We start from the raw sequence: 58,796 nt of genomic DNA on the forward strand, positions 1-58,796 counted from the left end.
AGCTCCAATTTGTCTTTCATAAGAAATTACATGAGGCACAAAAGCATAAAGAAAATGTAAGCTAAAGAGAAAGACATGGGTCCTGGCAGTAATAAATTTCACCTAAGAGTCCAAAATAAGAGTTCTTCCTTCAGTCCTAGACTCAATAACAGAACACATTATTAGGGTTTTTTGTTTGAGAGTAATGGGATTTGAACACAGGGCTTTGTGCTTGCTAGGTAGGGAATTTACCACTTAAGCCATGTCCCCAGCCCTGACAGTGGTTTTCTTTTCCTTTCTTTCTTTTCTTTTTTTTTGTAATGGAGTTTTTTGAGATAGGGTCTCGAGAACTATTTCCCAAGGTTGGCGTTAAACTGCAATCCTCCTGATCTCTGTCTCCTGAGTAGCTAGAATTACAGGTGTGAGTCACTGGGACCCAGCTCCAGAGTTGGCTTTCATGAGGAAAACTTTGGGGGTTTTTTGCAGGTTTTTTTTTTGTTTTGTTTTGGGCAGTACTAGGGTTTTGAACTCAGGGCCTCACACTTGCTAGGCAGGGGCTCTACCACTTGAGCCACTCTGCCAGCCCTGTTTGGTTTTTTTTTTTTTTGAGATAGGGTCTCACAAACTATTTCCGTGGGCTGGCTCCAAACTGCCATCCTCCTGATCTCTGCCTCCCATGTAGCTAAGATTACAGGGGTGAGCCACTGGTGCCTGGCTTTACAAGGAAAAAATTGAAATCTTAAAAATTAATCAGTTGAGAGCTTACAAAAATTGAGACTATATTCAAGAAATGTAGAAGTTAGAAGGCTATTATGTGAATGTGTCTTTAGTACTATTCTGCAACAAGGAGCAGTGTTATGGTATCTGCCCTAGAAAAGGAAGTATTATCCTAGCAGTCTCACATTTTGGGGGGGAGTTGGGGGACAGGATCTTGCTATATAGCCCGTGCTGGCCTTGAACTAGTGATCCTTCTGTCTCTACTTCCCAGGTGCTGGAATTATAGGTGCACACCACCATGCCCAGCTAAGCCCCTATTTCTATAACAAACATGTACACAGGAATGTTTGAAGTGCTTTTTAGCAGTACATTTCATTGATGCTAAAACTTATTTTTTCACATTTTAACACCTCTGAGTGCATCTGAAAATTGTGTTGTGGCTTAATTAGTAGCCATGCTTTTTTAGTAGTATATAAAATAATGGTGTGTCTTACAATCAATGTGTCAGATTTGATAAACTGTCTTGTGTGCTAAGCACAGTTTTAAATACTTTACAGTATACTCTTTCTCATTCAAGCTTCATAAGTTTTATGTAGCTGGTGTTATTACTATCATGTTATAGACAAGGAAATCGAGTTTGAAAGACGTTAAACAATATGTTCATGTACTGCTGTCAGTTAAGTGGCAGAGCCAGAACTGAAAAATCAGACTGACTTCAAAGGTCATCCTCTTATCAGATCTCAACATTTACCTTGGTTGATATACAAGATTGAATAAAACCTTACCTTTTCTGAAGTGCTACTCAAATCAAAGTCTAGCACAAATGTGATCTTCCTGAAGCCTTCTCAATTCTTCATGGAAGAACCACTTGTTTTCATCTGTGCTCTCATAGCATTTGAAGAATACCTCTATCATAACTTATTATAATGTGTAGTTCCACTGGGGAGTCTTGGAAGGAATATTATTTTAATCATCAGTTTTACCCTACAGTGGCCACTGCAGTTTCTGAAACATAGTGGAAGCTCAATAATATGTTTCAAAGAAACAGGCACACTGCTGCTAAGAGTAAAAGAGAAGACAAGAAATGTACTTACAACTGAAACAGGTCAAAAATAGTGTTACAAAAGAAGTATGAATTAAGTGCATTGAAGCTGAGCATAGTGGTACATGCTGTAATTTCAACTACTCAGGAGGTGGGGGCAGGAGGATCAAGAGTTGATGGCCAGCCCAGGGAAAGTTGGGGAGATTCCAGAGCAACACCACCCTCCCTCCCTTCCTCCCCTTCCTGCTCCCTGAGGAAAAAAAAAAGACCTAGGATATAGCTCAAGTGGTAGAATGCTTGCCTAGTAAGTGTGAGGCCTGAGTTCAATTCCCAGTACCATTAAACAATTCAGTGCACTTAAGTTTAAAAGAAAAGAACCAAATGAGAGAAAGTACAAGCTCAACTGTTCTCAGATTTTCGTCCACAATCTGAAAAAGGTGAAAATTCCTCCACAGACCAAAACCAAGCTGCTGAGACATCTTCTCTGACCTATACCTTTTTTAATTTTAGTGAGTGTTTAAGAACAGAAATTAAATATAAAAATCAGGTTTTCCCTTAAAAATAAACCTCGAAACTAGGTGCTCATCTCCTAAATAAGTTGATTAGAGTATCAAATGTTTCTTCTTTTTTTGGTGGTACTGGAGTTTGAACTCAGGGCTTGCCAGGCAGGCACTCCACCCCTTGAGCTACGCCTCCAGCCCCAGTATCAAATGCTTCTTTCACATGAATTCAGTGCTCTCATCGACATGGTTCCTCCCATCACTTTCTCAGGCCCAGTTTGCATAAGATAGCTTGTAGGCATCTAGACATATTATTCGCTGCTCTTTTGCACACCATGTATTTTGTTTTTTTCCCCTACCCTGCCCTCTTCCTGGAGATTGAACCCAGGGCCTCGTGCATACTAGGCAAGAGCTCTACCACTTGAGCTACTCCTCTACACCATTTATTTTTAAAGTATCCATGTCTTTGCCTTTCACCTTATCTAGAACTTCCTTTGGTTTTCCCCCAAAGCACTCTCACTTGTCTAAATCATTGCTTCGATTCCTTTCGCTAGCTTTTTCTGACCATCCCGTCAACCGTGGCACCGCAGATTCTGGCCATACCCCCACTAAAACCTTAATCACACCGTATATACAAGCCTCCCTCCTTCAGTATAAGGGGAGCATAATGAAACCAGAGTCCCACGACGGATTCATCCTCGCGTCCCCAGCTCCACGACGCTGCCCCGGCACCTAACCCAGCTGTTCAATGTTTGCGGAAGTCAGTTCACGCAAAGTTTAGGCTAATCTATCTAGTATTAGTGTCATGTACGTGGGGCTGAGGTTGACGCCCAGGCGAATCAAAGTTAAGGATTCTGGCACGGAAGAAAGCAGGCAAGGGCCGGCACCGCTCAAGCAAATGCCGCCAACTCCAGTAAGAGCGGCGGCCACCCTTCTTTGGCCCCGGGAAAAAGAAAGAAAAGGAAATTCCAATTATCGCGAGATTTGTCCTTAGCGCCAGCCGTCAGCCCCCGAGATTTGCAGGCTGGTTTCTTTAGATTCGCGTGGCCATGCGGCATTCTGAACCGTGCCCTTCCGGTGCTGTGTCCCGGAAGCGGAAGTGTGGTCTCCAGCTTGTCAAAGTCGGTGTATTACTTGGTGGTCGGAGAATCTAGGAGAATAGTTTCAGTTCTCTTTCTCTGTCTCCTAAGCGCTTTCCCCCTGGTAGGTGGGAGAGCAGCGACGGAGGTAGAAGATGAGCACCATGTTCGCAGACACTCTGCTCATTGTTTTCATCTCGGTGTGCACGGCGCTGCTTGCTGAGGGTGAGGGCGGCTGTTTCTCCAACGTTTGATCTGTGTCAGAGAGGAAGGGCGCCCACCTAGGGAAAGATCCGGAGCCTTACTGGCTAGGGGGTGGGGAGGGGAAAGGGTAGTATAATAGGAATCAGTTACCCAGTTTTTTTTGGTTTAAGATGAATTTCATTGGCGTGTTTATGGAGACTCTTAAACAGCTATACAGTGGTTTTGGTTGAAGAGTCAGTTGTATTTACGTTTGAAAAAAGTTTATGGGTAAAGATGAAGGAAAATGTTGAAATCCTCCATCTCCAACTATCACCACTGAGATCAGTTTGTTGTGACCATTCCATTCACAGCATGTTGGCTTTTAATATTTTAGGTATAACATGGGTCCTGGTTTACAGAACAGACAAGTACAAGAGACTGAAGGCGGAAGTGGAAAAACAGAGTAAAAAATGTAAGTATTAGAAATAATTTTAACACATCAAGTTCATTGAGTGCATGTTCACAGTAAATATTTTAGAAGCACCAAATGATAAAGAAGCTTTATAGGAATGCCAAGGTAATCCAGCCTGCCAGTTGTGGTAGTGCGCACTTGTAAGCCCAGGGCACTGTGGAGATGGAGTTAGCAGGATCACAAGTTCAAGGCCAACCTATGCTACATAGTGAGACCCTGTCTCAAAAAAAAATCAAAATAATAGCTTGAAGTCTATTTAGAAATAGAAGACTTTTATGCAACATATATAATAAGACTAAAAGAGAATTAGGAACATAGCATGTACATATTATTTGCTGTAGTGGCTCTAAAGAGGATATTCTGTTGTGAGGGACCATGGAAACCTTCATGATGCAGATGGCCTTACAGTCCCTTGTGAATAGTTAGACTTAAAATAGAGAATAAGGTAGGGGAAGGAAAATAGCATATGAGCAGAAGTATGGAAATTTTAATGTGTAAGATATGTTTGGAGAATGACAGGTCATTATGACTAGTGTCAAGGTAGGTGGTGTCTTTAGGGATAAGCCAAATTTCAGTTGGGTGAACAACTGAAAATCAGTTATGGTGAAGTGTTTGAGAAAAAGATAAAGAACGTGTAAAGCTTTTTTTTTTTTTCTTTTGAAATAAGGCAGGAATTCAACAGGACACAGTTGAGGATATAATGTGAATAGTTGTTTTGTTTGAGAATGGGTCTCCTTATGAAGTCTAGGCTGGTCTTGAACTTGATCCTCTTGCCTGGAGCTCCTGAGTGCTGAGATGATGAATGGTTCTTTATAGGCACAATTTAGCTTTCAATATTGTTTTCTTCTTTGGAAAAATTAAATCCTAATTTTGCTTCTTAGAATTTTTAAAACTTGCTGTACTCTAGGCATTTTCCTTTTGCCTTCATAAGTGTGCAAAGTTTTTTCTTTTTTTCTTAAATTATCTTATTTGACAGACTGGGGATTTAGCTCAGCTGGCATGCTTACCTGGTATGCACCAGGCCCTTGATCTCATTTTATCCAAATAGTATCTTTTTGTGGTCAGTTGTGTAAATGTTACCTCCACATTAAAGGAAAGGAAATTGAGACTCAGATAGTTAATGATACATTTATCTCATAGAACAAAGAATTAGAAACCAAACTCAGTCTTTTAAAATTACAGTTTACCATTCCTTATTCAGTGTTGATAATGTACCTCATCATGTTTAAAAACAAATTTGTTATCTTTACCTTCACAAACATGATGCTCTTCCAAGATTTCCTTATCTTGGTGACTGGTACCTTTTTGCTTCCAGTTTAAACCAGAAAACTTGATATGCTTTATTTATTCCACTCCTAAGCACCATACTCATTTGGTGTTATCTTACTTGGCATTCTTTTGTAATGTCCTTCTTGACTTCCATGTTGTGGTTTTGGAGAGTGACACAATTTAGTTCTTTCCTTTTTTTAAATTTTTTTTTGCAGTACTGGGGCTTGAACTCAGGGCCTACACCTTGAGCCACTCCACCAACTCTTTTTTTGTGAAGGGTTTTTTTCGAGATAGGGTCTTGAGAACTATTTCCTCAGGCTGGCTTCGAACTGTGATCCTCCTGATCTCTGCCTCCTGAGTAGCTAGTATTATACGCATGAACCACCAGCTCCCTACCTTTTTTTTTTAAATAAGGTATTAGGAATTGAACCCAGAGCCTCAAAAATGCTAAGCAAGCAAGCAAGTGTTCTACCATTGACTACAGCCCAGGCCCCTATTTTTTTCTTTATATTCACTCCCTTGATGAACTCATTTTTGTGCTATATTTGCCAATGACCCCCAAATTTGTATCTCTAACCCTCATTCATTATTACATCTATGTGTTATCTTAATTTGAATGTCTAATAGACATCTCAAACCCAACATGTCCAAAATTGAATGTTTATTCCCTGCTTCCATGCCTACTTCAATAGTGGTCTTCTTCATCTTGGTCAATGGCAGCCCTATCTTTCAGTTTTTTGGGCCATAATACTTGTGCACTTATCTTTGACTCTTCTCTCTCAATTCATATCCAGTCTTTCAGCAAATACTTTTGGGCTGCCTTCAAATATATCTAGAATCTGACCACTTTTCACTACCTTAACTGTTAACTACCATGGTAAGCACCATGATCTTTTGTGTGGATTATTGCAATAGCCTCTAACAACTAGTAATAACCTTAAATTAGCCTCTAACTAGTATTAGTATGTCCCTATCTATTCTGAAGATAACAGCTAGAATAACTGTATCAGGTCATGTCCCTCATTTGCTCATAACCTTGTGGAAGTGTCTCATTTTCACTCAGAGGAAAGACCAAGTCCTTATAGTGGCAAACCACACTTTCCCTGTTGCTTCTCTGATAATTTTTCCTTTTCATTCTTTCTGCTCCATCCTCATTGGCCTGCTTTCTGTTCCTCAGACATAATAGTCACTCCTGTGCTAGGACCTTTTCAGTGGTTGTTCTCTCCTCTTGGAAATGTTCTCTTCTTCAATACTTGCTTGGTAAACCTCTTATCCTTCAAATCTTTGTACAAAGGTCACTTCTGAATTTGACCACTGTATTTTAAACTGCAACCTGTCTACCTCCCCTCCTACTATTATTACTAATCTTTCTTACTTTGCTCATATTTTTCCCTATGATTCTTAACACGTTCTAGTTTACTGTAAGATTTACTTATTTTGTTGTTGTTTATTGTTCATTTCCACTTGATAAAATGAAAAAAATCACTAGGGCGTGGGTCTTTGTTATTCACTATGTCTCCTGTGCACCTAGAACTGTGAAACAGTGACTTTGACATAGTAAATGTTTAATAAACATTTGCTGATTAAATACTTTCTTCTCTTACACTGTATTTATAATCCATTATCAAGATCTGTTATTATTGTTCTCCTGGAGAGTTTTCAGATCTTTCATAACCTCTCCACTTCTGCTGCTACCATCACCGAGTCTAAATTTTTGTTATGTTTCCTGTGATCTGTTGCAGTAGCCTCCTCCTTAGTTGACCTGCTACCACTCACATTTATTCTCCATGGTACACATAGACATAGAGTGTTTTTTCAAAACAAATCTCATGTTACTTGCCCTTCTTAAAACTCTTTAGTTTATTCCTATTGCTGTTAGGATAAAGATGTGACATATAAGCTGGATGTGGTTGTGCAAGCCTGTAATTCGAGCACCCAGGGAGGCCGAGCCAAGGGGATAAGTTTGAGCCCAGCTTGTTCTATGTAGAAAGACCTTTTCTCAAAAGAAAAAAAAAAAAAAAAAAAGATATTACCGTAAGGCCCAGGATGGTCTGGAACTACTGTCTCTTTCTCTGGTAAACTTTTTTTTATTATGTTCTTTTCTTTTGCTCTCTATTCTTTAGCTACTCAGTCCTTTTTTTAGGTGGGAGAGAGGAGGAGCTAGTGTTGTATTTTCTTACTACCAGGCCTTTTTGCTATTTCTTCTATCTGAAATAATTTCCTATCATTTTTTTTCTAGTAAACTTTGTTCATTTTCTGTATTGCAAAGCCTTATCTGGTGACCCAGAGCCAGACCTTGTCATAGTTTCTAACTTAGTTATATATCTCTCATTAGAGCACTTATCACAGTTGCAATCTTACCTATGTATGATTATGGTTACTCAGATAATATCTTTCTCCTCAACTAAACTGTTAGATCTGTGAGAGTAAACACCATTGTATCCCCAGTACCTAACACAATACCTGGCCTAGATTAGTCACTTACAAAAGTGTGTTGAATAGAATAATGAATAAATTATCTCTATAACATCACATTTTTGTGAGAGATTATTCTATGATCATACACAATGGAATCCATGTATAAATTTCTTCATGTCATGTACAGTGTCACATTTGTTTGAATAAATATTCTTATGCCTTAAAAATTTATATTATGTATATTTGCCCTGTAGAGTTTGAGTTTCATTAGTGTCTACAATATGTACATTATCTTTAAAATATTTGTGCTATGGAAGTAAGCAAAAAGTCTTCTTTATTTTATACCTGCATTCAGAGTAATAGAGTTACCAGGCAGTGCTTCCATAGCGGTAGTTTCATTTCTTTTCTTTGATTTTTTTTTTCTTTTTCTACCATAGTTGTCATTTTTCTGTAATTTCTTAATGTGCTTACTTTGAAGATAAGTTTGTATTATTTTCATTTGTATGATCAACTGACATATTTGATTGCTTGTTTTATAGAGACTTTACCATGATAGATGCATACAAAATGAATGAGCATAGAGTCTATCTTCTGGAATTTATAATCAAATGTACAGCTATTATATTTTGCATGAGGGATGTTTAAAAGGAAAATTATAAGGTAAATTCCCTCTTTGAATATCTTAATTGCAAATGTATAATCTCTTCTGATACTTTGTATTTAGATTCAATATGGATCTAGGCAAGAGAAGTTTATAGGGTTTATAAATAGTTTTGAATCTGAATTAGATGTAGATTGATTTTCCTGTACTGATCTGACCCTTGGTGTCATTTGGAGAATACTGGTATTATTCATAAAGCAATCCAATTTACGTGAGGCCTTTGACAGAAGATTTTCTTTTTGTAATGTTGGGGATTGAACCCAGGGCCTCAGGTATGCAAGGAAAATGCTCTATCATTGAGCTATATACCTCCAGCCCCTAAAGATAGGCTTTCTTAATGGTAGCAAGTTGGTTGATGGTCTCTTAAGTTTATAAGTGTGCTTTAAGTATTAGTAGTTCTCATTTTATTGTGTTATTGTTGTAGTATAGACAATTGAGGGAACATTTCAGTGAGAAAGATTAAAGAATATGTAACTTCATTTTTGCAACAAAATTATTTGAGAGCATTTATTAAGTATAAATCATTGTGAATAATGAGGTTTTTCTCTTGTTTATAGTGAAACAGCATAATGCTTTTGAATAATTTATAAAATGACAGAACTCTGGAATTCAGACTGCAGCAATAAAACTAGGTCATGGGCAAAATGTATTTCATAATAGATATCTTTTATTTTTGTCAGCTCTGAAATCTCTACTTCTTGTTATCTGGTGAGGTTCTGAAAAGTAAATACCACACAAGAATTTCTTCATAACCTTATAACTTTTGAAAAGCATTAGAAGATAACTTATCTCCCCAAAAGATTTATTTAGTCTTAGTCTGGTCTACTTAGTCTGGTCTTAGTCTTAGTTCATGGGTATCCTTTATATGGCTATTCTGTAGCCTTTTCTTTTCTTTTGTCCTTGTTTTTTATGCAGTTACAATAAAAGTAGCTACATTATAGTCTTTCTGGGGTTAGAAAGAAATATTTTTGTTTTACTGGCTTATAATAATAATGATAAAGAATAAAACATTTGAGTCACCCTCCCTTGGGACACACCCCAACTCTGGGGGCTCTACTCTCCCACTTTACACTTCTTTTTTTTTTTCCTGTGGCGTAGGCCTTGAACTCAGGGCCTACACCTTGAGCCACTCCACCAGCCCTTTTTGTGTTAGGTATTTTTGAGATAGGGGCTCATGAACTGTTGCCCAGCCTGGCTTTGAACCACAATCCTCCTGATCTCTGCCTCCTGAGTAGCTAGGATTACAAGTGTAAGCCACTGGTGCCCAGCTTGTTTTACATTTTTCTATCTCAATAAACCCTCCTGCTTTACAATTAAAAGGAAAAAAAGAAACATTCAATATTTTCTGTACATTTTGTCTTTTAAGATATTTCTATAACATCTTGTGGAATTTGAGTTAATTTCCTTTTATGATCTCACACTAGTAGGTTTGTTCTAAATCAAGCCTTTTCTCTATATAGATAATATACATATATTTATAAATATATATGCATATGTATGTGTCTATATCTGCATATATTTATATATATATAATTTTTTTCTTTTTATTCATCTAGAATAGTACCTGTTATCTAGGTATCACACATACACATTTCATTTTGGTCAGCACTTTAAATTTTTATTTGTAACATTTTGGTCAAATTAAGCATTATATCACTTTGATAAAGCAGTAATACCAGTTTTGCTTTTTAGAATTCAAGCAACAAAGTTAATATGCTAAGAGAAAGAGTCCTAAATTAATGGAAATAAACTAGACAAACATAATTTTTACCCTATCTCTTTCTAGTCCATTCATAGGTGATTAAAAATATTAAATATAAAATATAAGTATATTACCCTGTTCCTTTTCTTTTCTTTTGTGGTAACTGGGGTTTGAACTCAGGGCCTACACCTTGAGCCATTCCACCAGTCCTTTTTTGTGAAGGGGTTTTTTTTTTTGAGATAGGGTCTTGTGAACTATTTTCCCAGGCTGGTTTTGACTGTGATCCTCCTGATCTCTGCCTCCTGGGTAGCTAGGATTACAGGCGTGAGCCACTGACACCTCGCTATCCTATTCCTTTTCAAAAGCTTACTGTTACTCTGTCATTAATTAAAATGCATCAAAAATTTGGTTTTACCTTTTCCTTGTTTTCATGATTTTCCTATCCTGTTCATATCTATCTTTCTACTTACTATAATTTATAGTTGATTATCTGCTCTCACTAGATTTTTCTTTCTAATTTTTATTGGTACTAGGGTTGAACTCAGGGTCTTGCATTTGCTAGGGCAGGTGCTCAACCACAGGATCCACTTCGCCAACCCCTCGATTGTTCTTTAGGAGGCAAAGATTTTAGGCAGCCAATAAGTGAAATGAATGAAGTCTGACTTTTATAATAAAGATGAGAATGGAACCACAGTTAACCATAGTTATCAGAGAGAGCCGAATTTGAAAATTGTGTTTTGGTGACTGGAGATATAGCTCAGTGGTAGAGTGCTTGCCTAGTATTGTGTGAGGCCTTTGATTTAATCACCAGTACTGAAAGAAAAAAATTGCTGGGAATTGTACTTTGATAGTATATAAAGTAATCATTCTCAGTTGATAGTCTAAAAAAAAAAACTCAATTAAATACATACTTTGTATGTATTTAATTAATAAGGCTTACAATGATCACTATTTTTTTTTGGTGGTGGGGTTTGAACTCAGGTCCTCACACTCGATAGGCAGGTACTCTACAGTTTGAGCCATTCCACCAGCCCTGCACTAATGATGAATCTGGGTCTTGGCATGCTAGGCAAGCACTCTGCCACTGAGCTACAACCACAGCCAGTGATTATTGTTTTATTCTTAGAATGTTCTGTCTACCTTTTACTGTCAGCAGTTGTGGGAATGGGCCAGTTAACTTAATCATGACCATAGTCAGTCTGTAATTTTCTTGTGAGCTTCTTTCTTTCAGTGATAAACCATCTTTTGTTTCTTTAGTATAATACATAATAATTTTTACTGTGTTACAGTGGAAAAGAAGAAGGAAACAATAACAGAGTCAGCTGGTCGACAACAAAAAAAGAAAATAGGTGAGATACAAGTCTAGATAAAATTTAGATTTTCTTGAAAAAAATACATTTTTTGATGATGAAAATCTAATAGTTATTAATGATGATAACTTGTGTTTGAATAATTTTATGGTTTATGAAGCACTTGCATACCTGGCTCATTTGATTCTCTACCATTTTTTGAATTAGGACAAGCTCAAACACTTACTTTTTTTTGCTCTTTGCTTTGAAATTTGAGCTTTAGTAAAATGCTTTGGTTTTGGCTGAGGGTTCTTGGCATAGTAGAAGTATTATTTTTTTACATTCAAGATGATAATTTCCAGCTCAGTGTAAGTTGTTTGTGTTTATCACTGTCATGGCTTTCATATTGAGAACTAACTATTGATGGAAGTCCACAAAGAGGTAGGGAACTTTTTGCTGAGTAATTTTTACCTATTGTGAGAAATGATGACCATATATTTTTGGTTTTTTCAGTGTAATTTAGAATATAACCAGTGTTGTTTCTAAGTCAATTAATAAAAAACATGATTATCTTTATACTTTATGATGCCTCCTGCTTTTGAAATCAGGAAAAAAATTATTGGAAAAATGCGAATTTGGTTCACAAACTACATATCTCTATACCTACATTATTGTTGATACAACCCAAGTGAGAATTCCACCAGGCTGGATTGTGGCAATATCCTATTTAGATTAAAGTATTTCAATTTAGTATTGACATTTTTAAAATAACCTACCTATTCAGTGTTATGGCAAATCTTACTGTACATGTTCTTTGTGCCAGTCACTATTAGACATTGGAGAAACAAAGTAGAAAAAGATTTTCTGTACAAGCTATTTCTAGAGAGGATAAGACTGATCAGAAAATAAATTACTGCCATGCAGTATGATAAGTATAAGTATTCTTATAGTTCTCTTGTGTGCATTCTCTCTCTCTCTCTCTCTCTCTCTCTCTCTCTCTGTCTCTTCCTCTCCCTCTCCTCTTTGTCTTTCTTCCTTTCCTATCCCCTTCTCCTCTTTCTTTTTTCTTCTCTGGGGGTTGAACCCAAGGTCTCATGCATGCTAAACAAGTGCTCTATCTCTGAGCTACATCCCCAACCTGAGATGTCTAAATCAACTGAGAAGATCAGATTATCTTAAAAATAGAATGCTGAATTTTGAAGCATTAGTGTGACTTGGCTAAATAAACTTCAATAAAGTACTGCTTAATATTTATGGAGCACTTAACATCTGTAACACACAATGATAAAATGATAAGCACTTGACACATGTTAAAATTCTTATAACTGTATGTAGTAGGGTACAGTAGTATTCTCTCATTTTTATAGGTGAGAAAATTGAGGCTTAAGTTAAATAACTTGTACCTGGTAATTCAGTAGTTTGATGGGATTTAGTCCCATCAAAAGGGGTTTAAACCCAGTGATCTGTAACTTTAAAATGTATATTTTTAAGCCCTGTGCATTCTAGACAGAAGAATAGGCATATACAGAAATACAGAGGGATAATTCTTAAAGGTCTTTGTAGCTGGGTGCCAGCGGTACTGGTGGCTCATGCCTGTAATCCTAACTTCTCAGGAGGGAGAGATTAGGAGGATTGAGGGTTGAGCCACCCCAGGCAAATAGTTCATGAGACCCTATCTCGAAAAAACCCTTCACAAAAAAAGGGCTGGTGGAGTGGCTCAAGATGTAGGCTCTGAGTCAAACCCCAATACCACACACACACACACACACACACACACACACACACACACAATTGAAAAAAGGGTCTTTATTAACTGTATGGAAAGAAATTTAATTTATATCCAGAAATCTTAAGACTGTAAGGGACTTAAACAGTATTAACATATTTTGTTTAAGGAAGACAACTTTGGCACTAGTTTGAAGGATAAATTGGAGAGGGTACCATTTTGGAGATAGGGAAGTCCATGAGAATTTTTAAGTATTTTGGGCATGAAAATGGTAACCTGAACTTAGGCAGTGGAAGTGGGAATAAACTAGGTAGTACAAATTCAACAGATATAAAGGAGATAGAAGTAATAGGGCTCAAATATTTAGATGTTGGATGTGGAGAGAGAGCCAAGTTTAGGAAGATGTCCAGATTTCTGATTTGAATAGAAAATACTGAAGGAGTAGCAGATTGAGATGAGAAACGAGAAGATGATTTCAGGCTTAAACATATTGGGCCCAGGTTGGCCTTGAATTTGTGATTCTCCTACCTCAGCCTTCCAAATGCTGGAATTACAGGTATGTACCACCACCTTGTAGTAGGTAGAAATGTTTGGTCCAAATTGGTTGTACAGTTTGAGAACTAGCAGAGAGATAAAGGATACCAGTGGATTTTAGAATTATGTTTCTAAGTGGCAAGCAATTAAGGCTACAAGGTAAATGAAACCACATTGGGTTACAAAAAGAGACAAGAAGATCAGAGGGTTGAGCATGGAGGGTGTTGAGAAAACACAGAAATAGAAAGGGTAGTAGAAGTAGCGCTCTGAAAATATATTGCCCAAGAAGTTGCAAAGGACTTGTTTCAAAGAAGTAAAAGAGAATTTCAGGAGTCAGGAAGGGTCCAAGGGTAGGTGTTAAATGGCTGAGGAAAATGGAGGTTATTAATGGAGGATTTTAGCAAGAGCAGCTTTAGTGGCATTATATGGAATAGAAGCTAGATTGTACAAATTAAGGAGATATTATTAGACATGGTGAGGAAGTGAAGACATTGAACATGGACAACTCTTTCTAGTACCTTTGCTTTAAAGGATAGAACAGACATAAAAATGGAAGGCAGATTATTCTCTGCCCTTAAATTAACAGCACAAACTATCAGAAATTGAATTATCATCACATGGAATGCAATGTTAAGTTGTTTGCTCACCAAAAAAAGTCTTATGAGCTGTTATAAGAAATATTTATGAAGTTTATTAAAATCTTATCAAAAATTACAAGATGTAATATTTATCAGGAAAGATAAGCAAGCTGTCCATTCTCTAGTATTATAATACCTTTTTAATTTTTTTTTTTTTTTTTTGGTGTTACTGGAAATTGAACTCAGGGCCTCATGCTTGCTAGGCAAGTCATCCACCACTTGAACCCTAGATTTGAAGCCCTCAATTTATAAAACTCTTAAATAAAACCATACTGTTAGAAATTTATAAATCTAAACTGCATGTTTTTGGACTTTGTAAAATTGCTTCTACTCTCATTTCACTTTGGCATTTTCACTGTTAGGCACATTATGAAGAACCTGGCCACGTACAACTTACAGTACTACTATGAAATATTTTTGAGAACATTGTCCACAACACACAATCATCTTTTGATGAGAAATTATGGATGCATTCTGTTAGTTTTCAGTGTTAGGAAAAGCAGCATGTCTTATAAATAATTGATTTATTTCTAGCTTATAGACACTGTGCTTGAGCTGATTTATTTTTCCTTTGAATTGGCTGCTAAAAAGCTTAGAGTCAGATTTGCAACTAATTTCCCACAACTTTGATAGAGCCATTAATTGAAACTGAGATGTCCTTTGCATTTTACCCATTTTACCTGAATATCTTAGGTTTTCTGCTCTTAATTTCAGAAACAGGTGTTTAGATTAGTGTACATTTTCCTCATAGATGAGATATTAATTTTCCTTTGGTCTATGAATTTCATTTAGTTGTTTTTTTTGTTTTTGGCTGCATTAAAGTTATCTCAAGTCTTGAGGGTTTTTTTTAAGGATACATGTCATCAGAAACTCAGGGACAACTGAAATAACTAGTTACAGGAAGGCAAGAGTTGTGATAGAGCAGGTCCTGCAAGCAAAGCAAGCACAAAGGACAGGCTGGATGGTGGGACCTTCACTTTAAGGCTCCACTATTAATACATACTTCTTTAATTCTTGCCTTTTCCTGACTTTGGCTTGTGTCCTGGAGTTCTTTCTACCTCAGTGTTTTTGTAGTACAGTCTGTAGACAACCTACCTCTGTATTGTCTGAGATACTTGTTAAAAATGAAGGGTTTCAGATTTTATACCAGACTTTACTGAATTAGCTGAACCAGTCTCTAAGCATGAGACAGTCTGCTTTTTTAACACATTGCTTAGATAATTTTTAGGTAAGTGAAAGTTTGAGAACCAATACTTATTTCTGTTTCCATAGGATTGTCTCCTCAGATATTCTGATTTAAATTTCTGAGAGAATGAATTCATTTGATTCAGCTGTTCATTTTATGAGCATGGGAGAGTCTACGGATTAATTGCCTCTTGGGTCAGTGGTGTGAGGACAGGGGTGTGTGTATTAGTCAGGGTTTTCTAGAAAGACAGAACCAATAAGATATATATCTATATAGACATTTGAGGTGGAATTTATTAGAAGAATTGGCTCACATGATTTTGGATCCTGACAGGTTCCAAAATAGTTGATCTGTAAGCTGGAGGGAGGTCCAGGGAAGTTGGTGGCATGACTTAGTTAAATCCAAAGGCCTGAGAACTAGGAAGCTGATGGTGTAACTGTCAGTCTGAAGACAAAGACTAAGAATCCGGGAGCCACTGGTGCAAATCTTGGAGTCCAAAGGCCAGAGAACCTCTAGTTCTCATGTCAAGGGCAGGAGAAGATGTGCATTCTAACTCTAGAAGACAAAGAGAGTGAATTTGCCTTTCCTCTGCCTTTTGTTCTATCCAGGCTCTCAGCTGATAAAGATGGTGAACACCCACAATGGGTGAAGGCAGATTTTTGCTCAGTGTACTGATTCAAATACCAATGTCTTCTAAAAACCACCTTCAAGGACATACTCAGATACAATACCTGACCAGCTATTTAGGTATCCCTTAATCTTGTCACATTGACACCTGAAATTGACTGTCATGGGTTATGAATCTTTATGAGGCTGACCTTTCAACAGGTCTTACGATGAGAGGCAGATATATTCCAATGGTGGTCAAAAAGAGAGAGCAGGTACTTGAAACTTGAGTGGAATGGGTCTTAGTGACATGAAAAATATGGGAGAACATTTTTTAAATTTGACATATTTTGAGCCCTGAATTTATATATTCATTCTAGGCCTTATAATAATTGGATTGGCTTGAGATATATTCATTTTGTGGTTAGAATGAATGCCATTATCATTGCTACTAGTTTATTCTAGTAGGTAGAAGAAATGTAGCCTCTTTATAGTTGACATATTTACTTTTAGGATTTTAATCTTACCCTTTGTTTGTTAATTCAAAAGTAGGATATTAATGTATCTATCTTCTGCATAATTCTGAATTCTTTTCCACATAAAATTTCCTCAAATTACATAGAAATTGTTTTTTTTTAAAGTTCACTAGTAAGAAGGTACATAGAATTCCTTCTAAAAGGAATATTTTTTATGATGGCCCCTGTGTTAAATACTGAGGTTCTAGGTCACATATGTGAAGAATAATTCACATGGGACACTAAATGGAGTATACTGTATGTTTCCAGCACCCTTTTAAACTCAAGATCTTCAAGGCAGACATAGGTTTTGAATGCACATTTCACCTTCTTGATTTCAGTCTAACAACTGACAGAGATTGGGAAGTACAACTGCATGAAAGTCTTAGGCTCCCAGGGGCTGGGTTGTTTTTCTTCCTTGGCAGAAAAGTCTACTGCTGTGGTTCTTTAAGCAACACACCACCCAGATGGAAATAACACAACAAATAGACAGTGGCTTCCCTACCTTATCATGGCCAACAGACAACTTTTTAAGAGAATATGTGCTACTTAACTGATATCAGTCAAGGGCAAAGTTAAGCTAGAGCTATAGAGTTAATTGCTTTTACTTATTTCAATATACTCTACTTTTTTTTTAATATTAGAACTTATACATTTCAAATAGAATCATTAGGCTCTATTGCATCATCTCAGCCAAAACTGTTCTCATAATTAGATGAATCATTGTGCTCAAATGTTCAGTTCTTACTACAAAACAATTTAACAGCATTTCAAAGTAAATTGCTTGCACTTATTTTACGTGTGAATGTGACTTTACTGGAAATTGCTCATCTGGGGAAACAAAGTTTCTTGTGGGGGAAATATTTTAATGCAATTAATTAGAACTTAGATTATCTCATATAAACCATGATATTACATGTTATTTATGTTAACAAACCAGTCTTCATAAATGTAAACCATAACATAACATAAAAACTTCATTTTTAGGAATAAAAGTTTACTTTTGTTTTTCATCTTTTTTCTGTAAAACTACCAATTAAAAACACAATTGGATATGAAATAATGTTTAAAATTAATTTGCATAATAGATACTTAAAGGAAAGTAGATTTACTCATAAAATAAAAAGTTGAAACTCTGAAACGGAGTTTTAAATACATTTAAGGACTTAAAAGTTTTACTTCTCATATTTTCCCACAAAACTTGAATCTTACATTTTAATAATGAGAATGGATAATTAGAACAGATTTTTGCCTAGTAATTATTAGAGTCAAGGTTTGATGGTCATAATAGAAGAGAGCTAGAGAATGTACTTAATTTTTCTAAGAGTTGAAAGAAAGAGGGAGTAAGAGAGGGAGAGAGAGAATATGTGAGAATCTGAGATGGAATTACTGAGCTAAGAATGGAGAACAACGAAAATGGAAAAACTAGGCATTTTCCCTAGTAGCCACTTAAAGATACCATCAGTTTTTGGGTAAGTGGGGAAAGGGGAGGTAGGAGAGCTAACTATAGCTATGTGGGGATACTTGTAAGATTATTGCTAATAACTTGGGGAGTACCTGAACTTTTTTCCCCATAGATAATATTTTCATTAGGTCAGATTTGTTACTTCGAGAGACTCTTACATTAGGTAGGATTTTTAAACATTGAGTTCGTTTTTACAACTTCTTGTTCTAACGTTTTTTAAAATTTTGTTTTGTACTTCTTGAGGCATCTTAGCATTTCCTGCCAACAAAACAGATCACTTATTTCAGAAAAACCTTTGAATATGTGATGTTCCCTGTTAAGTGTATGCATTTAGTTGTTGTACCTTTATTCTATCCTGCTTTTTGCCCTTCTCTTTATTGGGCGATCTTTTTGCCATCTTTTCCTTTTTATATATTACCTTTTGTTCTGTTCTCTTGGGAATGGTCCAAGTAATGTACACGTTATAGGTAGCCTCAGAAACAAGCAAATATAAATTAACCACGAGAAAAGACATCTGAATTGAGAATTAGTCCTTTATGTTGATGGACTACAAGAGTAGGGCGTTAATATACAGTTGAGGCTTCTTTCATAGCTTGAGTTCTTTTAGTTTGTTACATAATAGTTTTCTTGAAATACAAGTCAAATACTCAAGCCTTATAAATAACTTATCTATATAAGTCTGCTTATTTTTAGATTGATTAGACTTTAATGTGAAAGTTTTAAATTTATCTTATCAATTGGCTTGCTCTTTTAGAGGAATTGAAAAATGGGGAAAAATAGAAGAAATGGGTTATTAATATGTGAGACACATAAGTACAATCATTATGTTATACTTATTAATTACTAGATTGGTAATTCCCACTGGTGCAATGTAAGAATGTTTTAGTATACAGAGTTAAGACATTTATTACAAATAGAAATTTTTTAAATGAAAAGCTTTTTATTGAAATATTTTGGTGCTCTACTCGTTTGAATGTTCTTTTAGTATAAAGTATACATGAATCACAGGTATCCACTTCATCTTGCTAAGTGATACTGAAACGTGTTTTTGTGATCTCTAGTCAGTGCTAATTTACTTCACAAAAGCTTTGTGTTCAGCACTCTTTGTACTAACCAGCCATTAATTCTTTTCAGAGAGACAAGAGGAGAAGCTGAAAAATAACAACAGAGATCTGTCAATGGTAAGAGTTCTAAATATAACTTTAGGGTAAACCACATAACGTTTTTAGCAAAAGTCTGATTTGCATCAAGTGTATTATACTTAGCTTTTCAGAAATTTATCACCTATGAAAGCTATAAATAGTAATCATGTGTGTTCCTGGGCCAAATAGAAGCGAAAATGTGCTGATGTGTTGGCTGTTCATTTTAATAATGTAAGTAGCTTTTAAAGGCTCTCTCAGAGGAAGGTGTAATTGGCCCCCTTGCTTAATTTCCCTCTTATGGCTTTTTGTTTGTTTGATTTTGGGTTTTGGAGACAGGATCTTGCTATGAAGCCAGCCAAGCTGGCCTTGAACTCAAGATCCTCCTGCCTCTTCCTCCTGAGTGCTAGGATTTCAGGTATGCTTCACCATACTGGGCTCCTCTGATGTTTTTAAATGAAGTTGCTTATTTTGTTTTTCTTGTTTTAGTGCTATTTGTTTATGGTAATTTGTGTAATTCTAATGCAGGGGTTGGAACTTATAGATGGCTTTTATTTTGTTCTTTAAGAGTCCTTTTGTTCCAAGTGTAAGACATACTATAAAGTATAAGGAAAAGTGATTTTGTAACTCATTTACTCATTATTTATAAAGAATATACTTGGTTTGAGGCCAGCCTGGACATAGTGAGTTCCAGGCCATCCTAGGATACGTAGCAAGACCCTTCCTCAACCCTTCCCCATCCCCTTTATACTAGCTTGTCTTACTAAGGCATAGATAAATTGATTATGTGGCTTCACTAACATTTCTATATAACTTCTGTATATTTAACATAGGACATTTGAACTGTGCAGCAGTTTTCTTTTACCTACTGAGAGACCTTTGCTATAGTTCTTTATCTTCTTTTGAATAGTCTTCTCCAGAAAGATTATAATTTAGAGGGGATTATTTTTAAATGTAGCTTTTCTTACCTGTTGGCACAATTACTACATACATGTTCATCATAACAAATTTGGAAACTGTAAAATAAAAGATAAAAATTGCCAGTAGACTAGTAATCTAGAGCTATCATCTGTTAAGCATGCATCTTTTTAATCGTTTGTTCATTTATGCATTTATGGAAAAGAATTTATTACAAATAACTGAGTACGTAATTAATGTGGGTGCCACTGGTTTACACCTGTAATCCTAGCTACTTAGGAGGCTGAGATTGGGAAGACACAATTTAAGGTCAGACTGGGCCAAAAAGTTTGTGAGACTCCATCTCAACAGAAAAAAAGCTGGGATGACGGTGTGTGTCTGTCATCCCAGCTACAGTAGCAGGAAGCCTAACATAGGAGGATAGTGGTCCAGGCCAGCCTGGGCAAAAAACCAAGAGCCTGTCTCCAAAATAAACAGAAAAAGGGATGAAGATGTGCCTGAAGTGGTAGAGCGCCTGCCTAGCAAGCACAAAAACAAGACAAAACATAAACCAAACTAACAATGACCTAAAACAGGTAATGATTTGATTTTATTGCTCAAAAAGTCTAGAGGTTGATAGTCCTTGGCTAGTGTAGCAGCTCAGTACCACCCTCAAATAGTCAGGTCCTTAGCTAAACTTCACTTAACTGTAAACTTCACTGTTTGCCGTGGGGCATTATGTTCTTCATTCTAGGCAAGAATAATGGGCAGAATGTCTAAGGGGATGCAAATATGTCCTTTTAAAAGTTCCTTTCAAAGCTGGGTTTGTTTTCATTCATGCCTGTAATCCCAGCTACTCTAAGAGGCTGAGGCAGAGAATCCCTTAAGTCTAGCAGTTCAAAGCTAGCCTGGGCACAGAGGGAGACCCCATCTCAAACTTAATTAATTAATTTAAACCCCATTCAGTACTTGTACTTACTATTCATTGGTCAGAATTGGGTTTCATGGCCACCCCAGTACATCACAAGGTGGCAAAGAGAAGGGGAATTGAGGAAGGAAGGTAAGTTAGCTAACAAACAATGTTTTGGTATGGAGAGCTTTTTAAAAAATGACTTTAAACCAAAACTTTGCAACATGCTTTAGTGATGGTATTATTTAGTGTGAAATGACAGAGGCTGGGAGTGTGACTCATATGGTAGAATTTTACACTGCCTGGTGTAAAATAGCAATGTGTTGGTTTCCTTGCAGGTTCGAATGAAATCCATGTTTGCGATTGGCTTTTGTTTTACTGCCCTAATGGGCATGTTCAATTCCATGTAAGTATCCTTTCATATACCTTTGGCTAATGACTATTACTCTGTTTGTATGTATGTGAGCACAAACTTTTGGATATATTTTATTTTGGAGAGATATCAAATTTATATCCCAGCACTCGGGAGGTTGATCATGAGTTAAGGCCAGCCTGGCTCAAAAAACAAAACAACAAAAAAATTCAAAGATGTAAGAATAATGTATCTATTATTCAGATTTACGGTTATTATTTTGCCCCATTTTCTCATTTTTCCTCTTTATGTACTCATATACGTACTTATATATGTACTCATACACAGATTATTTTTCTTAATCATTTGAGAGTATGCTATAGGTTTTATGCTATCTTTTCCATAATTACTTAAGTGTATATTTCCCAAGAAGGGAATTTTCTTATATAGCCTCAAAACAATTATCAAAATCAAAGGAATTTAATTTTGATAGAATACAATTGCACAATAACTTTTTACCCTCTTAATATTGAGGATGTTTGTTTACAAGGTAATGGCTTAGGCAGCATGTGGTCTTTAAAAAGAATTGAATGTTTTCTCTCTGTTTTTAAATCTCTTACCAGTATGCTTGTTCGAACTGAAGGTAGTTATATAAAGATGTTTGGGCTCTTAAAATAGTCTTAATAACTATAATTTTATTTAATGACAAGGTCATTTACTATTGTCTAAAATCACAGATAGCAAAAGATGAGCGATTATGAAACTTTTTGACAGAAGTTAGGAAAACATCCAAAAATGACAGCCATTGACTACTTTTTCAGAGTTCACCTGAACTATATCATGTACATTACAATTTCCCTTACTTGCTTTTTTCCTTCCCTTCTTCTTATTCTTCTTCTCCTGCTTCCTTCTTGTCTATCTGTCTGTCCTTCTCCCTAGCTTTGCTTCCCAAGTGTATCCTTCCCTTCCTCCCAGTTCAGTGCATACCTTGTACCAGGCACTGGGATATAACAAAATGTGACCCCTTCCCTCAGTAAAATCCAAAAAAAAAAAAAAAAAAGGTTTTGATTTGATTGTTTTTGAGACAGGTAGACCTTGAACTCATGATCTTCCTGCCTCAGCCTCTTGAGTGCTGGGTTTATAGGTGTATACCTCATTCTATGGCTGGTTAGTAGTATCAAAATTTTTTAGGAAGAAAAGACAGATTAAACAAATGATACATTGGTGAGTATTCTGATAGAAATATGTGTGAGGTGTTGTAGAAGGTATTACAAAGATGGAAGTGGTTATTTTTATCTTGGTGAGAAATTTAATGAAGGCATCCAAAAATGGTTTTAATATAAAATTTCAAATAAATAAATAACTTGCCCAAGATATTAAGTCCCATGATTTATGTTTCATAATTGTAAGCCAATATTCTTTCACTCTGTTAATACTTTGATCTCTTGGGTACATATCACCATGAAGTATTGGACAAACCAAACATTGACATGTTTTATAGTTAACTAGTAAGCTTTGTTGGTACATCTGAAACTACTCAAATACTCCCCTTAAAGGTGTTACATTCTGGACAGTACAAAGCTGGCTCAGTACTCATCTGTACTTTTTCTATATGAAATTTAATTTCTATTTATTTCTCTCACATTCTGATTTTCGTACTGATATTTATATAGTTTGGTGTTTGGTGTTTATATAGGTCCTCTTATTAGCCTTAGCTTTATTGTATGATCATGGCCACAGATTTGAGTCCTGCTTTTGCTTGGAAGTTAGTTAGCCTTAGATGTCTTTCCTTAATTTAGGGACAGATGAGTTTTGATGAAATAGCATGGTTAAGAAAAAAACTTGTGGTTTTTCCAGTAATAATGCTGCTTTATATATGTGATCCCTGTTTTTGATACTTTTGTGAACCTATTACAGTTCTAATCTCCCCTAGCATGTAACCACCCAAACCCATACATACTAAATCTGAAAGACTGCTTTATGGAAAAGACATCTACCTTAAAGTATAATTTTTCTCCCACTGCCATATATTTTCCCTAAGGTGCAACTTATTTTATTGCCTTTTTACTCTTATTTCTAAAGTAATATATTCTCATTGGAAACCTTTAAATAATACATAAATGTATACAGTGCAAAGTAAGTCACTCTGCCTTCCTCAAATGTATGCATATCCTTCAACATTTGTAGTTCTGTATTTGTGCAAACATTTAGGTATACATATATATTTATACACAGGTTTGGTTGCTTTATAACCTGTTATATTTAACTTCTAGACTTTCTAATTCATGTCTTCGTAAAGGAGTCCTTTTTGACTCTAAGCCCAATTTATTTCATACTTATCTGTGGCCTTCTTTTTCCCACATCTGGTGAATACCTTTTTATCATCTAATACTAGTATCAAAGGGTACTTCCTTCTGAAACTTTACCTGACTATTACTTTACTTGACTTAATTCTGTATCTCCCTACAAGGACTGTAGTACAGGTAATGCAGGGAATATATTTACAGTAGACCCTTGGTATTCACAGGTATATGATTCCAAGGAGGCTGCTATTACGAAAAATCCACAAATGCATAGAATTCAGTACTATATTGTGGATGCTTGATTCATACTTCCTTTAATGCCCCCCAATTTCTACTGAAGACATGTTGCCTTTCAATAAATCTGAAATTTCCATATTATCTCCTACATTAAGCACATTAACATCTACCTTGCTTTTGGGACACCAAAAACTTTTTGGGAGGCTGATTTTCACAAAATTAAGGGCCAGGAAACATGAATAAATCATACTGATTTAAGCACAACTGATGGTTATGCGGGCCTAAGAGCTTCTCATCTGAGCTGAGTACTAGCTGCATGGAAGTTTCAAATTCTTGGTTTTGAATTTTATTTTTATTTTTTGACCATGCTTGGTCAAACCATATGTAATAAATCTTCAAATAAGGAGGGCTTACTGTGTATCCTTGGTTGTATTCTTACCTAGGTTATTTCATCCTTTAGTTGCAAAAAACACAGCTCTATTCCCTCATAATAGCTATTCTGAAAAATTTGATCCCATTTAAAACATAAGTCCAAATTCTTAAGAAACTAATTTCCAAGATGCCAGTGTTTAATGAGGATGCTAGCAAACCAATTACGATGGCACTGCATTTTCAAACTATGAAGCTAGTTGCTAAAAATGTCTTCTACTTACTCTTAGGTCATAGGTTGTTTTAGTTTATGATAGCTCAGAGAATTTTGTAGTACAACAGGCTAATCCCAGCAATTAATATTGAGACTATGGGTGTTTCAGTGTCAACAATACTTGAAAGAAATAATGCAAAATTGTGCATCCTAAAAGCAGGCCAATAATTTAATTAAAAATTTTTTAGTATTAATTATATAAAGTGGTTTAATTTACCACATTCATATAATATACTTTGATCAAATTCACCCATTTATATTCCTCTTTCTTAGCCATCCTCCCTCCTTTTCACTTAAATTTGATTTTCAAAGACTGATCTTCATGATCAGACAAGATTTGAGTAGGGAGAAGTCTTGATTTTTAATCTAAATTATGAGACATGAGAATGATTTTTCTATGGTCAAAAAATGATTTTTCTATGTACTTTGATACATAGCTTTGAGGTGAATTCACATGGAACCACATCAATAATGTATTTCATGTATTTTCTCCCACTGTGTCAATAATCATTCTCATTTGTCTTTTTAAAAAATTTTTCTCCCTCTAGTATTCAATTTATTTATTTAGAGACAGGGTCTCACTATGGTAGCCCAGGCTGACCTTGAACTCGTAATGCTCCTGCCTCAGCCTCCTGAATGCTGGATTACGACTGTTTACTAACATACCTGGCTAGTTTTCAAGTTTCCACAAGCATCCTACATGGATATTTATATTAGGTTTCAATTGAGTTCAAAATCTGCGTGCCATTTTTTTCGTGCTAACATTGTGTGAGAAGTAAAAGAAAATTACCCAGTCTAAGCTCTTACGGTGTTTACCTCTTTAAAATAGAATAGACATCTGTATAGAATGATTTACCAGTTAAGGAATGACTATTCTTTTCTATATGTGGGGTTAGTGTAATTTATAGAAGACCCCCTTTTAAGGATCCCTAAAAAAAGGGAGTTCTGTAACAATAACATTGTGTCTTGGTTATATCGTACTGTTTCTTGGGCTACAGAACAGCTTGTCTCTGCACCTTGGAGGCTTGATTTTCTTTACATTTGTCTTGAGACTCACTTGAAACTCATTGTGTTCCCTGCCAAAGCAGCACCATCTGTAATATTCATGTGTTGTTCAGTGGCACTTAATTCTTGTCACCTGGAACTGAAACCTTTGTTTCCCTCCCTTTTCACTAGATGTTATTCCATATTTAATGTTAGGTACTGAGTTACCTCTAACCCATCAATCTTTGTTCCTCCCAGCTAACGTTTCCTATTTACCTCTCTGTCCAGTCATACATTCATCCATCCTTCTTTTCTCCCTCTTGCTTTTCATCCATCCTAATTTCCACACTCTCTTTTACCTCTGCTGTTACCTCTTACCATTATATGGTATTATCCTCCTGCTTTCTCTTCTTCAGGTATCTTCTCTGTCTCTAACATTAAGTTAACCATCCTCAAAGGCCATTACTTACTGTCTAATGATGTCATATACTACTGTTTGAATAGTGACCATATGTTCACCAGAATACCAAACCTTTTATAGATTATATCTTTCTTACTCTTAACAGCACTCTGAGATAAGGATTGTAATCTTTATTTTACAGATGAGGATAGAAGATACTTGTGTTATTTAGCTTGGCCCAGGTCTTAAAGTTAGTGAATGTTGAGCTGAGATTTAATCTGTGTCTTTCAGACTCTAAAGTCCACACTATCACTCTACAACTCTTATTACTGATTTTAGTCAAAACTCCTAATCCTGGCTTTCACTTCCATGTTTTGGCCCCAGTCCATTTAACCTATAACTTCTCTCCCAGTACAGGAATCCCTTCAATAATGCATTTAACTGATAATTTTCCAGACTTTAATTATTTCCAACAATGAGGAGTTTGATATCTTCTGAGATAGCTCATACCTTTATTGAATAATTTTTAGGATTTGAAAATAATTCTTTTCCTGAGCCAAAATATACCTTATCCCTACAGATGAGTAGAGGTCCTGCCTCTGGATTCCCAGAGAGTAAGTGTAGTTAAGGAAATAACTTACCTGTTGTAAGTCATTTCACTCTCTGTACCTTCTTGCTTCTCACCTCTACTCTTTTCTTTATCAGACTTGGCACCAGTTTGTTTAACTGTTCCTCTGCAGATTTCTAGTCCCCTGGAAAATATTAATTCATTAAAAGTAAGAATACACCAGGTGTGGTGGTGCGCACTTGGGAAGATGAGGCAGGAGGATGGTAAGTTCAAGGCCCACCTTGAATAAAGTAGTAAGACTCTGTCTCAAAAAAAAAGGATTCTTAGAAATTTTTTTTCATGTTTATTGCTGGTTTAAGGTGTCATAATACATGGTTTAAGATGGCATAATAGATGCTCAGTTTCACATAATTGAATAGCTTAAAAGACATAAAAGTTTTCTTTTTAGTTACAATTTCAAATTGAAAATAATAAAGAATAAAATGACTATATAAGGTAATTTTTTTCAGTACTGGGGATTAAACCCAGGCCTCCTACACACTAGGTAAGTGATCTATCAATTGCACAGCATTCTCAGCCTTTTGTTTTTACTTTGTTTTTGAGACAGGGTCTTGCTACCTTTCTGTCCAGAATGGCCTCAAACTTGGAATCCTCCTGCCTCTGCCACCCAAGTAGCTGGGATTATAAGGATGTGCTACCACACCTGGCTGTATATAATATGAAATTATTGGGTGTGTATATTAGCAATAAGAGGGATAAACATCTTTGACTGTATCTGTTCCATCCCTTGGTCTGCCTCTGCAGAATAATCAGAGTAGCATACCTAAACCAGCATACAATGTACAGGGTTAAATCAGTAATAATTGATTTTAATACTTCTTGTGAGAAAATGAGAATGTTTCCTCTCAGAAAAATATTACTTTGGTTTTGCTTCTGTGAGGTTAGTAGGAAAGAAGGACAATGATTACTTCAAGCTGATCTTTAGTTATTTTTGTCAAATACAAGTTCAGTATGTCTCATGCAAATACAGTAAAGCTCATGATTGAGCTCTTTCTGTTTAATACATAGTAGGGAAGCAGTTGGAAGTATAATAGTAAGTGGGCAATAATATGTACATAAGATGTCAAGTTCAGTCTCTTACATTCTTTTCAGTGCAGTTATACAAGCTTTTAGAACCACATAATGGCTGATTTGCATGTTTAGGGGTTTTCCCACTAAAGAAAAATGTTTCCCTACAGAAACATTTCATATTTTGTTTTCTTTTTCTTTCTTTATTTTTTTTTTTTTTGGTGGTACTGGTTTGAAGTGAGGGTCTTGCGCTTGCTAGGCACGTGCAGGTGACACCTCTGGTGTCACTCCACCAATCCCCAAATGTTTTTCTAAGAGGGACTTTTATAGCCATTTGAACTATAATTAACACTTTATTTGGGCAATTTGGCTAGTGCTATTATATTTTTATTTAACATCATAGCTTAAATATGTATCCTTTATACAATAATTTTTATAACTTTTATTATTGCCTGATTACATAACTTACTCATAGAAAATACAAAAGAAAATCCTATCTGTAGCACTTTACCATAAACCTTTAATATGTTTTTTCTTCTAGCTCTTTTTCTAAGTGTTTCTATTTTTAGAAGTATTTTTATAAAAAATAAAATATAAACATATTTATAAATATATAATAAAATAAAAATGTAAAATATTATTTCCAACCCTAAAAGCTATTAAGTAAAAGTAAATTATCTCATAATATTATGGGTATGATTTAGTAATCTCTGTTTCCTCCTTTACCATTACATAGTCCATAAATTTCTATTAAATGACTCTTACTCTGCTTAGTGTGAGTATTGGAGGTATTTGGGTCTTGCAAAAGAAGGTTCTTAAAACAAAATTTTCCAAGTATGGTGGTTCATGCCCGTAATCATAACTACTCAGGAGGCAGAGACTGGGTGGATCATAGTTTGAGACTGGCCTGGGCAACAAGTTAGTGAGTCCCCATTTCAACTAACAATGCTGGAGGTGCAAGCCTGTGGTCCCAGCTACACAAAAGTCATAGATAAGAGGATCACAGTCCAAGACTGCCCCTGGGGAAAAATGTGAGACCCTATCTGAAAAATAACTAAAGCAAAAAAGGGTTGGTGGCTGTGGCTCAAGTGGTAGAGCCCCTGCCTAGCAAGCTTGAGGTCCTGAGTTCTAACCCTATCCTCACCAAAAAAAAAAAAAAAAAATTCATATTGATGTTATGGTTTAGAACAGTGGCCCTCAAAGTCTGTTATAGATTTTCCTACTGATCTCTAAGACTCTTTCAGAAGTCCTTGAAGTCCAAGGCATTTTTATAATAATTGTGAGTAATCTACACAAAAGCCTTTTAGAATCCTCAGTAACTTGTGGGCATGTAAAGGCATCTTCAGAGCTGCAGTGGTAGAGCAACTGCTTTGCAGGTGAGAAGCCTGAGTTCAAACTCAGCCCCCCACCCAAAAAAAGCATTTTTATAGCAAAAGAATTGAGAGCCACTAGTCTAGAAAAAAATTAGTGGGGCTCATCTAGGTCCTTATTTTAGGTTCGTGTCTCTTTTTAGCTTGTCACCCTTTCAGATATCAAGAAATTTAAAAGTTCTATTTCTGTTTCAAATAAAGTAAGCTTATCAATCTTCCAAAAATGACAATTTTTTTCTTCCTTCTTAGATTTGATGGGAGAGTTGTGGCAAAGCTCCCTTTCACCCCACTTTCTTACATCCAAGGACTGTCTCATCGAAACCTGCTGGGAGATGACACCACAGACTGTTCCTTCATCTTCCTGTATATTCTCTGTACTATGTCAATTCGACAAGTGAGTGACTACTTGATAATATATATTTCCTCACTCTCACTCTAAATTAGCTTTTACTTCTATAATACTGGAAATGTTTACCATTGCTACTGAGATCTTTCAGTTGCTCATTTTAGAATTCCAAGGTATCATCCTAAAGCTATTTTAAATACATGTAAATCTCATCCTTAGGGAAGAGAAGTATTATAAAACTAAACATGATTTCCATATGCCGTTCTTAGAGCATGCAGGTTTCTTCTTATTCCATCTCTCTGAAGCTGTAGAAGTAGTGAATTTGGTTTTCCCAGGATAATTTCTTCATTACATACCAGTGCCCTTTGGCAGTTCAGGAGCACCAATAATTGGTTGATTTTAGATTATTCACAGTTGAAATAAAGTCTGGATTATAGAATTTATACCTGGTGACCTTGAGTGCTTACTAGACATTCATAGTGAAAAAGAGTGAAAGCTAAGGGAAGTGTAAAAGTTATGAGAGCCCAAAGAGAGACTCAACATTCAGTTAGTAGGCAGAGGTTTACAGAATGAGATACCTTTTGAGATTAAACTATTTATTTAGTTATTTATTTAGATGGGGGTCTCAGGCTCAAGCAGTCCTCTGGCCTCTCCCTGAGTAGTGGGGACTATAGATATGAACCACCACAACCAACTAAGATGGAACTTCAAAAGTGAAAGGAGTGGTTAAAGTCTCCAGCTCAAGAACTTTCTATTTTATGGCATTATTCAGTTTCTGAAGATACTTCCATTCACCAGGTGTTAGAGGTTTACACCTGCAGGAAATAAGAGAACAATTCTTCCAATATTTATTACCTAAGGAGTCTTTCAGAATTGTCTTTTTCCCCACTTTGGAATACTGTGTATGGCAATAGTTTTTCTTTTTTCTTTTCTTTTCTTTTTTTTTTTTTTTTGTGGTACTGGGGCTTCAACTCAGTACCATACCTTTAGCCACTCCACCAACCCTTTTTTGTGATGGGTTTTTTTGAGGTAGAGTTTCTTGAATTATTTGTCCAGGCTGGCTTTGAATCATGATCCTCCTGATCTCTGCCTCCTGAGTAGCTAGGATTGCAGGTGTGAGCCACCACCTCCCAGCAAGCAATAGAAGTTTGATAAGCCTAGCACGTGAGAAAAATAAGAAATGGAACTATAGTTTATGACTCATAAAGATCATAAACTCCATTCTCACCACATCCCCACAAATACAGCCATTCTGACTTGCTTGACAATTTCTGTGTTACACTTATCCAGATGTATTTTTACTTACATTTTCCTTCCCTCTTATTAAATGCAATCAAGATTCAAGACTTCCTGGAGTAATTTTCTGACACTGAATCAGAGCTATAAGAGGAGCGTGACTAGAAGCAAAAATACCAGAATGCTATTAAAATAATCTTGCAAAGATCATTATGTATATACTTTAATAGAGGTGAGAGGAATGAAAAGGAAGAAACAAGGTTGAGAACTGAGGGATTGATTTAATGTGCAAGAGAAAGGAGAAATTTAAATGACTCATAGTTTTCTGGCTTTGGTGACCAAGTAGAGAGCAGTTCTACTAAAGAGGTTGGAAAAGGAAGAAAGAAGAGTTAGTTGGTTAGAAGGCAAGCTGAGTTTGAGGTATTTGTGGAGCAGGAAGTTGTGATCTTGAGTCACTGAGGCATATATTAAACCTGATGAAAGTGTCTGTAATGGAGCTTATCTAAAAGTTAAAGTCAAGGCATTGACAATACTGATCTCTTAGCAGAACTTTGATCTCTATAGCATATTCTTTACCTTGATTAAGTCTGAAAGTTTGAGATTGTAGCTTGAGTCAACATATTCAAACACAGTGGTGTATACATTTTACTTTAAGCAACAAAGATTTTACTACTTGTGATACCTTACAATTGTCATTTTAGATACATCACTCACATCACTACCAAGAAGTCACCATCTGAAATCATAGTTTTGAAAATGAAGTAAATGTTAAGAATGATCATTTAGGAAGCTCAACTAAAGCTCGTCTTTACACTCTTTTCAGGTATTTCAGAAAGTACGGATAATGTATATGCCTAGTAGTAGGTTTTATCAGGAATGCAGTGCACATTTACAATGTAAAGCAACAAACTTTTTCTTTATAAGTCTACATAGTAAATATTTTAGGCTTTATGGACCATAGAATCTCTGTCTCAACTTCCCAACTCCACTAGTATAGTATGAAAGCAGCCATAGACAATAGATAGATAATGAATATGATTATGTTCCAATAAAACTTTATTGACCAAAACAGGCAGTAGTCTGGCCATGGTTTGCCAAGGACCAAAGCAAATAATGTATACTATTAAGTTAAAATAGGAAGATCTGCAGAAACTGACTGGTACAGCCTAATAAAATGAATGCTTGATAAATATGAGACCAGAAGGAGGGGCAGCAAAGAGCTTAAAAAATTAAATGTGTTTTCAGCCAAGGAGGTTGGATGTATACTCATACTTTTTTATGTCCACTTGTCCAGTTCTATGCACAGGTATTAATAAGAAAAAGTGTGTACAAGCTATAGTATTGCATAGCTACTGTACAGCTATTATAGTTGAAGGATTTATGTGTTTTCATACTGTTATCTTCCCCAAGGTCAAGGCTGAGTTCCAAGTACTTAATTTATGGTCATCTTGGATAGATAATTTTATTACCTAAATTCTAAAATAAGATATTCTAAGATACTCAAACCCAATGTACTTTGTCCTTGTAAACGAACATTTCATTTGAAACTAAAAAGTTAGCTTCTCTACCTTCAGCTTCACTTTTTGAAAATCATTTATCAACTATAGGGGTGTTGAAGTACATTTAACATTATTTATTTTATACTAATCATTTAACAAAGAAGCAGATTAAGCAAAGATTAATATTTTGACCTAAACTAAAGCAATTTTATGATGTATTACTTATTCCTATAAGTGTTTGTGAGTCTAGTTATCATCTGTTATGTGTTTTTTCCTATTCTTTGAAGTTATTGATCATATGACTTGCCATTGACTTAACAGCTTTCAAGGAAAAGCAGAGATACTATACTGACACATTCCTAATTCAGAAATCTTAAAATGGTAGGAGAGTGGAAGAATGTGAGCTAAGATTGAGGAAATACAATACTTGGAGGTTTAAAAAAAAATAAAACTAGATTTGAATCTTATTGCCTCTTATTGACTGAGTGTCCTTGGGAAAGTCAGACAACCTCTCTGTGTCTTAGTTTTACATAGGTGAAATTAGGATTGGTATATAGCCTCACTGTGTTACGATAATAAGACAGCAGTGATAGAGAAACATTAGTAATTACTCTTAAGGTTGCACTGAAAAAATATAACCCTTGTTCCTTGGGTTATATTTTTTAAATTAGAATTTGTTTCCCAGCCTAATATCAGATTTTCTTTTCACAGATTAAAGCATGGTGATGTCCTATGAACAGAAAATAAATGTAATTACCTTTCCTCACCTTATCTTCTTCTTTTGTTTACTTCCTTAATGTCTAGTGATTAACTACCTTGACTTTCACATCACAACTATTTCTTCAGTGTGAATTTTTATCTGCTTCCACTAGATGTGTTAACTTAGTCCAAGGTGGTGATAGAATTCAAGGATTCAAAGAAGGCTGGTGTGGTGGCACACATCTGTAATCTCAGCATGCAAGAGGCTGAGGTAGGAAAATCTTGAGTTCAGGGCCATTGGCTACAGAGCAAGATCATCACCAAAAAAAAAAAAAAAAAAAAAAGGATTTAACTCCTAAACTTAAGCAACTAATTTTTCCCCTTTATTATGAATCAATAGTAGATTAATGATGACTTCTTCTACATGAAGACCTCAGCAGAAACCAAGCAAACTTACCTGGTAAGCAACTTAGGGAAAACTGGTATACTCTTATCAGTTTATATTTCTATAAAAGCTATGAATAAACTGGTCATGGTGGCTCAGGTCTGTAATTCCAGCTATTTGAGAGGCAGAGATTAGAAGGATTGCAGTTCAAAACCAGCCTGGGCCAAAAAAAAAAATTTAGAGATTCCATCTCAACCAATGTTTGTGTGCGGTTTGGTGTGTGCCTGTTGTCTCAGCTAGTCTAGAAAAGCACAAATAGGATTGAGGTCTAGGTCAGCTCTGGCATAAAGTAAGACCCTACCTCAAAAATAATCAACACAAAAAGGGCTGGTGGAGTGCTTCAAGTGGTAGAACATCTTCCTAGGAAGCTCTAGACCTTGGGTTCAAACCCCAATACCACCCATCCTCCCCCGCCACCAAAAAAAAAAGCATGAACAGAATTCTCTTTAGAAGTAAAACAGATTAGTGGTTTTGAGGAAAAATCAGAGTTTCCTTTTTTTTTCTTTTGTCACCCATTTTAATATGTAACTTTATGTATGTTTATAGTCCAAAAACCTCATAGAAGTAAAGTAGAATGGTGGTTGTTGGGGGCCAGGAAAATGGGAATATAAGTCAATGGATACAAAGTTTCCAGCTATACAGGATGAATAAGGTTTTGGAGATCTAATGTATAGCACAATAACTATAATTAATAATACTGTATTATATACTTAAAATTTGCAAGAGAATAGATCTTAAATATTCTCATCACAAAAAAATTGGCAAATATGAGGTGATAGATATGTTAATTAGCTTGATGCAGTTATTTCACAATGTATACATATATCAAAAAACATTGTGTTTACACTTTACATATACAACTTTAATTTGCCAATTATACCTCAATTAAGCTAGAAAATTTTTAAAAATTGATACGAGATTGTATACACACGCGCGCACACACACACACATATAAATTGGTTCTAAACAGGCAAGGTTACACGCATGTTATCCCAACACTAAGAAGGCAGAGGCAGGAGGATTATGATTTCAAAGCAAGCCTAGGCTGTGTATTGAAACCCTGTCTCAAAACAAACTAAACAACAACAACAAAAAAATAATTCCAATTATGTTGGTGTCAACATATCTTGAAGTCAGCAAGATGATAGAAACACTAGATTCCTGCCATCTCCTCTACTTCAGAATTAATTTATGTCACAGTATTTAAGGCATGCAATTTAATTTGTCAACACCAGTTGTCTTAGTCTGTTTTGTGCTTCTATAACAAATACATGAGCCTGCAATTTATAATGAGCAAATATTTATTAGCTCACATTTTTGGAGGTTGGGGAAGATATGCCTTGGTGCTGTGCTATGTCATCCTGAGGTGGAATGTATAGGACAGAAGACTGAACTCCACTCCCGCCCCTTTATAATAAATCTACTACAGTACCTAATCCATGTTCTTGACAATGGCAAAGACATTAATCCTTTCACTTCACCCTCATGACCTAATTGCCTTTCATTAGGCCCCACCTCCTAATGCTATATAATTGATAATTGGGCATCAAGTGTCCAACACATGAACTTTAGAGAACACATTCAGTACCAGTGTAGCTCATCTACAAGCAGGATATTTCATTTGTCCAGTCAAACCTCAAACCATTTAGAGAAGCGTGTGGTTCAGAAAATGATAGTTGACTGTAATTCAGAAGAGCAGATTATTCAGACAGCATTTTAATCTGTTCTCTCCATAAATTGTTTCAGGGTGTGGTGTTAAAGGCACTAAAGACTGATTCTCTGTCATTGCTGAAGATTGGTTCTAATCCTACATTATGCCAAGAATTCTCTAAAACTGAAAAAACATTGGTGAAAAACAATAGTCTCTTGCCTGTGGACGCATATTCTAGGTGGAAAAACAGACCCATAAGAGAGTAGTTGTTGTGTGTGTGTGTGTATGTGTGTGTGAAAATACTGCAGGAGGGAAAAAAACATGCAATGGAAGCGTGATAGCCGCGAGGATCAATTCTATGATGTTTACACAAGAGGACCATTTGAGTTGTATCTCTGGATGAGTAAGGGATTTCTACTTCTACCAGTGTTTTTGGCATGGAAGTGTATAGGTGATGATGGACCATGAGTCCATCATTAGTGAGATGTGACAGGAGATGAAACATGTCATTGAGGGATATTGCTTTAATCTGTACCTCACAGTACAACATTGATTTTTTTTTTTTTAGGTTAATTCCCAGATTTTCTTTTAGAGAGTATTTTCAATGATACTGTTTTTATGATGTAGAAAAGCTACTGATTTTTTAATGTTGATTTTTGTATCCTGCTGCTTTACTGAATTTATCATTTCTCAAAGTTATTTGATGGAGTATTTTGAGTCTCCTTGGTATAGGATCATGTCTTCTGCAATCAAGGGTAATTTTACTTCTCCCTTTCCTATTCATACCCCTTTTATTTCTATTATGTTAAAGTATGATTGTATACCTGGTATCTTCAGAATTTTTATTTTTATTTTTTTATTTTTTAAGCTTTCTTATAGTGCAGGTTTATTGGTAACAAATTTTCTTAATCTTCATTTATCCGAAAATATCTTTATTTTATCCTCATTCTTGAAGGATATTTTTGCTAGATATAGAATTCTGGGTTGGTTTTTCTTTGTTTTAATCCTTTCAGCATTTTAAATGCCTTTCTACTATTTTCTGGCCTCCATTGTTTCTAATATGTTCTTCGTATCTTTATGTTCCTATAGGTAATGTGTCACTTTTCTCTGGCTGCTTTCAGATTTTCTCTTTAAGACTGTTCCTCAGAAATTTCACTATGATGTGGGTAAGGTATTTTAAAAAATGGTTATCCTGTTAGGATTTGTGGTTTTCAATAAATTTGGGGGAATTTCAGCCACTGTTTCTTCAAATATTTTCTCCTTCATTATTTCTCTCTTCTAGAACTTTATTTATACTTTCAGTGTTGTCTAACAGGACCCTGTGGATCTATTCAGTCTTTTTTTTTTTTTTTTTAGTTTTTTTCCTTTTGTTCTGTAGGTAATTTATATTGATCTGTCTTCAAGTTCATGATTTCCTCTATCATCTGCGATCTTTGTTAACCCTAAGTAAAGGGTTAACAAACTCTTTGCCTTTTAAATTATTGATTTTTAAATTTCAGATGTTATATCAGTTCCAAAATCTTTTTTTTTTTTTTGTGGCACTGGGGCTAGAACTCAGGGCCTCATGCTTGAATCACCCTACTATCCCTTTTTTGTGATGGGTTTTTCGAGATAGGGTCTCTGAACTTTTTGCCCTGGGTTCGCTTCAAACGATGATCCCTCTGTTTTCTGCCTCTTGAGTTGCTAGAATTGCAGGTGTGAGCCACCAGCACCCAGCCCACTTCCAAAATCTAGGCTTTTGGTTTTTTTCCTGCTGAGATTTTTTTACTGTATTTTCTTTTACATACTCAGGCATAGTTATTTAGCTGCTTTAAATAAATGGTCTGCTAATTCTAACATTTGGAATTTATATTCTATCCCATCGTATGTATGGATTATGTTTTTCTGTTTTGTTTTGTTTTTTTGAAACAGTCTCGCTATAGGGCCCAGGCTGGCCTTGAACTTGCAGTCTTCCTGCCTCCGCCTTTCAAGTCCTGAAATTACAGGTATACACCACCATGGCCAGGTTTTTTGATATGTCTTGTAATTTTTATTGTATCCTAGACAGTATGCATGATTAGATTGTAGAGACTCTGGATTGTTTTATTCTTTAGAAGAGTGTCAGTTTTTTTTGTTTATGTAAGTAGTTCAACCCCCACAAAAATAATAAATAAATATCAAACATTTTGTCATACTGCACTAAAATGCAGAACATTCTCCTTGACTGATCCTCAAAGAAGGGGCTAAAGAAGAGATTTAGGAACATTTTTATTGGAAAGATGGAAGTGGAAGGGAAGGAGAGGGAGGGGAAGAGATTGCCATGGATCACCTGACTTCAGAAGAAAAAGTCTTCATTATAAAGGAGGACAACTTAAGACAGTCAACTTAAGACAAAATATTTATTACACTAGTGCAGATTTGATGTGCTCATCCAGAATTTTTTTTTGCTAGCTCAGTGTTAAGATCTGCAATATGATTTGTAACAACATAGAGGCATTGTGGAGTCATAGAGGACTGTGGCTCCTTAAAGGTGCTGGTGGGGAGGGGGGTGTAGGGGGAAACAAAAGACCCAGCAGGGGGCTTCAAGTTCCCAATCCTATTTGTTTTCTGTAAGGGTTTTTACATTAGATTTTATTTAAAGAAAGGGTTTTATGGCTTAAAATGTCTGAAAAGTATTGATCTTTTTAAGGGTAAGGAAATTGAGATTTACTAGAGGGAAAATACATTACCACTTGTTTCTTTGTTTGATTTGTCAGTACTAAGACCCAAGGTTTCTGACTACTATCACAATGTTATTTCAGCTATATCACTATATTGCAGTTTTTTTTCAGTAAATATTTAATCTTCACATTATTCTTCCAAATAGTCTGTTCATATATAATGTGAGTGCCCTGGGAATGTTGGAAAGAATTATTTGAAGTGGATTTTACACAAAGCTTTGTTGATACAGTAAAGATTATATTATTGGAACTAATGAGATATTGTGATTAATCAGAAGTGCAGGCTAGTTGCCAGGAGCTAGAGAACCTAACAGAGATTGAACTAAAGATTGCAGTAGCTGAGTCACCTCATCCAAATGACTAAGAAATAAAATTTAGCAGAAAACATTTATTGCCAGTAACCTGGGTCTTCCCAAAATATCCAGTTAGCAACCAACAACTTCCTTTTTTGATCATGGTCCTTACCCTTTGCAAAGAGGAAAGAATGCTAATCCTGTTGAGGTATTTCTCTAGAGTTTCCTGCCAGTAGAAGACATGACCATGGGAGTATATATTTCATTTGTTTTTCTCTTCTGGTACACACTCTTCAGTTATTACCCCATTACATAGAACTGGATAAGCATTCAGAATAATTGCTTTATGGGTTGGGGGTGTGGCTTAAGTCCCTGGGTTCAGTCCCCAAGTAGAAAAAACAAAACTTTTTTGCTTTGTATTTTTCCCAAGCCTGATCACATCTTAGTATATTTTGCATTTGTGTTTTCTTCCATAGCATCTTTAGTGTATGTTAAAACTTACTGCATTTTTAATAAAATATATATTTCTAAACTAAATCTTGATAATTATGAAATCCTGAAAAATTGATCTCAAAGAAGCAAATTGAGAAATTATAGTAAAGTCAGATCAAGTTTAATTGATAATGTTATTAAAAGGTCCAAAGAGATAATACAGATTAACCTACCTGCTATCTAGGACTGGGGATGTGGCTCAAGTGGTAGAGTGCCTGCCTAGCAAGCAGGAAATTCTAGTTCAAACCTCAGTACCACACAAACAAAAACAAAACAGAATTACTGCCTAACAGTTGATATATTCTTGTCCTTATCTATATGCAAAGTTTATAGTAATGCCTACTTTTGTTGAGTTGTTGTAAGGTTTAAGTAAAAATTTACATGAACAGTGTTTAGAATAGAACGTAGCACAGTCCATTGTTAAATATCCAGTAACTATTAACCATTGTTATTCTTTTTGTTTTATGTTGTGCTCTTCACTTTGAGATAGCACTGGCAGAAATATCTTTCTTTATTTTAAACTATCCTGCTCAGCAATATTTCATAAAGTTAGAGATGCAAGGTATGAGAGAAAAAGGAATACAATTATTATTAATACAACTATTACTTGGCTACATATTCATATACTGTGTGTGTGTGTGTGTGTGTGTGTGTGTGTGTGTGTGTGTGTGTTATTGGGATTGAGCCTAGGGCCTCAGGCATGCTAAGAAAGTGTTGTATCACCTGAACCATACCCCCGCCCTTGTGTTTGGTTTGTTGGTTTTTTGGGGTTTTGAACTCAGGGCCTTGGACTTTCTAGGCAGGTCCTCTACCACGTCAGCCACCACCAGCCCTTTGACTTAAGTTTTGTTTGTTTGGTTTCTGTTTTTTTATTGTGGTGGCACTGGGGGTTGAACTCTGCTTTAGGTATTTCTGAAGTAGGGTCTTGAATTTATATCTAGGTTAGCCTGGACCTTGATCCTCCTGTTTACATTCCCCACAGTAACTGGGGTGACACATGTACACCACCACACCCAGCTTTTTATTGGTTGAGATGAGGTCTCAAGAACTTTTTCCCCAGACTGGCCTCAGTCTTTGCCTCCCAAGTACCTAAAATTACAGATGTGAGCCACCATACACTTAGCTGTATTTTGCTTTTGAGATAGAGTCTCATTGAACTGGAACTCAAAATCTTCCTGCTTCTGCCTCTGCCTCCTGAGTAGCTGAAGTTATATGTGTACCATCATGCCCAGCTGTGTTCTGTTAGTCTGTATATACAGTTATATAGACTTTATTTTTCAGAGCAGTTTGAAATTTGCAGCAAAATTGAACAAAAGGCACAGAAATTTCTTATATATCCTTGGTCCCCACATATGCCCAACAGGATGTTACTACAACTGTAGGGAGATTGTTTCCACTAGTCTTTTTATCAAGGTTAATTGCATCTTGAGACTATTAGTTAGTTCCTACATATGTCTTAGAGGAAAAGATTTCACTGTGGGGAAGCAAGAGAAATCTTATCTAAGAAAATTTCTCAGAAGACCATGTCATCATTTGTCAGGTCTATTTGAGCAGATTGTTTAGAATTTGTCTAAAGGAGGTGCAGAAGCCCACCCTCTGCAGGAAGAGGTGGCCCTGAGGCTAAGCAAAGTTGACACCAGCAGCACATCCCTCCACAGTATCTTCACCCACTGCAACCATGACAGACTCCTGGGACAAGGATGTATACCCCAAGACCCTGTGCCACACACCAATACCCTGCTGCAGACCTTGCTGCCCAACCCCAGAGTGGCAGCATGCTAAGACCAGGTGTTACTACCCCTGGGAGCTCCACTGGGTGCCAGACATCACAGTGCAAGAAAGGTGTGCATTTTTGAAGCTGAAATGCAATGAAGAAGGCACTACAATGATGATCAAGAAATTTGTCAAAGTCATCCAGAAGAGTCTTTAGGCCTATCAGCATGTTTGCTACAAGCAAAACTGCACTAAGATGGCCAGGACCTACAAGGATCAGTCTCATGACCTGTGGGCCCCTTATTCCCAGAAAATGCCTGGCAAAGCTTAAAGCAGAGGATGCTGGCAGAAAGAAAGGGTGCTGCTGCCACCTGAGGCTCCTGTGCAAAGTCAATGACTTGTTGCATTGTTGAAATAAAGTAATGCAACCTAGGGGACAAAAGGAATTTGCCTAAAGGATAAATACAGAGCATTTGTATTATAATACAAATACTTGAGTAAAGTAGCAATGGTACATTTAATTTATAGTTCTGTGACAAATCCTCCCTACAGGGAGTCTGACAAGAACAACAAGGGAACCAAGTCTGTAGCTGCTGGATTTTCAAACTTTGACTACAGCTACTGAAGCATCTCAGATCTAACGCTGCTTTGTTGCTACTGTTTTAGCTGTTCCTACCTAGGTTTCAAGTTAGAATGAAACTCTCAACAGTTTACCAGTTCAATGTCTTGTTTCTTCAAAACATTTTTTATTTATTTTCCTTTCAGTTTCCTACTTTAAGTCACAGTAAACCTATAATTTAAAGGACATCAGAGATTTTTAAACTGGTTTTTAATCTCTAAGATGATAAGGGTTCATTTAATTTACCCTTGTCTCTGCAAAATAGTTAAACAAGGATCCCTTGTATATTTTGTCTAGAGTATATTACTGTGTTTGTTAACTGGGCAGATGTGTTCATCATCATGCATTCTGTAATGTCTTATTTCAAATTTTATCTTTATTTCCTATAATCCCCAGCTTAGTGCCAAATATATTATAGATGCTCAGAAAATACTTACTGATCTAATTTAAAAGAACAGATATTGGTGGCATTATATTTGGATTTTTTGGTTTTTTTTTTTTTTTTGGCAGGACTGGGGCTTGAACTCAGGGCCTTATGCTTGCTAGGCGGGCGCTCTTACCAGTTGAGCCACTCCATCAGCCTTGTTTATTTTGAGATAGGGTCTCCAGAAATATTTGCCTCCGGTTGTCTTCAAACTAATCCTCCTGCCTCCTGAATAACTAGGATTACAGGATTACAGGTGTGAGCCACTGGCGCCCAGTGCCTATTTGATTTTCTTAACTTCTTTGTACAATGAATGAGATTTATTATGGGTGGATGTGAAGGAACTATTTTTATTATAAAAGTAATACAAACTCAGATCATTCTCCCTCTAGCCTGATCTACTGATTGGTTTTTCTTCCTAACCTATCAGATTTTGCTGTAAGCATGAACTATGGTATTGTGGAATACATTTACATATTTAAAGTTATATTTTATGGTAAATATAACTTTAAATGACTTCTTAAAGTTGTAGTCTTTATAATTAAACATTCCATTATATTCTAACAGACTTATCTCAAATATTCATACTCTTATCCCTTGGAGTTATTTTTCATGACAAAGCACTGAAAGAGTGTATACTTCCAGAGAAGCTGAGGTCTGGGTATTCTCATAGATATATCCAATAACTGTCGAATGAGTAGTTTAGTGCATGCAGACCTGCTCACCATAGTGTGGAATTTGTGAAGAAGACCAGAACTTAACATAGAAAGTGTGGGGTGAGAGAGCACGTGGATTTAAAGTCTCTCTGCTCTTACTTTAACTTTGTAAATTTGGACAAGCCCTCATATCTTTCTAAGTTTTAGTTTTCTCAAGTAGAAATTGAAGGAACTGAGCAAGAGTACTCAGATGATCACTAAGGTTTTGTTCTGAGATGCTGCATAAAGTTTTAAGAACTGGCCTTTACTTAAACTTTGCACATTCACAAACCCCAGTCCATTCTTTTTACAGCCTGTACTGATTGATTCCCTGCTCACACAGTTTACTCATGAGTGCTCTTTAGTACACCTACGCTTGTCTGCTCCCACCAGTTGTTATTACCTTCCTAAAGTCAATTGTGTTTATTCAGTAACTGTTTATGTTGGTTTTACTTGTTATTATAGTTATGTAATTTAATTAAATGTTATACTAGCCAACGAAATCAAAGTACAAAAGTAGTCGTTTTATAAGAACTATAAGTTTGTGAGTTTCTAAAGAAATATAGGTTGCATTATAGGTTGCATTAGATTGCAGAGTGGCTCAAGTGGTAGAGTGCCTGCCTAGCAAGTGCAAGGCTTTGAGTTCAAGTCCCACTATTGCCACACACAAAAAAAAAGATATGGAGAGGATGTTAAATAATCCATGAAGGTTCTGGACCCAGACTGCTTTATAAATCTCTAAGGTCTTTCATCACCTTAAATTGAAACTGAAAATTATAGACAGTGGAAGAATGACTAAATCCAGCCAGAAGACCCTACTCAAAGTACAGGCCCTACTACAAAAAACAAACAAATAAACAAAAAACACTAACGGATGTACTGTACTTGCTTCATGTTAAAAATAAAGATTACCTGGATGCTGGGGGTATAGCTCAGTGGTAGAATGCTTGTCGACTATGCAAAAGGCCTTGGGTTCTATCCCTATCACTAAAAAAATATAAGTAAATATGTACATACAAACATATATACATGAAATAAATGATTATTTGTTTTTATGATGTACCACTTTAAAAAAATCAGTTTCTTTGATTAGTTGACCAAGGTCCATCAGCTAAAGAGGACTTTACCTGATGTCAGTGATCTTCATTACATTGTAGGCTTTTTATTTATTTATTTATTTATTTTGTGGTACTGGGGTTTGAACTCAGGGCCTACACCTTCAGCCACTCCACCAGCTTTTTTTTGTGAAGAGTTTTTCAAGATAGGGTCTCACAAACTATTTGCCCGGGCTTGCTTGGAACTGCAGTTCTCCTGATCTCTGCCTCTTGAGTAGCTAGTGGCTACATTGTAGGCTTTTTAAGAAATAACATAACTATCCTGTTATAGATCATACTACTTTTGAATGATATGCATTCTCTTTGAGCTCCATTTTTTAAAAATATCTCATATTAAAACTCTCCTCACTATGTTTTCTTCACAGAACATCCAGAAGATTCTCGGCCTTGCCCCGTCACGAGCTGCCACCAAGCAAGCAGGTGGATTTCTTGGCCCTCCACCTCCTTCTGGGAAGTTCTCTTGATTCAATAATCCTTTAATTCAATTCTTGCCCTTGTTTTTTGACACTCAAGTCAGATTGGCAACTATTTTATAGCAAGAGCCATAGGCAACCCTAGTACTTGGGCCACTTTCTAGTTTTGAGTTATTTCTTGCTTACTGGATATGATTAGAATGAGAATAGCATCCAGCAAATCAGATAGTGCTTTTTGCCACAGATGAATTTTTTTTATTTTAGTAAGTGGATTGATTATACAAGGTCAGATGGTTTTTATGTAATCAAAATCAAATACCTTTCTTGTTTCGCTTACACAAATATTTTCTGTGAGGCTGACTCAAGGCAGTGTGTATGTGCCATGTACCATGGAAGCTGACCCTCCGTGAACATTTAGAAAGCAAGAAGAAATGTTTAGTTTGTATAATTTAACTTAATTAAACTATTTGTTGTGTTTTTTAAAGCCAAATGTATTACTAAAAATCAATAAAGAGTCAAATTTTTAGCTATTTCATTTATAAGAAGAGATCTGTCTCATTTTGTTTTGTGTATTTTTAAATATATGGTTTTCGTAATCTGAACATAAGGTTAAGCATTGGCCAAGAAGAGTTAAAATAAAAGTTTTTCATGTACTCTTTTACCATGCATGTCTCTTGTGCACAAAATACAAGGTTGTTGTAGTGTAGAATTTGGAAGGCAAGAGTGCGAAGGAAAGTAATGACTCACAGCAGTTTAACAATGAGAGTCCTCAGTAGGTCCCTCAAGGCTCTGGGACAATGTGTTGGGTTCCTGTGAGAACACTCTCAGATTGTCTTGTAGGCAATATTGTAGTTACATGTGGTTAATCTGGCAGACCTTCCTTTCAGTCACAGTGACCTTCAGTTCTTGCCATGTTCCTTTGTAATGGGGAAAGATGCTTATGCCTTGACTTTCCCCATAATCCATGGAATTAGAAGTCCTGTGTGAACTAATAATTCTATCAATAAATACATACATTCAATAATATTTTCCTTAAATGTGGGCATTATACCAGTGATTAAAAAATATAATTTGCAAAATAATAACTGTTAGACTAACAACAAACTTTTTATCAGCAACTATAAAGTTTAGAAGATAATAGAGTAATATCTTCTAAGGAAAATAGGTATCAACTTACAGTTTTTTGCACTGCTAAGCCATAAGATTGGGGACAAAAATAAAGACATTTTCAGATATACAAATTCTAAACAAAAAGTAGACCCACCCTAGGAGGAAAGTAAGATACAAGAAACTGTCAGGTGCCAGTTGCTCATATGTGTAATCCTAGCTACTCAGGAGGCAGACATCAGCCCTGGCAAAAAGTTCAAGAGACCCTATCTCAAAAATACCCAACACAAAAAAATGGCTGGCAGAGTGGCTCAAGTGGTATAGGACCTGCCCAGCAGGCATGAAGCCCTGAGTTCAAATCCCAATAACACCACAAAAAAAAGTATACATATATATATATATATATACACACATACACATGCACACACATACATATGTAAGTATATACATATAAATGTATATATTGTATATAAATATATATAACAAATATATATGTAAATACACACACACGTATATATATATATATATATATATATATATATATATATATACGTGTGTGTGTGTGTGTATGTAAAAGAAACTATGGTCACCACAGAAATTGATGAGATATGTGGCTAAATTTAAGCATTTTATGGGTTGCTGAGTTTAAGGACAATCCTGTAAGGTAATTACTATTGTTTTTTGTGTGTGTGGTACTAAGGCTTTGAATTCAGTGCCTATACCTTGAGCCACTCCACCAGTACTTTGTGTGTGTGTGTGTGTGTGTGTGTGTGTGTGTGTGTGTGTGTGTGTGTGTGATGGGTGTGTGTGTGTGTGATGGGTGTGTGTGTGTGTGATGGGTGTTTTTGAGACAGGGTCTTGAAAACTATTTGTCCCAGCTGACTTCGAACCATGATCCTCCTGATCTCTGCCACCTGAGTAGTTACGATTATAGGTGTGAGCCACCCCCTGGCTGGTAATTACTGTTCTTGTCTTCATTTAACAGATGAAGAAGCTAAAGCAGGAGAGGTTAAGTAACTTGCTGAGCATCATATAACTATGGAATGGCAGAGTCAGGATTTGAACCCAAGCAATAGGGGGCCATGTAGACCAGGCTCTCAAGCTCTGTGTTGCAGTATAAACCCCCAAAGATTTGTGGTATGTCTCTTCCCATCACCTTCCCTTCCTCCCTCAGCAGGCACAGCTCTCTAACGTTGGGATTTGCTTTTTTTAAATCTATTTTTGTTTCCTTAAGGCCTTTAACATGGATGAGAACATAGCAGGAGCTTAAAAAAGCAAATGAAGCCTAGGTCCTGATTCAAACAAAACAGATGAAAGAGAACTGAAGTCTATTTTGTTCTTGATTTTTGGACATAGGGTCATTCTGTGTAGCCCGGGTTGGCTTCAAACTCGAAATCCTCTTGCCTCAGCCTCCGAGTGCTAGGATTATAGACTATCACCACCATACCTGGCCTACAGGTATTTTTGTGGTTACTGTATCAGAAAGATGTTTGAGTATGGATGATGATGGCTTTTAATGGTCTTTTCTCCATGCCATTGACTACTAAAAGCAATATAATTACTAAAAGAATGATAATGACAGAGTTGGGCATGGTTATACATGTCTGTAATCCCAACACTTAGGAGATTGAGGCAAGAGGATCAAGAGTTTGAGGCTATCCTAGGCTATATAGCAAGACTCTGGTCTCCAAAAAAAAGAAGAAGAGAATGAACAAAAATGATGCTCATGATAACAAGATGACAAATATAAAGAGAAGGAACCATCCTATCACCCTGAAAATGCTGCCATCATCTTTATTAAGTGAAAATATGTAGCTCACACTACCACCCACACCCTTACTCTTTGAAGCTGATGCCCTCTAAACCAGTTTTTCTCTACAAATTGTGTTTTCCTGGTAAAAAATAAATGAGAGGGAGAAATTAAAAGGGAGAAGAAACACAGAGATAACATATCTGCTCTGTTCTTTTTTTCTTTCTTTAACCCTGTTCTTAAAACAGTAACATGATAAGGATTTATTATAGGAGAAATACAGCTATGTCAATATAAAGGTTATGTTTCTTCCAAGAAGAAAGGAAGGGCTACTACTGCAGACTCCTAGCTAAGTTTTTTAAATGATTTGCCTGAAAAAATTTCAAGTCTAGTCATTTGATGACACTCTAGATCCAGAGCATTCATAGATTTAAATATACTTGACTTTAATCCACTGAAATTATTATTATTTTGGAAGCTCAAATTGTCCCATTTGTGGCCAGTGAAATCTTTAATTTGGCTCCTGAGTGAAATCATCCTAGCTACCATTGGTACCATCCTTGCTAAGTTCATGACAAGATAGTCCAGGCTTGTCTCATATATTTCCCGCCTAACTTAACAACATTTTCTCCAGAGGCCTGGTTCCTCTTTGCTAGGAAATGATATTTAGAGATTGTGATCAGAACACTAGGACTCCTCATTTCAAACTCATCTACCAAGTTTCTAGGCCTTTGGACTAAAATAGATACTTGTGGTTTTAAGATAAAATACATCATGCATTTATACTGGTAGTCAGGGCTGCAGAATTTTTCCTTTATTTCTTGGTTTGTGTTACCTTAGGGAGCCATGCTAAGAATTCCAATTTCCAGCCCCAGCAGGAATGATATAATTAGGATGTCACATAATTACTCATTAGCATACTTTCACAGTATATACCCCAAACTCTCAGAATAGTCATACAAACATTACTGCCAATAATTTGATTACTCAGAATAGTTTGTTTTAATTTTTTGCTTATTTTCAGGTAACATTCTTTGATTTTATTTTGAATTTTCAAACACCGCTTTTTGTTTGATAGGGATGTGGATCAAACCCCAGGGCAAGCCCTCCATCGCCGAGCTACATTCCCAGCATCAAGTGGTTGCTTTTTGATTTTACTCTATAATGATATAATGTCTCAATGGGTTTCTAGGCTAGCTGAAAAAACCATATTTAACCTACATAGAGATGAACCTCTAGCTACTCCTTACGGGTATAACTCTCTTCATAAGCCCCACAATGTTAGGAAAGATGAGCAGGTACGAAATGTTACCAGAAACAATTTTGTCTAATTTTAAGCCAGTAGTGGGCCTGGAAGGAACACTACTTGTAGTCACAGTTCTCCCTTATTCTTTCCCACACTTGTTGACGGAAGGGAGAAGACAAGTGAGGAGAGAACACCTTCATATGGGGATGTCATCAACACTGGTTCATTCAAGCCCTCATCATTGTTCCTTAATTTCCCTGTAGTGCTTCCCAGGTAGTCTTCTTTACTCTGGTGTCATCAGGTCCATCCTTCATTCTGCCATGGCAATGATATTTATGTAATATATATCTAATTGTGTCTCTCCTCTAATGAAATTGCCCTATGGCTTATAAGTAAAATTAAACTATCAAGCAGAATGACCATCCCAATCTCCTGCTCTCTCCCTGCCCCCCTAAACCCCCTGCATCCTAGTAAACAAATTCTGTATTCTTCCTGTTCTTCTAGATTTTACTGCCTCTGTCTTCTCTCCTTGATATGTTCTCTTATTTGTCTGATTTTCTCCTGCTGCCTTTCCAACTCAGTATTGCCTCCTCATGAAAATTTTCTCTGACCTCGACATTGTTGAGTAAGACTTCCCCTCCCTGTATTTCTTTATAAGCTTTTCATATGTAAGTCATTCATTTAAAAAAGGACAATTGTGGGGCTGGGGGCATGGTTCAGGTGATAAAGCCCCTGCCTAGCAAGCATGAGACCCTGAGTTCTAACTCCAGTACTGCCACACGCAAGAAGAAGGAGGAAAAGGAGGAGGTGGTAGGGAGGAGGAAAAGAAAGCGTCCTTGAAATCTCCATTTTAGAAAATAAGACAAATAAAAAAGGATAATTATCTCAAATTTCTAAGCCTCAATGGCGTAACATAGAAAATGGGGTTCATAAACCAGTCAAAGCTCCCTTATTATCTGAGTCTTTGGATGGATGCTTCCAGTTCCCTCTGAGAAACTCCAAGGCCAATACCCAGGTCTCACTGAATGCTCTGTCCACCACCTTCATGTTATTCTGTCTACCAGGGGATTATATAATGTAACTTGCCTTACTTGTTATTTTAGTTGAATAAATTGGTTACATATTGTGCAAATTAATGATGTATGAACATAAAATGAGGGTTGCTTCTATGAAAACTAAGCTAAATGGTTTAGAATAGCCTTATTAAAAAAAGTACGTTTCTAAAAATAATTAATGTTGACTTTCATGTGGATGATAGACTGAAAAAGCAATAAAAAAATTAGGTTCAGCACTCATCCTTTCTTAGATGTTTTAGTTCATATTCTATTTAAAAGAAACCAAAACTAGAAATCAGAGATGATACATTCTGGGTTTGGTTTATGCAGAAAAAAACAATGATACTCTAATCAATAGATTCATTTGAGCAAAAGGCCTATATCAAAAGCAAATGCTTAGCTGGTATGGTGGCTCATACACTGTAATCCCAACACTTGGGAGGCTGAGGCAGGAGGACCAAGAGTTTAAGGGCAGCCTGTGCTACGTAGCAAGACTGTGTCTCAAAAAAAATAAAGAGGGGATTTGTGTGTGTTTGGGGGGTGGTAAAAGAAACTGAGCCCAAGGACTTGTGTATGTTAAGCAAGTGCTCTACCACTGAACTACGGCCTAAACCTGTTTGTATGTTTTAGGTTAAGGTAGACATGTTTTAGGGTAAAGTATGTATATAATTTTTTTTTCATGAATCTACCTAATTAACTTTTTTTGTGGTACTGGGCCTGATTAACTTTTAGGTCAGCCTACAAATTATGTATTCTTGTCACACCAAATAGGTTTTTATTTAATAGTTGTTTTGGTGCATTATATAAAGCAATTGATATTATGCCTGGCATACTGAGAGCGTTTGATCTTCAAACATATCAATCCTATGAGGAAGACAGAATATCTCCTTATTATTCCCATTTTATGAAGTAAATTAGATTTAGAGATTTTTTTTTTGGCAGTACTAGGGTTTGAACTCAGAGCCTCACACTTGCTAGGCAGATGCTCTACCACTTAAGTTTAGAGATTTTAAGTGATTTATCCAAGCTCACATTCCAGTAGGTAGCAAAAGCAGGATAAACCCAGATCCATAGGTTTTGGAATTCATGCTCTTTCTATAATAGCACCCAGTAGGACTGACACCTTTGAGTCAAAATGTAAAACTATTGAACTTGAATCTGACCTGGACCCATTACCCGTGTGCAAAATGTCTTCATGTAAGATAAGTCAGGATCCATAAGAAGTATCATTTAAATGATTATCACTGTATTTGTTCCATTAAAAATTCTCTCCTGTATTACCATCCAAATAGTTTATATTAAGAAGACTTTTCAAGTCTTAGAAGAAATTTAAAATTCATGCAGCTGTCACCAGATGGGTAAGGAAGAGGATAAGCAAAAATCTACTAAGAGATTTCAAACGGTTGCCTTCTGCAGATGGAAGCTAAACACATTTTTTAATCCAAATACTTATACTTAGATCCAAGGTTCATCTGACTGCTCAAGAAATCTTTCAATCTAATCAAAGGCCTTTTTTTTTTTTAAACACAAAAGTGATTTTTAGGTTTATAAGTATTCCAACCATTTGCTGAGCAGTCGATTTGATCTTAAACAGATATCATAAGAAGGTTGAAAAATCTAAAACCTACTTGATACAGATTATTTCATTGCAGAAAAAAAAATTGTATTTTTAAGCAAGATGAGGCAATACATCAGTGCTGAGGTTTTTGAGCTTCTTTTGATCATAGTACAGGGCAAAGTGTAATTCATTTTTTTGTGCCATCCAAATAGAGAGATTTCATGAAATAATACCTCATACATATTTGGATATGTTATTCTATTTCATTTTTCAAAAAATTTGATCATAACCCACTAATTTTACCACCATACATGCATACAGTGTACCATGAACAAGTTCACCCTCTCCCTTTCATTTCCATTCACCCTTTCCTTCCTCCTCTCCCTCCTTTTTCAAACAGTGTGTGGTGGGTTTCATGATGCTGTTTTCATATGTATATTTGTAGTGTACTTCCATCTTCTTTACTCCTTAGTATGCTATCCTCTCCCCTCTCTCCTCCCACTGAAAGAAGAAAGATTTATGTTGGCTCAGTTTCAGAGGTTTCAGTCCACAGTTAGTTGGTTCCTTGTTTTTAGGGTGTGGTGAGACAGAACATCATGGCAGAAGGGTGTGGAGGAGCAAATTTATTGCCCTCATGGTGGCTGGGAAGCAGAAAGGAGAAGGGGTAGAAGACAGGATGCATCTTTCCAGGCCACACCCCGAGTGGCCTACTTCCTCCAATTAGGTTCTACCTTTTACTTTCCATTGCCTTCCAATAATTCCATCGTATTATGAATCCATCAAGGGATTAATCCATTGATTAGGTCAATGCCCCCAGGATTCAACAACTTCCCCAAAGCCCAATAGCTGACAACAAAGCCCCCAACATATGAGTCTGTGGGAGACATTAAATATTCAAACCATAACAAGAAACAACCTCCCCTACTTCATATGGTCCTAGAGGATATCAGTCACATTGTCCCTTTTTCCCAAAGGGTGGCCATATAACCAAGATAATAATTAGAATGATCTTGACTCCAAGGATTGGGTTCCAGGATGATAGGGAAAGAATAAAGACTCATGCTATTTTATTTGGGATTTCTATGTGTATGTATAGTAGTAGGAATTGAACCTAGATCCTTGACCAATACCACTGAGTTACAACACCAGCCCTGTGCTTTTTTTTTTTTTAAGAGTGAAGAGATCTTTTCCTAGAAGATGCCCAACCTTTCTAATACTCATTGGCTATATCTGAGTCATGGGTCTAACCTTAACCTTACCAATACCCCTAACCACACCAATGCCCCTAACCCCATCAGTGCCAAGGGGAATAAGATGATCCTGACTGCCTGAGACCACTTGTGATTTACCCTACTTAATATAGGTTAGACTTTGGGACCCTACGGGCCTCGGAAAAGGGAGAAATGACTTTGGGGTAGGATACAAACATTAAAGGGTATGAACAATGACAGAGAGGCCATTTGAGGTGGAAATGAGCTCTCTGAGGTGTAATTGGGCCTGTGGCTCCTGTGGTCTCAGCTTCTCTTATATGGTACCTTGTCCTTTGCTGCCTCCTGGTGCAGGGATATTTCTTTTTGCTATGACCAAGTTACTCAACCTCATGTTCTGGGGCACCAAAAAACAAAACAAAACAAAAAAACTTGGTAGTAAAGATTTTTTTTTAAATGCAACTGATATTTGAATATGTTTTCCACATTTTAAAAATTCCTCCTTTGTTGTATGGGCCTGCTTTTTCTAATATTCTGTTATCCTTTCTCCAACTCAACTTACTGTTTACGTGCATGTGATGCCTAGCAATGGTAATTCTTCCTGCCTGCTTTTCAGGTAAGCAAAGTACTTTGTATCCAGTGTACAGGGAAAGGGAGGCAAGTAGATGAGACACTGAGAAGATTCTAGAGTGGGTGCTTTCCCTCTATTTCTCCCTCCTTCCTTCTCACTCTTTTTTTAAGAGAGGGTCTCCATAAGTAGCCCAGACTGGCCATAAACTATTGTGATTCTCCTGGCCTCTGCTTCCTGAGGGTTGGGATTATAAGGATGCTCTACCACACCCAGCCTCCTGCCACTTTCACTAGAAACCTAACTCTCAGGAGGAAGATATAAACATAATTACATAAGTGTGTCTAATAAAATGTGACTATTCACAGCCCTTTTGAGTAGAGGCTGCTCTTACCCCAAGGGCCAAGAGGCAGGACTGATGTGCTTTCCCATTGCCCTGTCCTCTGTTTTTCAAAAAGCTTTTATTCTTTTTAGACTCATGTTGTTAGTATATAACATCTTAGCCCTCTTAAAAATAGTAGTTTTCAAAAAGAAAGTAATGTATGCACATGATAAAATACAAATGTTGAAATAAGTATGAAATGAAAATTCTGTGCCTCTCTTCCCCCCTGCTATTTTGGTCTTTCCCTTGCTTTCTGTTCCAAAAGGTAACCACAGTTAACACTTGGAGATCTGTCATGGTTCATTTCATGTGTCTTCTTGGCTAGGCTAAGGGGCAGGTCGTTTGGTAAAACAGTATAGATACTGCCATGCAAAAATTTTTTCAGATATGAGAAACATTTACAATCAATAGACTTCAAGTAAAATAGATTACCCTCATCCAATCAATTGAAGGCCTTCCCACTATCTCCACTCCTATTCAACATAGTACTGGAATTCCTAGCCAGAGCAATTAGGCAAGAAGAAGGAATAAAAGGAATACAAATAGGTAAAGAAACTGTCAAAATATCCCTATTTGCAGATGACATGATCCTATACCTTAAAGACCCAAAAAACTCTACTCAGAAGCTTCTAGACATCATCAATAGCTATAGCAAGGTAGCAGGATATAAAATCAACATAGAAAAATCATTAGCATTTCTATACACTAACAATGAGCAAACTGAAAAAGAATGTATGAAAACAATCCCATTTACAATAGCCTCAAAAAAAATCAAATACCTAGGTGTAAACCTAACAAAAGATGTGAAAGACCTCTACAAGGAAAACTATACACTTCTGAAGAAAGAGATTGAGGAAGACTATAGAAAGTGGAGAGATCTCCCATGCTCATGGATTGGTAGAATCAACATAGTAAAAATGTCGATACTCCCCAAAGTAATCTACATGTTTAATGCAATTCCCATCAAAATTCCAATGACATTCATTAAAGAGATTGAAAAATCTACTGTTAAATTTATATGGAAACACAAGAGGCCACGAATAGCCAAGGCAATACTCAGTCAAAAGAACAATGCAGGAGGTATCACAATACCTGACTTCAAACTATATTACAAAGCAATAACAATAAAAACAGCATGGTACTGGCACAAAAACAGACATGAAGACCAGTGGAACAGAATAGAGGACCCAGATATGAAGCCACACAACTATAAGCAACTTATCTTTTACAAAGGAGCTAAAAACATACGATGGAGAAATAGCAGCCTCTTCAACAAAAACTGCTGGGAAAACTGGTTAGCAGTCTGCAAAAAACTGAAACTAGATCCATGTATATCACCCTATACCAAGATTAACTCAAAATGGATCAAGGATCTTAATATCAGACCCCAAACTCTTAAGTTGATACAAGAAAGAGTAGGAAATACTCTGGAGTTAGTAGGTATAGGTGAGAACTTTCTCAATGAAACCCCAGCAGCACAGCAACTAAGAGATAGCATAGACAAATGGGACCTCATAAAACTAAAAAGCTTCTGTTCATCAAAAGGAATGGTCTCTAAACTGAAGAGAACACCCACAGAGTGGGAGAAAATATTTGCCAACTATACATCAGACAAAGGACTGATAACCAGAATATACAGGGAACTTAAAAAACTAAATTCTCCCAAAACTAATGAACCAATAAAGAAATGGGCACGTGAACTAAACAGAACTTTCTCAAAAGACGAAATTCAAATGGCCAGAAAACACATGAAAAAATGCTCACCATCTCTAGCAATAAAGGAAATGCAAATTAAAACCACGCTAAGATTCCACCTCACCCCTGTTAGAATAGCCATCATCAGCAACACCACCAATAACAGGTGTTGGCGAGGATGCGGGGAAAAAGGAACCCTCTTACACTGTTGGTGGAAATGTAGACTAGTACAACCACTCTGAAAAAAAATTTGGAGGCTACTTAAAAAGCTGGACATCGATCTACCATCTGATCCAGCAATACCACTCTTGGGGATATACCCAAAAGACTGTTATTCCAGAGGCACCTGCACATCCATGTTTATTGCGGCACTATTCACAATAGCCAAGTTATGGAAACAGCCAAGATGCCCCAGCACTGACGAATGGATTAAGAAAATGTGGTATCTATACACAATGGAATTTTATGCAGCCATGAAGAAGAACGAAATGTTATCATTCGCTGGTAAATGGATGGAATTGGAGAACATCATTCTGAGTGAGGTTAGCCTGGCCCAAAAGACCAAAAATCGTATGTTCTCCCTCATATGTGGACATTAGATCAAGGGCAAACACAACAAGGGGATTGGACTATGAGCACATGATAAAAGCGAGAGCACACAAGGGAGGGATGAGGATAGGTAAGACACCTAAAAAACTAGCTAGCATTTGTTGCCCTTAACGCAGAGAAACTAAAGCAGATACCTTAAAGCAACTGAGGCCAATAGGAAAAGGGGAACAGGAACTAGAGAAAAGGTTAGATCAAAAAGAATTAACCTAGAAGGTAACACCCACGCACAGGAAATCAATGTGAGTCAATGCCCTGTGTAGCTATCCTTATCTCAACCAGCAAAAACCCTTGTTCCTTCCTATTATTGCTTATACTCTCTCTACAACAAAATTAGAAATAAGGGCAAAATAGTTTCTGCTGGTTATTTGGGGAGGTTAGAGGGAGGGGGTGGAGTGGGTGGTAAGGGAGGGGGTGGGGGCAGGGGGGAGAAATGAACCAAGCCTTGTATGCACATATGAATAATAAAAGAAAAATGAAAAAAAAATAAATAAAAATAAAAATTGAAGGCCTTAAGAGCAAAGACTGAAGCTTTCCACAACTAAAGAAATTCTCAATATTGTAGTATTAAAAATCCTGTCTCAATTTCCAGTTTGCTGCCCTGCAGAATTTGGTCAAGACTCCGTCTCTTTCTTTCTGTTTCTCTGGAGAACTCTAATACATATCTGTGATGGATGTGGGTCAGTGTTTCTCCAAATCCATTCTTCCCTTTCATGGTTAGTTTCTTTTGCAGTTCAGAGTGGCCACACAAACAACTTCTCTCCATTGGTATGGGAATAGAAATGACACTTGCTCTTTTCTTTCCTGGATGACTGCACGTTGATGCTGAGAGCATCCTGGGAAGGCATGGGTTGAAAATGGCATCCTGTGTACTTCTGGTGCAGAGCATCCTGTGCCCTATCCCATGCCCCCACAGATCTTGAACATTTTTACCTAGATGCTCCTGATGTTAAGTAAACTGTAAATTTCTAGGGGCTACGGGTGTAGCTCAGGGGTAGGGTACTGCATAGTGATACAGAAGATTTGTGCAGGACCAAAAGCCTCCAACTCAACCTTGCTGGCTTAGGTGTTAAACTAGAGGGAGAGCCAGCATTCTTCTGGGTTCTTATCTCACTAAGCTGAAAAATTAATTTCACAGATGAGAGTGAATAAAGTGGGAGAGTTTATTGAGCTAGAAAAGTACAAAAGAGCAGAGCTCCCAGACTAGTCCCAAGACAGGGTGCCAAAGAAGTGTTGCAGTCTGAGGTTTTTATCCATTTTCTTCAGGGCATTGCTCACTCTAGGCACAGCATTCTGGTTGGCTGTGCCTGCAATGTTCTGATTGGTTATGCCCTAATTCTCATACTGTAGTTATTCTGGTCTGTCTTGCTTTTCCTTCTTTACATCCTTTAAGGTCAAAAAGAGGTCATGATGGAGGTTTCCAGGAGCCCTTGTAGCATGTACAAATCTCTGTGTTTAATCCTCAGCACTATAAAATAAGGGCCAGGGAGATAGGTTAGTGGTACAGCACCTGCCTAGCATGTACAATGCCCCGGGTTTATCCACTAAATAAATAGACAATATTATTCAGGAAATGAAAATGTATGTGTGCTTTTTTTTAGAGGTACTGGTGTTTGAACTCCGGGCCAGCTGGCAGATATATCTGAAAAAGAATACAAATAACAGTGAGAAAGAAACCACAGCAATCACCTGGCAGCTGAATCCCTGCGGGCAGGGGAAAGGCCTTGGATCACAGGAGGTTCCCAAGGACTCCCTCCTTTGTGAGGCCTGGAGCCAGGGAAGGGGATGCAATTATTTTCCTTCTCCACCTCCAGGTAGAGGGATTTCCTTCTCTACCTCCAGGTGGAGGGAAGGAAATGTGGAAATGAGGGGTCTTTAGTGTCCCAAGCTTGGCTTTAAGCGAATTGTGAGGTAGGCAGTTTCTCCTGAGCTCTTCTACACCCTGCCCCCATCCCACTCAGCATGATCTCATTCCTTCCGCTTTATCTCTTTCTCCCCCATGCCTGCCCTCCAACATATACCCATCTAAGGGGTGCTTTCTTGATGAACTCCTTCTGTTCCTCATGGTCTTCTATGTGACTTTGAATTTTTACCCTGAACTTGTACCAGTGGCCAACACCCTCTGTGTCTTCCTTGATGCATTATGGGGGCATTTCTGACAAGGTCATTCTAAGAAATTTACATACCCTTTAAATCTTTGCCCAAGAGCCTGTTTCCTGGGCTTCAAAAATTACAAGCCTGTAATCCTAGTTACTTGGGAGGAGGGGATCAAGAGGATTTTAGTTTGAGACCAGCCCAGGCAAAAAGTTTGCAAGATCACATCTCAACCAAAGGCTGGACATGGTTTGGGTGCCAGTCATTCTAGTTACACAAGGACGCCCAAATAGGAGGCTCCTATTAGCAGTCCTAGCTGGGGCCCAGGCATCAAGCGAGACCCTATCTCAAAATTAACTAAAGCAGAAAGGTTTGGTGGAGTGGCTCAAGTGGTAGGGTCCCTGCATAGCTGAGGGCAAGTCTCTGAGTTCAAGCCCCGGAACTGCCAAAAAAAAGAAAAGAAAAAAAGCTCCATTCTCTTTCATAAGTAACCACCCAAATACGAGTGAATTATTATTTTTTTTTATGATAAAAGGTTTCAATATGGAGCCCAGGCTAGCTTTTAACTCTTAATCTTTTTTGCCTCAACCTCCTGAGTACTGAGATAACTGTCAGGAGCTATCATGCCCTGCTAAGAGTGAATTTTCATAGCAATTGTATGGAGACACCATCTGCACCTGAACAGAGCTGGACCCCAATCTCAGCTTTTCTATGCGGAAGCTTTAAGACTTTCTGATTTAGTTTCCTCTCTGCACAATCCCTATGCTAAAATCTATCTTCAGGATTGCTACTGAGATAGCTGAGAAAGTGCCACATACTCGCTCCTAGCTCCCTTGGTGTTTGTCTCCTTTTCTTTCATGGGGTTATGCCATCAAGCAATTTAATAAGAGAATAAACGTGGAAAGGCTTTGCAAGCCATAAAGCTGCTTACATATTGATTAATAATAATAAAAGCACAGGTAGGTAAGAGGGACAGCTAGATATATTGGAGGAGGTTTGCCATTTTTATAATCTGTGAGTTAGGTCAACAGATAATGCCACCACATTTCCAAAACTAAACATCAGAAATAAATGATGGAACAAGTCAAAATGGGGCTGTTGGCAGAACATTCCAAATAGGGGTCATCCGGTGAAACTTGAGCTATAGTCTGTGTATGCGTACATGACTGTCGTTGCTCCAGTATTCCTGGAGATCCACGGTGCTCATCACCAGCTCCTGATGTCCTGTTTCTGATGGACGATAACAACAAAGGTAGTTCTCTGAGTTTGGCTCCAGGTGTTGTGAGTTTGGAATTGCTGTTTCTATTTGAAGACCTGAACCTATGAGTCTCAGTAGCATTGGGAGGGTTAACAATTTGGTGTAGAGAGAAGGAAAAATTGACTATGATAGCTCGTTTCTACTCTAAGCCTGAAAAGCACACTCCCTGATATTGTGCTAGTGTGCTGGTAGTTAAAGGGGTGAAAACTGAAATATTTTCAGTCGCCAGAGGAGACTGCACTTGAGAAATATCCAAATAGATGGTTGATTAATCTCTTCATAAACTCTAGGGCAGATACCTGGAAGCTGAGTAGGAATGAACAAGACTGCCTTTGTGCACGTTCCCTTTGCTGGCTGGGACCTTGTGAGTGCCCAGGTGTGTGGTACAGAAAGCCTCCCGCCATTTCATGTTTCCTTTGCTCAGCTCTTTGTAACCTGAACTTTAGGCATCACTATTGGTCTGCTCTTTTAGAATTTAAAAAGCACTTCATATCACAATATCGCCCATCTCCCTCGACAGCCCTTCCCTGGTTTTCACAGAGAAGCTTTAACAAGTGTCATCATACAGATTAAAAAACTGTGGTTTAAGAGTCAGGTAAACCGGGCAGGCGCTGGCGGAGTGGCTCAAGGGGTAGGAGTGTTTGTCTAGCAAGCGCAAAGCCCTGAGTTCAAACTCCAGAGCTCCAAAATAACAAAGCATGAAGCAAACGCTAATGTAAAGCTGGCACGCTAATCTAATCTTCCGCTTTTTTTAGTTGGTAAGCTTAAGAGTGCAACCCTAGGATGTAGGGGTGCAATGGTGTACCCTCCAAAACGCTTTTTAAAGCATTGTGCACAGCTGCAGTGTAGCTCAGCGGTAGAGCGCATGCGGAAGGCTCTGGAATTTTCCAGGACCATCACAAAAAAAAAAAAAAAAAGAAAAGAATCCATGCAAATATTGACCAAAGAAAATAAAGTCTGATTTCTCTCTCTGGGCCTCTGGGAGATGGGGCGGGTTGAGAACCCCAGGGTGTAGCTCCACCCTCCCGGCTAGCTGACCTTGACAGGAAAAGTCTAGTGGCCAATCCCATAAAGTCTC

The 58,796-nt window shown here is 36.8% G+C and overlaps 1 protein-coding gene across 7 annotated transcripts; it reads left to right on the forward strand.

The window, feature by feature from the left end:
• The first annotated feature begins 3,320 nt into the window (after nt 1–3,320).
• Nucleotides 3,321–43,738, forward strand: Tmco1 (transmembrane and coiled-coil domains 1). 7 transcript variants are annotated; one of them, XR_012438851.1, is made up of 11 exons: nt 3,321–3,542; nt 3,895–3,972; nt 11,312–11,371; nt 19,116–19,162; nt 21,266–21,333; nt 29,102–29,246; nt 31,136–31,257; nt 32,645–32,682; nt 32,806–32,903; nt 33,033–33,092; nt 43,144–43,738. XR_012438851.1 is itself a non-coding variant. In XM_020169633.2 (8 exons), exons 1-7 carry the CDS (start codon nt 3,473–3,475, stop codon nt 32,657–32,659), a joined length of 483 nt encoding a protein of 160 aa, XP_020025222.1. In that variant the 5' UTR covers nt 3,321–3,472; the 3' UTR covers nt 32,660–32,682; nt 43,144–43,738. The 7 variants fall into 7 exon arrangements, 3 of the variants coding, with proteins under 3 accessions (XP_020025222.1, XP_073903706.1, XP_020025220.2); XR_012438852.1 differs by lacking the exon at nt 31,136–31,257; XR_012438850.1 differs by lacking the exons at nt 31,136–31,257; nt 32,645–32,682; nt 32,806–32,903; nt 33,033–33,092 and adding exons at nt 35,818–35,894; nt 36,640–36,713.
• Nucleotides 43,739–58,796: the final 15,058 nt, after the last annotated feature.

This window comes from Castor canadensis, chromosome 11, assembly GCF_047511655.1.
Source record: "Castor canadensis chromosome 11, mCasCan1.hap1v2, whole genome shotgun sequence".
Lineage (NCBI taxonomy): Eukaryota > Metazoa > Chordata > Mammalia > Rodentia > Castoridae > Castor > Castor canadensis.

Bases quoted from the DNA above. Each gene is read 5' to 3' on its own strand.
- Tmco1 (XM_020169631.2), top strand. From the start codon at position 3,473: ATGAGCACCATGTTCGCAGACACTCTGCTCATTGTTTTCATCTCGGTG. The intron at 19,163-21,265 runs GTAAGAGTTCTA...GTTTCCTTGCAG, and splicing joins ACAACAGAGATCTGTCAATG to GTTCGAATGAAATCCATGTT. The intron at 21,334-29,101 runs GTAAGTATCCTT...CTTCCTTCTTAG, and splicing joins ATGGGCATGTTCAATTCCAT to ATTTGATGGGAGAGTTGTGG.